Source organism: Hesperophylax consimilis, chromosome 2 (genome assembly GCF_061612785.1).
Source record: "Hesperophylax consimilis isolate HC1 chromosome 2, BYU_Hcon_1.0, whole genome shotgun sequence".
NCBI lineage: Eukaryota > Metazoa > Arthropoda > Insecta > Trichoptera > Limnephilidae > Hesperophylax > Hesperophylax consimilis.
Window position 1 is genome coordinate 38391559 of NC_142837.1, and position 61107 is coordinate 38452665.

At 33.7% G+C, this 61107-nt stretch overlaps 2 protein-coding genes across 2 annotated transcripts; one reads left to right on the plus strand and one right to left on the minus strand.

Moving 5' to 3' along the window:
• Positions 1 to 4329: 4329 nt before the first annotated feature.
• On the minus strand, positions 4330 to 11027 carry LOC149425994 (mediator of RNA polymerase II transcription subunit 11-like). The gene is made up of 3 exons (XM_089642790.1): positions 10905 to 11027; positions 10666 to 10793; positions 4330 to 10377 (listed from the first exon to the last, which is right to left on the minus strand). The coding sequence occupies exons 2-3, from the start codon at positions 10739 to 10741 to the stop codon at positions 10028 to 10030; spliced, it is 426 nt and encodes a 141-aa protein (XP_089498916.1). The 5' UTR covers positions 10742 to 10793; positions 10905 to 11027; the 3' UTR covers positions 4330 to 10027.
• Positions 11028 to 12072: 1045 nt separating this feature from the next.
• On the plus strand, positions 12073 to 56767 carry PIP4K (phosphatidylinositol 5-phosphate 4-kinase). The gene is made up of 11 exons (XM_089642815.1): positions 12073 to 12396; positions 25709 to 25806; positions 33953 to 34063; positions 35878 to 36069; positions 42234 to 42378; positions 44363 to 44493; positions 48905 to 49073; positions 50889 to 51073; positions 51252 to 51364; positions 51879 to 51949; positions 54299 to 56767. The coding sequence occupies exons 1-11, from the start codon at positions 12268 to 12270 to the stop codon at positions 54425 to 54427; spliced, it is 1473 nt and encodes a 490-aa protein (XP_089498941.1). The 5' UTR covers positions 12073 to 12267; the 3' UTR covers positions 54428 to 56767.
• The last annotated feature ends 4340 nt before the right edge of the window (positions 56768 to 61107 follow it).

Sequence of the window (61107 nt, forward strand, 5' to 3'; positions counted from 1 at the left end):
AAATATTCTCATATCTCGGTCCTAAAATATATAATAAAATCCCCTCTCAGCTGAAACTGTGTGAATTGTTATCCTTCGGTCCAAGAGTGACAAAATGGTTGTTGGATCTAGGCAGGACTGATTCCGAAATGATACTAAAAATGTAATTTGAAATCACGAACGCCTCTATTTATCTTTATGTATCTTTTTTATGTATCTTCGTTTTAACATACTTATTTTAGCCAGTCTTAAATTCTGTATTCGTCTAGGATAACTTGAAACCTGTAAATTTGACTGTCCTACCTTCATTTGGAATCCTTCCTAGTTGGACAGTCAAAATCATAAAATGTAATCAAAATTATAAAAAATAAATAAATAAATACAAAACATTGTGTTTCGAATATTCATATTTGTTGCTCTTACTTACCAGGAGTTAGTCCTAAGTTGTCTAATGCACAGCGTTTCTCTATTATCAATAGTCATTCAACTGCCATATCTGACTTAACTACTGAATTTCCAAATGATTTTTCTAGTAATAGGCGATTACAATATGGAGCTGGAACTCTATGTATCAGCCACCTAGTTTCGACCTCTGTGCCTCTACCCTACTTAGCTGTCTTTTGTTCTCCAATTTAACACAGTATAACGAAATTTATAATACTCACGGACGAATTTTAGATCTCGTGCTTTGTAATACTATAGTCATCGTCTCCGCGGCTGACTCGCCACTAGTAATCGAAGATGCACATCATAAATCTATGAGTTGAACTAAATATTCCTCTCCCTGTTACCATCCTAAAACCCCAGATAGTCAAAATGTTTAATAAAGTTAACTATGAAGTAGTAGTAGTAATGATGCTCTCAGAAATAGTGATTGGTCCTCTGTCGTTAATGCACAGGACGCGGATGCTGTGGTACACCATTTTTATGGTATTATTGATGCCCTGATAGATGCCCCTTTGACGGCCGGCGTGGTCTAGTGGTATACGCTTTTGACTACAGATCCGAAAGTCGCGGGTTCGAACCCGGCGTGCGCAAATAAATTTTATTTGATTAATTTGTGTTATTTCACAATTAATTAATTTAAAATAATATATAGTATATTTGCGGCACGTTCCAGAGTGGAAGATACTCTCAGTATCGCCCTGGTGTAAGACCACCATTCAGAATTGAAACGTTGCTTGAAATGGCTTTAGCCGTGTTTGGTGACCAGATCTGAATAGCCAGGCACTTCCCCACCTTCTTCTTCCCCATCTCCCTCCCCTCCTAATACCCTCAGCCTCACAACATACCCCAATTGGGGATGCCATAGTCTCACTGGCTCCAGACGGGAGCAGTTGGGACTCTTGTGCGGTAATACTGTAAAAAAAAAAAAAAAAAAAGATGATCTGGTTCCAAAGAATGTAACCAAATTCCCAGCATGGTATTCGGCGGCTTTAATTAATAATAATTAATTAATAATTGATAATTATCTTAATTACTATAAAAGCAAATTTTTGATGAAAATTCGCTTTCGTTTTATGGGATGACAGCCGGAATAATTTCTGTTGATAACATTTTTTTTTGTTGGTATTTTTACCATTTACTCCAGGGCTTCCCAAACTTTTTTCAGTATTTTGAAGCCCCCCCCCCTGAACGGGTCACGTAGTATGGGTACGTTACCTAATAACAATTTGTCAGTAAAACTCCAAATTGTACCTAATATTTTATTAGAAAATAAAGAACACAACATAAAAACAAAAATGGAAGCAAACAAAAAAGATAAAAAAGCATTTTTTTTCTTTGGTATTAATGAGAAGGATTTGCTTGCTTTTCTGAGCATAGTTTTTTAAAACGAGGTTGAAGTTTCGAAATCGCCACTCTCGTCTCTGCCTCTAAATTTATTTTTGATCTGTACTTATTCTTAATTACTGCAACTGCAGAGAAACCTGTCTCACACAAGTATGATGTCGCAAACGGTAATAAAACCGATGTGCTGATGGAACGATATTCTTGATAAACTGAGCTCCAAAATTCAAGTAGCTTATCCTTATTACATTGCAGCTTAAGGCTGGAGTCACAGGACAATTCTATTAACTGTTCTTCTTCTGCTGTCGAAAGTGTTGATGGTGAGGTCGACTGGAAAGGGGAACATTTAATTCAGGTGTAATGTTTTTTACCGAGTCCCGCGCCACTTCAGGCGCAGAAAAGTAAAGACCGATAGGTTTACAGCGCAGTTCACTGTAAGACTTTTCTGCGCGGCGGCCTGAAGTGGCGCGGGACTCAGTCGCTCCAAAGTGTGCGTGTGGAAGACGCTATAAAGATTGCCTCACGACGCCCCTGGGATGATCCCGCGGCGTCGCAACTCACAGTTAGGGAAGCCCTGATTTACTCTATGCAAATAATAGGTAGGTACTATTTTGGCGGAACTCGATGCTCGTGTTGCATTTACATCCGTCACAGGTGACATACAATAATAATATAGGATATAAAAACACATGCATTTTCGAATGCAAAGTTGTGTCAAAATTTCAAAGCAATCAGTGAAGAACTTTTGGAGATTTAAGATTTTGAACAAACGAAAATTTATATTTTTATTTATATAGGTGTGAAAAATTTCACAACATATCTTTAAAAGGAAACTTAGGCATTTGTCTAGAGATTTTTGCTCTATTATAAACGAGTTGTGTTTTATTCAATATTTTCATAATTATTATCTTACATTCATATTTACATATCTCCCTTTAAAACCATCTTCTTCTTCTTTTTGAATGCTTACTATGGAGCCTAAGCCGGAAAACCTTTATAGGATAAGTTGGACCATTTTTTTAAAGAAAGAGAAACATTCGCGGGTTACGAATAACCTGACAATATTTGGAAATCTCATACTACCACCACAGTAAATGGAAAATTTTGCTTATGTTGTGATGGAGGACATAGCCAGCCAAGGAATTGAATACACTACGCCTGGGTTGGACCCAAATGTGCAAAACTCAACCATTGACTGGTCATTTTTCAAATCATTCTTCAAGGGACTGAAAAAACCTAAACTTCTTAAGCACAACTTTACGCCAAAACTGCTCTCCTACATCTCATCCATAATAATCTTCATATTAAAAATCAACCAAAATCCATAATAAAAACCAGGTCATCAACAAATAAAACACTGAACATTCCGATAACACACACCACACACGGACAAAGACACTTTCAATACTACGCAACCAAACTTTTTAACAGTAGGTATGCCGTATGCCCATTACTTTGAAACAATTAATGACTACAAATACATAGTAATAATAATAATTGGATGACTTGTATAGCGCCGTTTTTGTGCAAAATCACCTCAAGGGCACTGTACAAACTTATAATACATTTCTACAGTGATCTATGTTATTACTTAACTATTTATGGAGAAAATATACAGTACAATACTTACCTGGTAGGTCACTTGAGATTAACACTTAATTAACATTATCTAATTGTTTATTGGCGAAATTTAGATTCAGGATTTAGGACTTAATTGAAAAATTGAATATAACTGGGCTTTTTCTTAGGAATGGTATATTTAATTTAAGGGTACGACAGCTTAAAAAGGTAAGTTTTTAGTTTAGACCTGAATTCTGTTGGACTTGTTATGGATCTTAGTTCCGGAGGGAGTTTATTCCAAGCCTTCGGCCCAGATACTCCGAAACCCAAACAAAATCAAGAAAATCTACAAACTTTCTCAAAAAACATATCGTAGCCTGGATAAAAATCAAGATATTCACTTTATTCAAAAGATTATAATTCCAAACCAAACATAACCCAAATATAACAAGTAAAATTAAATATTATACACGTTCTTCAAGAATTATCCAAAAATACATACACTCACATATAAATGTGTGTTTTCATGTTTCAATATATGTATGTGAAAAAAAAATTAACTTTCTACTACAACAGATAAATACCTTTACACTTAATCACAAGTTCTCAGCACAGGTTCTCCTAGTGAGGTGTTCACGTAACATACAATATCACCTACACACAGTTTTACCTATATCAACCTATGTTCTTCATTTACTGTACCTTTTTTCTGTAGTACAATATAAACCACTGTAATCATTTGTAAAATGTGTATTCAAGAATAGACATAAATAAATGAAAACTTCTTGTAGCTACTTACTGTAATCTTCAACATCACTCTTGTCTTGGTTTCGTTTATTTTGTCTTCATCCATTGATGTGATTATGATAGGTACAAATGTGAATAAAATAATATGCACCAGTATTTTTTATTTTTTTTTATTTATTTTTTTGTTTTTTTTAGTAATAATTAAAAACGCTAGAGCAGTTCAAATAGTTTTATTTTAAATATCACTTTGTGTGAAAACGAAATGTTTACACATAGAAATAACACAACATGAATTTTTCATAATAAAATAATGTCTGTACAATAAACAATGGCAAATATTTACTATGACGCCATATTATTAACATATTTACCAAAAACAATAACAGCTCAGTATTACTGTAAGACAAAAATATTGAAATTACCGGAAATAGAACATAATGCATTTAAATAGAAAACAATCCATAAGAGAAACAATAGTTCGTTTCGCTTATACGTCCAATAGATGGCGCTGATTAAAAAAAATCATGTTTTCAAACTGTCACAGGTGACTTCTATATAATAAAGGTATATAAAAACACATGCGTATTCGAACGCAATGTTGTGTAAAAATTTCAAAGCACTAAATTAATGCAGACGCATAGCAGTTTCATTGGTCCTCGTACATTTAACCTTCTACCACTACAAACTCAAATGATAAATAAAAAGATAGAATATATTAAAGAGGTAAAATTATGGCTGATTGACGCAGATATTGAAACGCTTTTACTATAAATTTATTTATCCTTTCTACAACTCACTTGCTGAAACTTTATAAATTATTGTACATAATGTTTTTCTCTTTACTTTTTATAATAACTATAAACAAAAAAAACTTTTTCTACTAATGTATATTATACTTTAGGTACTTGAAATATAGTAATCGTTTTATATTACCCACACTCAGGCAGTCAGTGCCTTAGTGGGTTTTCATTTCTTTTGTAAACTATTTGGTATTATATATTATGTTATTTTATACTATCTATTAATATGTATAATATGTGTAAAGAAATGAAAATAAATAAAGTAAAAAAAAAAAAAAAAAAAAAAAAAAAAATCAAATTCAAAAATGAAGAACTTTGGGAGATTTAACATTTTGAACAAATAAACATTTACATTTTTATTTATAGAGACTGTGTATGTCGTTTGATTTATCAGTAACGAGGCACATTATACTGCACGCATCATGGCTTGGCCTATTTCAGCATATCGCTCGCCATACACTACCAATGGGAATGTGTGGCGAGCAATATGCTGAAATAGGCCAAGCTACGAGAATATAGTGTGGTCTGTCACAGGCAGTACAAGCGCGCTTATAGCGTGGTCTTTCACAGGCAGTACTAGCGCGCTTACAGCGTGGTCTTTTACAGGCAGTAACATTTTGATGGCAGTATGCTACACTAGCGCCTCCTAGCGGCGCAAATTGTCCAGCATGATTTTCTTTTATACATTATTTTGGGAAAACTTTAAAGTATTTATAAACGGCTCGTTTATAGATGGCGCTAAATTAATTATTTTTAGGAATAACATTTTTTGCAAGTTATGATGATTCGTTTCGTTTGCATATGTACATAAAGAATATGAATAAATAGTTCTGTCCATAAAAAAAACAATTCTTTAAAAACACAGCGTTATATCTATCTTCTTCTTTCGTATGGTGGGGGGGTCAGAGGGGGACATCTAGGTCTGCGAGCCATTCTAGGGCCTCAGGCGTCGCCATGTGAACCTCATCAATCCCGCCGGTGAATGAACGGAGCGGGTATTCGTTGACAACATGTTCGGTGGTCATTCACACATCGCCGACTCTTTAAGGCCCCATCTGTGCAGTTATATCTATCTTAATAATATCTGTGCAAGCTTACACCCCCGACTGAACAATTATCGGTTTCTAAAACATTTCATTTCAAAATGGTCAGAACATACATATATCATAACAGGCCTATCTCATATTTGGAAAATTATTAAAAGAAACAAAAAAAGGTTGTTTGACAGATTCTTACTCATTTCATTGTATGTTTCGCTAACGGAGTAAAAAAAAACATAATTACAACCCATTGATAAATAATTAACGTTACAAAACATGCAAAGTATAAGAAATCCAGCAAAAAAAAAACTTTTTAAGGCTCTCCTAAAAATTATCCAAACATGAGATATGCCTTTTTTATAAAAATAATCAACACCTTTCACATTTACCATATTGTCTAAATCGTTTCTTTTGCTTGCTATAATCTAGGTTTTTAAGCTGAAACAATTATAAAAATGTGTTTTAAACATCAACATTGGCAACAATTTGTATAACTTCAATCTGACCATAGAATGATACAAGGAACTAATACAGCTTTGCTGAATCAACCTTGAAAATTTTATAATTATAAATATCGTTTATTTAATCGGGAATATTGTATTAGCTAGAATTAACAAACTTTTGCCACCAACTAAACGGTAAAATTTTTGTTTTGGCTTCCTGAAAAATTAATAAGAGTCTTTTTGTTGTTTGTTATTATTAACTGCACAAACAGGACCTACTTTATAGCTGTAGACATTTTTTTATATATTTTTTATCAATATTGATCAAAATATAAATTAGAAAGCGCAAAACACCGCCACCAAGAACTACATCAAATCAATTTGCCACCATTTAAAGGAATGTCAACGTCAATGTGCTATTCTAGCGCCTCTAGCGGACAGAGTTGTTAATATTGCCATTTTTTAACTGGAACTGGACGTGTTATTATTATAGGGCATTTGTTGATACTAGGTAATACCAAATACCCTAGAATAATAATAGTATAGTGGGTAATGTTGCTTGTGGATTGACGGAGGACTTGGTTAACTTAAAAATAATAATAAAGGGAATAAACATTTTTCAGGTTGGCTGCCACTACATTTTTAAAAAGTTCTAAGAATTCAATATGGCCGCAAATTATACGTAAAATTTAAACGAAATTGCTATTTAAAACATTATTTTCCAATTCTGATAATTTTTTCTTACAGTAATTAAGTTGAAACGATGTACTGTTTTATTATCACATTCGCTGCCAGGAGCTTTTGTTACCATTAAAATTACATACGATTATGGAATAGTAAATATTTGCGCAAACATAATATGGGCAGCCAATAATAACAGACTGCAATCAGTTCCAGTATACCCGATTTGTATGAGACAACCATCATTATAGCAACATCTAAATGTATTTAGAACCATGTAAATTAAGGGGGGGCTAGGGTTTTAAAATTTTTTTTTTTGCATTTTTTAATTTTTTTTTTAAATAAATGCTTAATATGTTAAGAATATTGTGTTCAAATTTCAAGTTGATTGGAGCAAAATTGACGAAGTTACGAATATTTTTATACCTGTCGGATTTTAATCCCTACCCGACCATACGTATAAGCCGAGCAGAGCAGGAAGCTGAGAAACAAACTAAAGAAGGCAGGATTCGTCGTAGACAGAAGCAAAAAGGTGCTTTAGACATCATGGATGATAGCAACATCCTTTATGGACTGTGGCATTGATGATTCAGTGTGAGGTAAGCCGATAAAATTTGCTTATAAACGTTTAATACCAGATTTTTTAGTGTTCAAAACTTTATAGCGTTTTTCCCACAACTCACGTTTTCAAAGTCGGTGACCGTCATAACTTCAAAACTACTGCACCGATCCTTTTGAAATTTTGAAAACTATTTCTGTACATAATTTACGAGGTAACGCTGGAGAGTTTTTTTCAAATTTGTTAATAATTATTATTTTACAATAACTAATTAGCCGATTTTTTTCACTAAAAATAGCGTTTTTCCCTTCAAAGTGTTCCAAAAAAGTGAAAAATTAAAATTTCGAAAAACCCTCCCAGCGTTACCTGGGAAAAACTATTATCTAACGAATGAACTTTGATTTTTTGATTTCAAATGACCCAGCACCGAGTTATGAGGGGCACCCCCATTCTACTTTTTTTTGAGACACGTCCGAATAATTGCTGCCATTGCCGTGTTTTTTAATATTTCTCCATGAAAATTTTATACAACATTCTTAAAATGTCATACTTTACTGTCCTATTAGATTTAATAAAGAAATTTTAACTGTGTTGTCACAAAAAATTCACAAAAAAATACCTTTTTTCGTACGAATTAACCCTAGCCCCCCAATTCAGTTAAAACTATTATTACACTGGCCCGAGGCCTGAGATTTTCAAGGCCCTGTTCCAAAAAGTTTATTGTAGAAAGTTATGAGTTAATTAAATTGAGTAACAAAAAATATTCCCAGGTTACCACAGACATCCAAATTGATTGACTTGCCCTAACATGAAATCTGGGTATTATTTCATATTTGGGAACAAGGTGGAGGCAAACCACGTGACCATATTATTAGGGTTCGAGAACACTTTGAATAAATTACGACATCAGTCGTACATTAACTGCCAAGATTTTCAGGAAATCTGTACGGCACACGCCAAACTGAAATTTATTGACAAAATCGTTTTGGACTAAACAATATTAATAATGTCGAATTTTTCAAACTTAACACTCTATCACAATCAAAAGTCACAGGCAGCCACTGATCGCAATGGGGAGTAGTAATTCTTAAGCAGATTTTATTTTCGAGTACTGAATAGTGATATTACAATCCGAGTTGCCTTTATACTGTCAGATTCATTTATTGACAAATCACAGAAAGGGAGATGGTCATACTGCCTCCTGCGCTCTGTGCGACTTGTTTGTTCTACTTTCCCTGATTGGCTGGTCCATTAATTTGAAAGTCTATATAGGTTATGAATAACCTGACAATATTTGAAAATCTCTTACTACTATCATTATATGTAGTGGGATAATGTTGCTACTGGATTGTGCAATGATGGAGGACTTGGTTAACTTAAAAATAATAAAAAAAAGAATAAACATTTTTCAGGTTCGCTGCCACTGCATTTTGAGGACGTAAACATTAACAAACTACTGTAAATATACAGAAAATAGGGACATGCTTGATAATAAGCAAATAATTAAAAAAAAACCCTTCATATCAGCCAGTATTTCAGTTTCTGGAAATTAAAAATAATTCATTTTAGTAGCTACTTCCTTAAAATAATTGATAACTTGACATCTTTTTTTTTTTTACGCAATGTTTTGAAAAAATATTATTGAAATAGGTTTTTTAAAAATTTATTTTTTGATTAAACTCAAACTAAAAACTTATTTTAGGATTATAGATTCATAATTTGGGTTAAATAAGAGAAGGAAAAACTAACCTTAAACTTAATTTTAGTTCAACGAAATAATTATAAAAATGCATTATTTTCCATTTAGGGAAACTGAAATACTTACTTCTCATTATTAAGGCGATGCCATACGTAGTAATGCAAAATCATGTGTTTTTGGTTTGAAAATTTGGTCGCCTAGAAATATTTCAGATGCTTTAATTAAATACTGCGCGCAGAATACATCTTGGCCTTTGAAATAATCGAGTATTTTTTAGATAAGTCTTTTTATAAGCCCAGAAAAAAATAATGTAAAGGCCTATGAAAACTGCTTTGAAGTTCAAAATCTCCTATTTACCAACCCATTTTCGGTTATGATTTTATTGTATAATGTGGCAAATTAAGTTATTTATAAAATGATCAAATTTTTTTTAATATTTATGCCTGAACATCTACAAAATAAAATAAAAGGCACTTATTGGCCATGTTTTTTTCTTGCATAAATCAAAACAGGCGGATGGTGTTAAGCGGGAATTTAAACCTTATCGCCATCTAAGTAAGGGTTGTCATTGATAGCGGCTCAATTTAAAATATTACACGACAAAGTGCATCGCCTTAACCAATTAATATAAAAAATAATTTATGCCTAATAAGCGTGTTCCTATTTTCTGTAATTCGTTTTGCAGTTGAAAATATTTAATTTTAAGCATATATATATCAGATCAAGTATTGTCATCCGGGGCCGAGACTTAAAGATGAGGACGTTGCCAGAGATGCGGTTCCATTGACTTTAGTGTCGCTGGCAGTTCTGTTAGCGAGGGCGAGGTGAGCAGACTTCGATCTGTCCAGGTCATTAACCCAATCCCGCACATGCTCTAACCGATGCCACGCCATCTGCAGAACCTTCTGCGAAGCATATCCCGATCCTTCGTGGGGTTGACCAGTCGATACTTGAGTTAAATAGATTATTTGTTCATTTAGTTTGGACTCAACTGTACTGAGAGTCTTTAGAAATTGCTGTGTATGCCCCTCCGCATGCTTTTGACTGGATTTTTCCTTACTAAGTTCAAGAAGGGCTTGACCTGAAAGAAATTAAGTGGAATTAATAATTAATTCTTGGATAATATTTCAAGATAATACCAACGTCGTGTAGATGATTATTGTGGTTTCGTTATTTGGTTGTAGAATAACTCATAGCCTCTATTAGAAAAGGCATGCTAGAGATTCATTGTAATTATCTTATGATAATAAAGTACTCGTAATCTTTGATGAACCAATGCATTACTCCCGATCTCAAGTGTATTTTATACCAATAATACATATTTACACAGTACATAGTACATTACAATAATAAACAATGTGTTTCTAACCTGCGCTGTGAAGGCAAGTCATTATGTCCTTTTCAATTGATTCCAAGGATTGGAGGCGTTCCATTGGAGCTGTCATTTTTATGATAGGCTCTTTAATTTGTTACGTTCCAAAATACTTATTGCTTTATCTATAAAGAACATCAAATTATTGAAAAGAAAAAAATAACCTCTTTTCCAAAAAATAATGACAAACATGTAAAATATAATGGTAAATGTGACATTTTATATAGATTGCATACCAGTAAAACACTATTTCATTATATTACGGCGTCAATTGCTAAGATTTCGCACAAATAAACAAAATTGCTATAAAAAGTTACTGTTTGTTACTGTTCTTGTCATTTCAAAATGCGAAAAAATAATGTCAAAAACAGACAATCGACAATTTCCAAATTTTTATTGTCTATTGTCACTGCGGTTCTGGTTACCGAAGGTCGGCATGGAGCCGGTTCCTGGTGCCGGGCATTGCCGGGAAGGTTGATCGTTATGCCAAAATAATGATTTTTCTATTATTTTTTCTTCTACCAATTAACTTTGCCATTGCCAACAGGGGTACCCAAAATCTCAAAAATTATTATTGATCTGTTGTTGTTTCTCATTGTTACCTAATTGATACAAATCTTTTAATATAAAATAACGGTATTAACCGTGTCACATTTTTTAGGTACATATTTTTATCAATTTTATGGCAATATGCCCTATCTTTACACACAGCATTTTGGCTTTAAGCGTTCAATCAATATCATTTGTTGAGTTAAATCATATGAACTTACTTTTATTTGTTGATCGTAGCTACTTCCCAAAGGAATTGACAATGGAACAATGATGTAACTGCATAAAAAAACACATACTTGTCATGGCTGAATATCACAACTTATAAAAACAGCATTCGGCCAGGACAACTCCACAAATACGCTATTTTGCGATGAATGACTTAATTTTTTTATACATTTAGTTATTTCCCTAGCAAACAAATTTTATTAACAATTAAGCATTTGACGAAAGGTATGATTGACAATTTATTTGAAATGTCAAAACCAATTTGTTTATGCATTCCAAAATAGCCATATAATTTAAATATATTTTAAATGAAGGGTCAATCTAACGTTTCACCAAATTTAAAATTGTTAATGCAAATGTAATAATTCACGGGCGCATTAAAGTGATATTTTTGTATTTCTGACAATCTATAAACACATGATCCACCATAAAAAAGAGAAATTCTGAGAAAAAGGAAGCAGATCCTGAAAAAATTTTAATATTTGTTTTTTATTTTTGTAAGATGTTCGAACCAGTTCCTAAAATAACTGGTTCTTAAGAGAAATAAAATCGACGGTTCCAGTGACTGCACAGGAGCCGGTTCCTCGGAACCGGGACAAGAATATCGACCATCTCTACAGCATTTCTTGTTGTCAAAAAACGGAATACTTCTGCCGGACGTGTGATTTAGTAATTCGCATTAGAATTTTCTTTTTTCCATCATGGTAGTGTGAAATTATCGACGGGATACTGTGATTGTTGAAAATGTCGTAATATATTACGCTAAATAACATTTCAAAAGTTCATTAATCACCTAAAAGTTGTAGTTTAAACAAATTCAAAATGTCGGTCCCTTCCAGTGGTTTGAGTAAACTGAAAAAGAAGCACTTTCGTGTAAAACATCAGAAAGTGAAGCTTTTCAGGGCAAATGAACCTCTTTTATCAGTATTCATGTGGGGTGTCAATCATACGGTAAGTCGATCCAACATTCGTTACGTAAAAAAAACTCTGAAATTCTGTGAACCATCCTCACCAAGTTCCTCTCGGGCGGTTATTGTTTTCAATGAAAACAAAAACTTTGAATACTAATCATATTTACACTTTGAAAACTGTTGGGCACATTGTTATTGTTTATCGCGATAATTCATGTGTTTAGCACTTTTCAAGGCTATTGATTTTTTTACATTTGATTTTTTTTCTAACAACATTTACTACCCAAAAACGCCCAACACAATAATATATGTATTGTCTCATAATACCATGTCATAAAACGTTTAAATGCGCCATTGTTATTTTATGCTTTATTGGTATCGAACCATTATTGTTATATTTGTATATCTAATTACTATTTACCCATTTAGAGGAGATGAGATTCACCCACTCTCATTGTTTACAACCATTTGCATTCATTGATAAGCTGTATCTTTTGGCATGATCCACCTATCTTGTTAATTACTTATTATGAACTGATGTTTGATTAGGTGTTTTAAAATACTTATTTACAACGCTAATTAAATGAAAAGATGTTAATCTAATAGGTACATCCTAAAAATCTTAAGATAATAACTTCCTTTGTAATTTTTGTTATAAATTTATAGTTTTTTTGCACTGAGCCTGTGAGGTTTATACTGAAGATAATAAACACTATCTACTGGAGTTTTAAGTAAGCACACATTCCATTGATCCATAGCATGTGCAGTGAAATCTCCTGAAAGTTCCTCGAATCACTGTTTTCCTGCATTCCTCTATGCATCGTTTAAATCACGCAGTTTTTTCGTACATATGTTACTCGATCGATTGTTTTTTATAATATGAAAATACATTATTTAACCATATTTCTTAGCTAAATGCTTGGTTTCGATTAATGGTACTATAAACAATGGTTATAAACGGCTCCTGGCAATTTACACACAGATTTGAGAGTGCCTCTCCCGTGCATAAGGTCAGATCCGTGTGTCAATTTTAGACTTTAGTCCAGTTGTCAAACATTCATACAGCGGTAGTGCTTTTTACTTATCCTAGGTTTCGAGCTTTTCAAAATGAACTGTCCGGTGAAAAAAGTGCACACTCTTCAATATGATATATGTAGTACGAATTTGAAATTTCAGATTAAACAAAAAACACAAAAGTGGAAGCAAACAAAAAAGATAAAAAAGCTATTTTTTTCTTTGGTATTAATGAGAAGGATGTGCTTGCTTTTCTGAGCATAGTTTCTCAAAACGAGGTTGAAGTTTCAAAATCGCCACTCTCGTCTCTGCCTCTAAATTTATTTTTGATCTGTACTTATTCTTAATTACTGCAACTGCAGAGAAACCTGTCTCACACAAGTATGATGTCGCAAACGGTAATAAAACCCTTAACGCTGCAGTGCTGATGGAACGATATTCTCGCTATAAAGATTGCCTCACAACGCCCCTGGGATGATCCCGCGGCGCCCCGGGGCGTCGCGACTCACAGTTAGGGAAGCCCTGAGTTAGATAACAATAAGAAACAACTATTTCAGTAACCGGAAATGGAAAATAAAGTAGCTTCTTCGTTAAAAAAAAAGGAAAATTTGACTATTTTCTTCAATATTTACATAATAATATTTTTTAATTAAACCCAAACTAAGAACCCATATAAGGGTCATAGGTTCATATTTTGGGATAAATAAGATAAACTATCCTCAAAACTTTCACATCGGTAACAACGACGGCCAAGTGAACAATCAATTTTAATTTTAACAAAATAACTATTGAAATGGAATATTTTCAAACATCAGTTTGATGATGCCTTCAGAGGGCGAAACAGCTGTCACGTGTAATAATAATTACACAGCAGAACTTGTTTAAAAATGAACTGTTGTTTTATAAACCCAATAACAATATTATTGAAAATATAAAAATTAAAATGGAGTTACGGTATCTCTTGTATCTTTACATTTGTTTACCATTCGTTCCGGTTATGAAAAATATATATTAAAAAAAACCCACGAAAAAACAACAAAGTTTTTGAGTAATCTTATAAGAAAATTTCCACCGTTTATCATTGGTACAAAATTTATTTAAAATTCAAAGCCGTTTTCGAAATGTCTTTCTTTTTAACCTTCAATCTTTAAACCCTCTAAGCTGGATAAATGAACACTGTAATCATTGATTTTTATGCATGACTTTGACATTTTAAATCTTCCATGGTTTTTCTAAGCTCCTACTTGGGACCTGGCTTATCTAGAGAACCATGGTTCCCAAACTAGGATCCGCACAATCATCAGCTCTGTGCGTATTTCAGTGTATGAAATTATCACCACTATACTAGAAAAGGTAAATATACACAAACGTGGGAAACGGTTAGGCATATTTAATTTAAAAAAACACTTTGTATCAGTTAGATAACAATGAGAAACAAATATTTCGGTAACCGAAAATGCAAAATAATGTTTTTTGATATGTAGCTTTTTCGTTAAAAAAAGGATAATTTGACTATTTTTGACTGACGATTGAACTTTCCTCCCCAGGAACTGGAGTCAACCGCGCTAACAACTGAGCTAAATCCCAATTGCTACGACCGATATTTTCTTTCATATATTAACTGCTGTAATGTCGTCCGATTTCAGAGAAATGTGTATATGTCTGCTTGTGTATGGGTAATTGCCACCAAAAGTTGATAGAATGCATTGTCAACGACAACGAGTCTATCTGACGAGTTACAGCTCGATCGGATGTCAGGAGGTGGGTAAATTTACACTTCTAAGATTCATCCATGAATATAAAAGTTATATTAAAATTGATGTATTTAAAAAGGATAATTTGACATATTTTCTTCAAAATAAAAGAAGAAAAAAAAAACTTCCTTTAAAACTTTCACATCAATAAAAGTAGTAAAAAAATCTATTTTAATATAAATGAAGTAACTATAAAAAAAGCATTATCTTCCATTTCCGGAAATTGAAATACTTCTCAATGTTATAATTCTAAGGACGGGTTGTTTCGGAGAATTTGAACAATTCACAAAATTTCAACATTCATTTTCAGCAGATGTAAAGCTAAAAGTGTTGGTACGTCTTTCATTCACTTATCTTAAATATTTAATAATTTACCAACCTAAAAAAAATAATTTAATATATTTGGCTTTTTGCTAGTTACAAGGGGGTCCAAACAACGACAAAAAGTTAGAGAAACACTGGCCTATAAATATCATAAAGTCATGGACTGAGGGGAAGATACAAATAATTTTGATTTTATGTAAAGTGTAAAAAATAATAACATTTATAAACCTAATTCCGTATCTAAATACCATATGAAACAGTCTCCAATTGCATTGAATTTATTCAAGGTCGCCAACCTTGGAATAATTAATTATATTTTTTATCTTATAGTAATTAAGTAATTAACCTGATTTAAGGTTTCTTAATAATATATTGTACACATTTAAATGTAAATTAGCAAAGTGGACTTAATTGTATCAGTTTGCTGTTTATCTGATTTCAAAATTATCAGAACTTTGATAAAAAAAATCATTTCCCATATTGTAGATAAATGTATAAAATATTTAAATCAATTTAATATTTTCCGTTATCTGGTATCATTTTTAAAAGTTTAATGTTTTTGGTTTCTCGGATTTGCTTTAAATTTATGTGTCACTAGTTGTACCCCGCCACGCGTTGCTATGGCTTGTCTGTCTGTCGAGATAGAGAAACAATAGCGAGTTTTGTTTTTACGTCCAACAAATTGCGCTATTAAAAAAAAAGCATGTTTATACCTGTCACAGGTGACACCTATGTAATAGCAGTATAACAGTCCTACCTATCGGGTCCAAAACTATCCTGTATTTCAAGCTGTAACCAATAATGCAACCGTACACATTCACAAAATTATATAGGTATATAAAAATACATGCATATTCGAATGCGGCGTTGTGTCAAAATTTCAAAGCAATCGGTGAAAAACTTTAGGAGATTTAAGATTTTGAACAAAATAACATTTAAATTTTTATTTATTTAATAATATTACAATTGGAAATGACGGTGTGTAAAGAATTCAGACAAGTGATAAAGTATCTACCCACCTATATATCTATAATGTTTTGAACAGAATGTTATTTTAATTGTCCTTTTCAAATTGGAACTGATTTGTCAAGAGTTCAGACTGTCCCGTGATTTTTCACAGGACTGCGCTAGTGAGTAATAATTGAAGAGGGGATTATGCCGCCACCCACTTATTCAGACTGCTGTGAGGCTGTATCTATGTTCCTGATGAGTATCTTAGACTGAATCATCATAGATAATTCTCATTTCCCACCTAACCTAACCTGCCTGAAGGACCAACATTCCAATGGTTCTCCTGGTGTGGAGGAGTGAATAATATAAAACATTATCACTCTCCGCGTCTGTCTGTTTATGCTCTAAGTTCTTCTAAACTATGCAACGGAATTTGATAGGGTTTTCACTATCATTTAGAGAATTTATTTCGGAAAGTTTATATATATATATATTACAAGGATATTATATTTATTGAAAGTAGAAAAACACGTCAGTTAGTCTTAATGATTCTTAAAAGAGTCTCCTCATTCACCAACGCCTGAATTTAGTTTTTTTTTTATATATGTAAATTTTTTTTTTTTTGCAAGTATTATATGTGATTTCTTACATGTGTTAATATGAGGAAATCACGTGTGTAAGAAATTTATTAAAAAAAGTGTTATTATTATTGTCAATATGATGTTTTTCTCCGACTTTTAGATAATCGTATGTTTTTTTCTATTGAACTCTGATAGCCACTAATTATTAATTTTTTGTTCAGTGACATCACTCGAGACTAACCTAAACCTCTCTGCTCTGGCAGGTACAAAATATTTTATAATTATGTTCAAATGACATTACTATGCCAGAAAAATTGTTTGTCCGCTTTCAATACATTACTAAAATTATTTTCCATATGAAATATGAATGTACTAGCAGAATTCCTGCCTTTAATTTCTTAATAAATGTTAACTATAAAGCATTATTTATCAATAATGTCTGTCTCGATATGAATACCTTGAACAACTCATTGGAACAATTCCCAGTAAAACAGCAATAGCAAAAAACACACATAACGGCAACATAAAAGTTTTTATTTATTAATTTTTTTTTAAATTACTCAGGTATCACCTATATTCTGTCAAGGCGGTCGAAGTATTTCCCACTTAACAATAAAATCCAAATAAATGGGATATTTCCGAACATATCCGAAAACTAAAAACTGTTTTTAAAAGGTGATGAATTGCGCTCCCATGTTTTATTATCAGAAATAAACATACACTTTAAAAATAAAAATAAATTTAATGCAAACATAAAAAAAATATTAAAAAAGGTCGCTAAACTAAAATTACTGATAGCGAAAAAATTTATAAAACTACTTTTATTTTATTAGACAAATGTATTATAAACGTTGTCATCATCTCACTTTTTTTCGTTTCATATAAAAATATTTATAAAAAATTCACAAAGTCTCACAATAATTTTTTTTTCTAAATGCGGTCTGTACTTTTGATTTCATAAAGGTGCAAATTTTAATTCTTCTGTGGTTAACTTCTACATTTTTATATAACATTGTAACATTGTTTAGATCATATTTCACACCACAAAAGTAAGGAAACACAACGATTTCTGTGAGACCTCGTACCTCGTATTGTTCCCAAAAGAGAATAAATTAGCCTGAAGTTTAATATTAACCGTCTATCGTAAAGAGTCACGAGCAGCCACTGGCTGAATGTACAGAACAGATGTACATATTCATAAGTAGGTACTTAAGTTATTTGATTTATCTCAATTTGACATTTGACCTCGCTAATTTTAGCATTGATGATGAACGCTGCACGGCGAATGCATTAATTACAATAAATTTATAAGGTTTCTCGTCACTGGCATAAATTTGTTACTTTTAAATTATTTTTTTTCTTAGACAAAGTTGAATGATCCATCAGTGATGTCATTGCACAGATTTGATGATTCAATTAATGTCAGAGGAAAGATGAAAATACACTGAATGCCGTAGAAATGAGTTCTCTGAGGTGAATGTGTGGTAAAACCATCTATGACCATAAATATTATAAACATTGAGGAAAGATTTTAAAAATGCTCCCCACATCTTTACTGCGTGCAACATATTATGTAATGATCCACTCCCACTTGGGTTATCTAGTTAGTATCTGGGGAACCATTACCAAAAAAAAAAGTTCCGAAATACAAGTAATTCAAAATAGAGCCATACGTAATATATATAATCTGCCGTGGGATACACATGTCAAAGATATATACTCACAGACACAAATACTTCCTTTTACAGTCCTGCCAAAGTATAACATCACAACTGCCATTCTACAAATAATTCAACACTCCTCACACACCAACACTAAACCAGTCTTTAATTCTGACATACACCAGCACAAAACACGATCACAAAATCAAATACATTTATCATCATCTACTTACACGACCAAATTTGGAATTAACTCCTTACAATACATTGCACACAAACAATATAACGCATTACCTAGTAATTTAAAACTTCCGGCAACTAACAAAAAAACATTGACAAAAGCTCTTAAAAGATATTCCTTAGCAGTTTCATTAATGACTAACACAATCTTTCTCTGGTACTCCATAATAACACCTGCGTTTATTTATTTTAATGTATTTATTTTAATGTATTTTATTTATTTGCCTTGTCCTTTCTAATGTTGTCTTTCCCGAAATGAGTTTTATAAACTCATTGGGAATAATACATTATTAATTTGTTATCATTTTGTAATGTATTATCAGGTAATAAAAAAAAAAAAAAAAAAAAAAAATGTGAATCCCAACTGTCTGGACCCAATGAGACTACGGCAATGTTGTGAGGCTGAAGGTAGTGGGGTGGGAAAGGAGATGGGAAAGTGGAAGGTGGGGGAGTACCCGGCTATTCAGATCTGGTCACTAAAGCCATTTCAAGCAACAAGGTGGTCTTACACCAGGGCGATACTGAGAGTATCTTCCACTGGGGAACGTGCCGCAAGTATACTATATATTATTTTAAATGAATAAATTGTGACGGTATCAAAGGCTTTCTCAAAGTCAAGATGTATTATGTCAGTGGCAATCCGTCTGTCCCACTAATCGTTTGCCCAGTAATCTATGTTAAGAATAAGATTGGTAATAGGGAATTCTCTTCACACCAAAAAATCACTTATTATTAATTATTCACGGGTAGAAACACTTCAGACACAAGAATACATAGTTTTTATAATTTTCAAAAATCATTTATTAAAGTTATAATGACTTTAAAAACAGGCGCGAACGAAATATTTCAATGCAGCTAAAAACGCCCGGTGATTGATCAAGCGTTCAAGGGCGAACGATGACGTCACTGTTGACCGGCCTGAGTAGATCCTGCAAACCGATGGCGGCGGCGGCGGCAAAGGTGTGACGTAGCGGTCAAAATGGCGCATGACCGTTTTCAGAGCCGAAATAGCACGCAATTTTTAAAACAACTACAAAAAATTGAAAATGCATTTTAAAAAAAAGAAAAAAAAGAGGCACATAATAAAATAATTATCTTTATTGAAATAAATTATTTACAAAATGCACGAGAATTCCCTATTGTGGATCTTTACGGTACAAATCCATGTTGTTTGTTTGAGATTATGTCAAGTTTAATCAAGAACGAGCGTATCTCGTTCGCTATTATTCTTTCCATGGTTTTGCAAATGATACTAGTCAAACTTATAGGTCTGTAATTTGCTGGTTTGAGTTTATCGCCTTTTTATAGATGGGTGTAATTATAGCTCTTTTCCAATATGTAGGGAATTTCCCGTTTAAAAAAGATTGTTGTGTAATAGGATGACTGAGAGTAGCTGCACACTTTTTGAGAATAATAGCAGGAATATTATCGGGGCCAGCAGCACGATCTTCTCACAACGCCTTCAAAATATTCTCAACTGCTAATGGAGTGAATTCGATTTCGCATAGTTAGCTATCTACATACAATGCTTGACTAATAGTTGATATACTGGTTGAGTATTGAAAAAAAGGCTAAAAGATTGAGAAGCACTGCTGTATTTATTTACTGATGGCATTTAAAAGTCAACAGAATAGTTTTCATATAATCTCATTTCTTTTACGCAGCTTATTTTTAAAATCCCAGACTACGGCAATATAAATAACACGACAGCAATGTCTGGCATTATAAAAGAAGTATTTCTATATCAGTCAATGCACCATTGATAACATTAATTAATTATTCTAACAACACATAGCGGATAGCATTGGACAGGTGATAGCTTGCCAAGTAAATTCCGTCTCATAAATGAGGTCAAATTAAAACATATATAACCACAACATTATGCATTTTGAACTGTATTAAATATTGAAGTTATAAGTAGTTGTGTTGTAAATATTAAACAATAATTATTAGGTACAAATACTGTTTGGTTCTTAAGCTGCCAGTGCATGTTTGGCCAATGGGCTGTCCAAGATATACAGGAACACTTGACGTATATTGGCCTGTCGTGTTCAATTTCGGTCTCATATTTATTTATTTAATATCATATTTATTGTTGGGGCCCTTACAAAAAGATTGATATACAATATTCATATAGACAGCAATGCCTTTACAATCATTCAAGTAGGACCAGCGTAAAGGGTAGAACTATTCTTCCCATAGAAAGTGTGTTAGACGGATCCGCCACCTGTGTATCTGTTACTAACTTCATATTGTTTCTGCTGCATTTTTACAATTCTTTTTCAATGAAAAACGATTTTCAGGTAAGCAATTTAAAACTCAGGCAAAGCTGTTAGTATTTATTAAAAATAATAATAGAACTTTGTTGCTTAAGGGGGGGCTAGGGTTAATTCATACGAAAAAAGGCATTTTTTGTGAATTTTTTGTGACAACACAGTTAAAATCTCTTTATTAAATCTAATAGTACAGTAAAGTATGACATTTTAAGAATGTTGTATAAAATTTTCACGGAGAAATATTAAAAAATACGGCAATGGCAGCAATTATTCGGACGTGTCTCAAAAAAAAGGAGAATGGCGGTGCCCCTCATAACTCGGTGCTGGGTCATCTGAAATCAAAAAATTAAAGTTCATTCGTTAGATAATAGTTTTTCCCAGGTAACGCTGGGAGGGTTTTTCGAAATTTTAATTTTTCACTTTTTTGGAACACTTTGAAGGGAAAAACTATTAAAAAATTAATTAATAATAATTATTAACAAATTTGAAAAAAACTCTCCAGCGTTACCTCGTAAATTATGTACAGAAATAGTTTTCAAAATTTCAAAAGGATCGGTGCAGTAGTTTTGAAGTTATGACGGTCACCGACTTTGAAAACGTGAGTTGTGGGAAAAACGCTATAAAGTTTTGAACACTAAAAAATCTGGTATTAAACGTTTATAAGCAAATTTTATCGACTTACCTCACACTTCACACTGAATCATCAATGCCTGGTCCATAAAGGATGTTGCTATCATCCATGATGTCTAAAGCACCTTTTTGCTCCTGTCTACGACGAATCCTGCCTTCTTTAGTTTGTCTCTCAGCTTCCTGCTCTGCTCGGCTTATACGTATGGTCGGGTAGGGGTTAAAATCCGACAGGTATAAAAATACTCGTAACTTCGTCAATTTTGCTCCAATCAACTTCAAATTTGAACACAATATTCTTAACATATTGAACATTTATTTTAAAAAATAAAAAAAAAATACAAAAAAAATAATTTTAAAACCCTAGCCCCCCATTAAAAAAAAAATTTTTAATAAAGGAACGTGCTTCTAAAATCCATTGCAGTAAATAATCGACGTGACACGAAATCAATTGATTTGCATGGAGAAATTTCGTCTAATACATAGGTACTCTTCTCTTATTCAGAATACCTTATGATAACGGCAGTGATTGATTACTATTTGCCAATGACAATCAAAATTTTGGCAAGATTAGTACCACAGGAAATATCTGTTCTGTCGGTACAACTTTTGGGTGTGTCTGTTATATCTGCCCTCATGATGAACATTACAAGGCTGTTGGAAACTTTGACTCCAGGAGAAGCAGGAAACACAACATAATTGTTGAATCAATCAGTCAACCAACAATACGTAAGAGTCATAAAACATATCTAATATCAATCAATTCTTCTTGTGCTAAACATGTTATTTGATCAGCTGGATAATAATGGAAAATTTAATAATAGTATCAATGTTTATAGTCTGTAGTTTAGCAATAATGGATAATTGCGGTATGCTCCAGAAATCATGTTTTGTCCTGGGACAAAAGACTAGAGGCCTCTAGAGACTGCTTCAAGATAGATCATAATCTTAATTCAATTTGTGAATACATGACATGAGTTTTACGGCGTGTTCCTTTTATTATTGTCAAAATTGAAATATTTTGTTATTAAAAAAATTGTCTCTTATGACGCGAATGCATTTCTGAGCCCGAGCCTCGAATTGTGTTAAAGGAACGAAGCAACAGCAAATGGCGCGAAACGCCGCTTGCGGTTTGTTCGTTCCTTTCCCATAATTCGAGGTAAGTATACGCATACGTCGATGTATACGCAGCATTATGGTATTATATTTTACGAGTAGGCATATTATTATTTTTGGCATTTGAGTTTGTACTCAATACTTAATTTACATAATTTTATTTTTCTCAATTTATACAAAAAAATTACATTTCTTTTTTTTAATTCAGCTTTGTATTTATTTTATGTTTTTCACTGTTATTTATTGTTAATTAATTACTTGATAATAATTAAATCCATTGTTTTTGTACCTGAAAAAAAAAATTATAATTAATTTTTTGCCTCTCAAGAGTAGGCAAATTCTTATTTTTTGTGTAACTGGTTTGTACTACACATAAATAACTATTGTATTCATACATGTATTTACTTGCTTGTATATGTCATGTGGTTATTACTACTTTTATAAACCACTAGCTGTACCCCGCCACGCGTTGCTATGGCTCAGTCTGTCTGTGCAAATAAAGAGAAAGCAGAGAAAGAATAGCACATGTTGCTTATCTTACTTCTAACAGATAGCGCTGTTTTTCACAAAAAAGCATGTTTGTCCAGCACATTGGGCTGTTATTAAAAAAATAGCATATTTTTACCTGACACATGTGACATCTATGTAATGTAGGTATATAAAAACGCATGCGTATTCGAATGCAATATTGGGTCAAAATTTCAAAGCAATCAGTGAAGAACTTTTTGAGATTTAAGATTTTGAACAAACAAACATTTACATTTTTATTTATATACATGTATAGTAAAAGGCCGATGGGCATCTAAATAAATAAATTATATTAAAGTGATATCCAATAATAAGCTGTATACAAGCAAGCCAACGTTGCTGAATTGAAATGTGAAGTACTGTAGAGTAATGTAATAAAAAAAAATAATAAAAAATAAATAAAAAATAAAAAAAAAATAAAAAAAAATGCATCTGTGCAAGTACTGTGTTTGCATCGACATTAGCCTTTTCATATTCTTTCTTTATTTCACAGCTACAAGAAGGTACATAGCATAATAGTATATCTCCCATCATTACATTCTTACCACATAATTATTGTCAAAAACAATCTTGCTTTTTCTTTTTTATTACTACGCACCATAAATTTTATTACATAATATGACGCAAGACATTGCAGTCATTGTCATATAACATAATTGCGCTTGTTTGCTGAGAATGTAGCGATTTAAAACAGATTTACCTGGAGATATTAGTTGAAACATTCTTGTACATTAATATTATATGTATTATGTATACGACAAATGGTAAAATAATGAATACCATCAGACATCCGATATATCAATCACACTTAATTCTAAGGTTTCTTGTCCACTTCTGTCACAGTTTTCATGGCTGTTTCCATCAGATTACAGTTCTTTTTACTGTCAATTTGTTTGATTTGCACAGAAATCGTTACCTTTCATACTAACATTGACAGTGCTGCATATACGTTATAAAATTTATTTATAAAAATATGTACACAACAAATAGAAAAAAATTACAAATTTTCACTGTATTTGCATTCCTAACTTGTTTTGTTCTGCCCATAGACATCAAAATTAATAGACTGTGCTAACATGAAATCTGGGAATTATTTTGACGAGCCGGAGGCAAACCATGTGACCATATTTTTGGCACCAGGAGGGTTCGAAAATGTTTTGAATAAACTATGACATCTGTTGTACATTTGACCACCAAAGAGCGTCCATAGTAAATAACCAGTAGTAAACCTTTGTAGAAAAATAAAGTTTGCCAAAGTAAGGCAAACGTTTGCAGTGCTGTCCATTGTGGGACTTTTCTCCTCAGGATCTGAATGTTCGTTCCTAAATGAAACACCTGGCGCGACGCTAAAATCGAGTGAGATGGGTAAATTATAACACATTTGTAAAATAGTCTAACTAAATAGTGTAACAAAAAATTAAATTGAATATTTTAATAATTAAATTGGAAACAAGCTCGAATTTTTTTTTTACCCAATTTGAGATATGTAGTTAAGTTTTGTTACTCAACTGGCAATTTTCGCGCCATTTTAAAAAGGACTAGTAATACGTAAGCAGATTTTATTTTTGATGACCGAATGGTGATATTACAATGCGAGTTGCCTGTGTGCTGTCGGATTCATTCATGGATACCGAAAGTGGAACGGTTAGTAATTAGGTTGGTTCCCCTTTCCCTGATTGGCTCGCCTATTAATTTGAATGTATATGGTTCTACCACATTTTTTGTTTGAATAAGTTTACAACATGTAGTATTCTTGCAAGTGTAAACATGACACCTTATCTTTAAACCAATAAAATGGAAATTTTAAGAAAGATCGATTGCTGTGTTAGTTTTTATGAAAAACCTGTTTTATGCACTGTAATTTGCCGCTTTCACTAATTGGAGTCTTGCCCAATTTTTGGGGTGGCGGATTATTGAAATAGGATGCCCAGGAACAATCATACTGATTATTTTAATTATTTAACAAAATGTTATATTTGTCTTGCTTTGCAGATTTAAGGGTTGGGAACTCTTTGTTAAAAAGTAAAAGGTTCTACTTATAATTGCGTTTATTTACGTTATAAATAATAGGTCTGGATTTAGCTACACTGTTCATTACCCGAGGGTTGGTAATTCTCTGGTTCGAGAAGCCTGTTCCCTGTCAATCTCATCTCACAAGTAATTGTTACACTCTAGCGACATCTGTCGGACTCTGGAGTAAGCTTTATGACTAGCGCCATCTATCGCTTAAATACTCAACTTATTACCATACATCACACAAAATAATAATTTTTATTGCAGATAAACGAGCTGAGCCATGTGACAATACCGGTGATGCTGCTACCAGATGACTTCAGGGCTTACTCCAAACTCAAAGTGGACAATCACCTCTTTAATAAGTAAGCCATTACTTTCATTAAATATTTACTCAAACATCTTAATCACAAATTATTTATCTTTGACTTGACAGTTAAGCTGCAGTAAAGTTGTTAAATTTCACCTTGTGCAAAGGCATAAAAAACAACACTTTATTTCAACTTAAGTCGGGGTTTAATTAACATGCACAAAGAAGGTCTTTAGGTTTTATTTTTGCGTACTTCCTAACTTTCAATCTTTTACTTTGATTGAGAAAAAATTTAACTTTTCTGCATCTTATACCATCTCCCCCAACATTAATAGTTTTTTTTCTTGGAGTAATTAATTTGAAACCAAGTGCTATTTATAATTTTAAGCATGAGGCGGAATTCGACAAGTTTATCCTAAGCTGTTTTAGCAAAGTTCATTAAAGTTGACGATCAAACCAAGACGTAAAATTTGTTTTTCACAATTACTATAGGTACGCCCATCAGTGGCGGCTCGTGACTTTTGGGTGTAATAGAGTGCTAATATTATAAAAAATGGCATTTCTGATGTTGTTATAGCTGAAAATGATTTTTTTTTTTTTTTTCGAAAATCGATTTTTTGTATGAAGATTTTCAGGAAATTTCAGTATCGCCGTGCGCCGCACGGAATTCCTGAAAATCTTCATACAAAAAATCAATTTTTCTAAAAAAAAAAAAAAATCATTTTCAGCTACAACAACATCAATTAAGCCATTTTTAGTAATATTAGCACTCTAGTAACCCAAAAGTCACGAGCCGCCACTGACGCCCATACTAAGGCTTGGGCAGGGTCAAAAGTTAAATTATTATGAATAAAATCATATTTAAAATTGTTATTTCTCGTGTCTTTTTTAAATTTTGCTTAGAAATAAAGTTCTTTGAAAATAAACTCAAAACAGGGATTTTTATATACATAGTGATTACCCATGCATCTCAAAAGGAATTTCATTCATAGTTTTATAAAAACAGTATATCACATTTTAAGATATCTAAAGTGTCTCACAGCTATAGTAAAGTAATAATCTTCCAAAATGAATGTGGTTCAACCTTAAAATAGCACTTTATTTGTAATATAAATATACTTTATTTGTAATATAAATATAATCAGATGCTTTTGTGATTTATTGATACTTTTTTGCTTCATATCATATAGTACGAGAGCCCACGACCAAAATTTTTGTCTCATAGCAATACGGCCAAAACCGCATCAAATCGATAGATACGATTATCCTGAACTCGAAAATACCAATATCAGACATTTTCCGCGTAGCGTTTGATCTGACCGAATTTTCAAAATTGTCAAAGAATTTTACCGAACTGCATCATAGCAATATGTCTGATTTGCAGACTGTAGTTGAATGATAGTTCTGAGATACCGGAAACATATTTTTCAGACGTTAGTGGTGTAGCGCAAACCCGTAAAATCACTTAAAAAAATTAAAAATGAGACAAAAAAAATGTCTCATAGCAATACGTCTGAAAATCTTTTGTATTAGTAAATTTTGGTTATTTGATGCGAACAAAACAATTTTCAGACGGAAATGTGAACGCATTAAATTTTGAGACCGTTTTGAAAATGTTAACAAATTTTACCGATCGGTATCATAGCAATATGTCTGAAAATTGTTGGACATGATAAAATAAGTTGTCCACATGTGCAAAAAATTTATATCAGACAAATTAAGTGTAGCACCTTCTCTATCAGACAACTTTTTGATACTCAGATATCATTTAAAAATCGTATTGAGGCATCTTGAATTTTCTGTTACAAACCAATGAATACGTTGCGACCCTGAATTTATTAGATGATAATTAACAAAGAATTTACTCGAAACCGTAACATTGAAGTTGAAGGACTGAAATAAATCGCACAAAAGGAAACTGGGATGAAGTTGAAAAAAAAACGGTTTATTCAAAGTTACAAAATATTCTCGTATTCAATCGCTGTCGGATTCGGAATCGTCGTCTTCGAAATCACTCTCGACGTCGCTCGGGACAACTAAGTGAGCGTCGTTCCAACGTTTGGAGCAGCTGGCGAGTGAGCTGTATAATAGTAAGAAAGGGGCAGGAGCGTAACAAGCGCTGAGGCTGTTGAAATTAAATACTGATTGATTTGATAGTTTTGGTTTTATTTAAAGCACACTTGAGTAACTTTTACAAAAGAAATAAGTAATGACATCTGTCATCTGTCAAAGTACATATAATAGACAAGGGAGATTCTTGAATATCTATGAAGGCTGTAAATTTAAAAAAACATTTAACAGAGGCGTCGGCCAGGCGACTCCGAAACGTTATTTTCGTTTTTGGGAGTATATGCTACACTTAAAGTGTCTGAAAACAGGTTTTTGGTAATCATGGCAGCAATACGAAAAGTTGAAAAAAAAATTATCCGTATTGCTATGATACAGGTCGGCTAAATTTGTTGACATTTTCAAAAATGCGCTCAGGCTATATGCTACGCGCAAAATGTCTGAAAACAAACTTTTTCGTAATACAATTATAAAATCTATGTACATTTTCACTATCAGACGTATTGCTATAATACCGACTGTCTTTTTTTTTGACACAGCAGAAATGGCCTCCCACGCAGTTGCTACACTTTCGACCGTTACTACACACCTAGTCGGGTTCAGAATCATACAATCTAATGATTTAATAGGGTTTTTGCCGTATTGCTATGAGACATGGTTTTGGTCGTGGGCTCTCGTACTATAAAGAAACATCATTTGAAAAGGATCTATAACAAAAATTGAACATAAAAAATAAAATATTATTTTTTTTAAATGTTTTAAAAGATTTTTGAATTCTTCATGTAAAAAATGTTCAATAATAATTTTATTTATATATCTTTTTGACCAATGGGTTTTTTTATTTGATAATTTACATGCTATATTTTAGTAAGATTAATAAAAATAAAGTATATTTTACCGATAGTGAAATGTTACTTGACAATATAAATTCACATCAAATGATTTATGGTTGTCGCACACATCGGCTTGGCTTTGGGTTGGTACTGCCTCACTGCGCTAATTGCGCTAGCTTGTCGCGAGGCGAGACAATGCCGTTATGATGCTGATTAGTGAGCGTTGAGGTATGGAGTTTCATACAAATAATTATAACGGCTCGAGCTGAGGTGATGCTGATCTGGTGCCGGGGTGATATCTGTGCGATGACCTTGAGCATTGGGTTCTAATCAGTTTTTTTTAATAATTAGTTAAACTAAACTCCATTGTAAGTTTGAATAAACTCTGTTGTAAGTTTAAATATATTCTGTTTTTTAAATTCAGATTCAATAGCCTTATTTCAAAACAGTAAATTATTTCAAATTATCAGTAAATTTTTTCAAACCTTGTCTACATTGAAATTGTTGAGTTTTATACAAAGCAGTGTTAATATTTAACTTGCACATTTTGTTCTTCGTACTCAAAGCTAAGATGAATATACACACTATATTTATGCTTTACTGTTTGGCTCGATCGAACATGTTGACTTGAAAGCATGCTCGTCATTGCGTCCACATGCTCGAGCAGCTCGACACAGTATAGATATCAAATCGTCAATTTCTGTCGAACATCGAGCAAGAATTACGGCACTTGAAACTTTTTCATATCGAACAAAAAAACGTTTGGTGAGAAGGTACATACACACATTGAGACATGTTCAAATGAGCTTAAAACCATCGAGCATGAACGAGCGTGGGTACTTGGCTTTAGTTTTTCTCATATAATTACGAATATTTGTTAATAATTTTATAAAAGAGAAAAAGTAAATCATGGTAAACTGTCCCAAATAATCTTAGCCATATAATAGTACATATTTTGCTTCTTGTACGCATTCATAATTTAATAATTTAAAAAAAAATTTATTAAGTAATGATTTTATTTTAATTATACTTGAGCGAAACTGTAGGAAAAGCTTCAATTTTTCCAACACATATTTTCTGGTATTAACACACTTCGGACGGGAAAGGTATTTCTACCCGTTTGGTCGATTTTTGCTAAAGGACTGGAAGGGTATTTTTACCTTTTGCGCCGGCTTCACTTCAACGGCAGAAAAGAATAAATTATCCAATGTTTTTGTATGAATATTATATGCCAATCTCTTTCTAAAGGTCCCAACTATATGTTCATAGTTATCAAATCGAAATATAATTCTTCGAGTCTTTCGTGTACATCGGTATTTCAACAAAGGGACCTTTTATTATTGAATACTTGACACTTGATAAGCAATGCATTTGAAGATAAACGAAATAAGTAATTTTTCGGTTAGTCATTTTATAGCTTGGGTATGCTGAGTTAGTATGTAGAAATTTTTATTAAAATATTTTCATTTTTTTCGAAGATATAGCGAGGGACCTTTATTTTCGCCCGCCACCAGCGGCCCGCCGGCGCATAAGATACCCGCCTGAATTGTGTTAATAATGTAAACCGATTCGTAGTAAATATACTCGAAAATAGTGATTTCACTGATAACGTTGCCCTATCTGATAAACACACTACACTACGCAGGTCAAGTAAAAAGCTTGAACTTTTGAAGGCAAATTTCTGATATCATCGACGGCTTATCTTCGTGTGATTATCGATGATATTGAATGCCGTCAGATTAGCCTACCACTAAGTTATATTTTTTATGAATCAATTTATTTTGAATCGCCCATTATTAATACTATTTGTATAAAAACACTTAGGACTGGTTGTTTCGGTGAATTTGAACAATTCATCAAATTTCAACGTTCATTTTCGGGTTCGGTGAAAGTCCTATTCAAGTTCTGTTATTATATCATTGTAGGCTAGTTGCTTGACAAAACTGAAATAAAAACAGAACTTGAAAAAATCTTTCACAGAACTTGTAAATGAACGTTGAACTTTGATGAATTGTTCAAATTCTCCGAAACAACCCGTCCTTAGTATTTATTGACCAGTGGAACGCCGATTGGTCTCTGGAGGACATGCAAACGTTCTAATATTATCCATTTTAGAATAATTTGTGATGCGATTTTGACCTTAATGCTTCGAAAAATGTATGAAAAACAAAATCAGTATTATTTGCGATAATAAAACTTTAGGTTTCACTAATATTTTTCTGTTTTATGCTCCGGTCTTCAACAGGTTTATCTACAAGATACCATTGCAAATAAAATGTTTTCAGAGTTGTGTAAAAAATAATTGAGTCATGGGTTTTAAATTATTTTGGAAATATTTATAAAATACAATATGAAGTCTCCTGCGTTACCCGAGCTTTAGATAGAGTTTTCGAAATCAGACTCAGACTCTTGTTTTGAAGGTCGTGTGTGTAAAATTTCATCACTCTCGGAATAAAACTGTAGATTTGTATAAAAATCAATCAACGCAAAAATCAGTGTTCGCCACACGCCACAGATACTCTCCTTTATATAAATAGATTGTACTGCATTTAAAGCTATGTAAAACTGAAGAAAGGTTGATTATATGAAATCTCCGCCTGTTAGTATAATATGGTGTACGGAAATCTATGGTTTAATGTGTTTCAATGTACATATAATAATATGAAGTGTTAACCCCTCAGGCCTCTGGCATATTTCTAGTGTATTTCCACTTTACAATAAAATCCAAATAAATAAAAAACTAAAAAGATGATGAAAATAAATAAGCTTTCAAATTATATTGTTAGAGATAAACATATAATTTTTTAATGCAAACATGCAAAAAAAAATTAATGGTTCACTTTACGTTTTTTCATCTAAACACTGATCTAAAATATGACTGATAATGGAAAATAAACATATTTTGTTAGACTAATGTATTATAAATATTATTGTCATCTCACTTTTTTTATCCTTTTATATAAAAATAATTTGTAAAAAAGTCACAAAGTTTCATAAATTGTCTCAAATTGCGGTCGGAACCTTTGCTTTCATTATTGTGCACATTTTAATTCTACTGTAGTTAACTTCTAGATTTGAATATAAAGCGTAGTGTTTTGTCTGTCTAACATTGTTTAAATCATATTTCTCACTATGACATTAAGGGAGATTACACCTCTTTCTGTGATGATCTGTTCCCAGAAGCGAACAAATTGACTAACGGTAATAGCTGTTCGTTTGCAAAACCGAACAAATTTGGCTGAGGGGTTAGTAATTTTTTTTTTTTTTCAAAAACATGCTAATCCTGAGAATGAAATGCTTTCCCATCGAAGACTTAAAATTTTACTGAAATGGCTTTAGCTTTGTTTAGTGGCCTGACCTGAGCCGGCAAGATCTCTTAACATCCTTCTATACTCTGTACTGTATATATGTATTTCTCCCTATTTTAATTTATCTCCAAACATTACCCATTCTATTTCCATTGCATGAAAAAAAAATTATGATCAATATATTGATCATAATTTTTTTTTCATATTATATATAATATATTGCCAATAATTATTTGTTCAAATTACAATCAAGGACATTAAGTAGGTAGGTACGGCTTTTTTGGTAACATTTTTCATCTTCATCACAAATAGTAATTAACCAAACTGAAAATAATTACATTCATTCTTCATGCCTCACTAAATAATCTAATTCTTAAATCAACTGTGACTAAAAGATTTAGTTTGATAGATTTAAGCATTGAATTATTTATTTTGTACAGCTAAAAAACAAACAAACTAATGGCATCATTGTCTGTCTGTTGTGTTAATGGATATTTACCATTGTTCTAGTTTGAATTATCTGTTAAATAACTACATTCTAAATTGATTATTTTCGTGTAGTATTGCTTGAGAATTTCTGTTGCTTTTCCTTAAAACTACTATTAATGTGGTGTTTGACAGGAAAAATACATACAAAAATACACTTAAAACTGGAAGGCTTGCTGCAAAACATGCTAAACACTTATTTTCTGAAAAAGAATACATTTCACATTTTTATCTGTATAGCATCATAGCCCATTTATTTAGAGTTTTTCCTGACAGCAGTGTGAATAATCAATTTAAGTGACAAAAGGAATTATTGTTCATAAACAGAGATATTTACAAGCTACGTTAATGACGTCAACACAAGTAGCCTACCCGTATGCTACTGTTTAAAGGTAGTTTCCGTACATGGCGCTACCCAAATCATATTGAACTTATTGAATTAATACAATGTCAAGTGACTCGAGCGACGAAGACAGTAATATTGTTCTTCTTTACATTTACAAGTATAAAAATGTTCTAAAAGAAGATTTTGGGTTCACTCGTACAAAGAAATAAATGTTAATCGTACGGCATTCGTCGCTGCTAAGGAACTACACGAGAATGATGTCAAATTGACTTTTCTTTCCAACCTCAACCATGCCTTCTCCGTTAAATCCTTTCTAACGTGCTCCATTAAATTATAGTTGTATAAACATGGTTATTTTCACACCTCCAGAACAACCAAATGACCGGTCGGTGGCAGAGTTGACATCGCGCTTGGGTTCCACTCGGGCGTAGTGTGTTCAATTCCTCGGCTGGCTAAGTCCTCCATCACAACACAAGCAACATTTTCAGCTTACTGTGGTGGTAGTAGGAGATTTTCAAATATTGTCAGGTTATTCGTAACCCGGGATTGTTTGTCTTTCTTTTAAAAAAAAATAAATTAATATTTACATTCAAATCATGTTCGGCCATCATCAGATGCGAATGCAACTCGCTTAGCTTGCTATCAGCACTGTTAGTAGCGTGCAACTGACGTCACAGACGTAGTCGACGCATCGTATACGAACACTAGCAATGGCGGATACTCGTGAACGGCGTTATCTCTGTGTACGAATGGCCTTAGTCATTTAAAAGAAACTGTCAACTTAATTGATTTTTCAGATCTGTTATACTTAATTAAGTTATGCTTGCCTGGGTGACCGGATAAATCATCAAAATGATAATTCATCACATCTTTAAAAAGTTATAAAAAGTCATGGAAAGTGATGAAACAAAAACTTTATTAAGTAGGAAAAGTTAGGTGTAAATTTTTTTTTTTCATTGTTTCTAATGACTTTATATCACTTTTTAAAGGTGTGTTGAATTGTCACTGTGTTGAGTTATCATGGAACTGCTTGCCTGATCAAATTCCTAATTGACTCCATCTCTTCTGCCCTCACCACCTCAAATATATCATAATCACGAATCATTGTCGATTAATTAAAAAAAAACTGTTTTTGTTATTTTTTAATGTTAATCTTTTCAGGGAGAATATGCCGTCACACTTCAAAATCAAGGAATACTGTCCCCTGGTCTTCAGGAACTTGAGAGAGAGGTTTGGCATTGATGACCAGGACTATAAAGAATCCATGACAAGGTAAAAATTATTATTATTTTTCTTTATCAATGGTATTTTTTTTCTCCAAAATGCCAGTTATTTTTTGGTATATATTCAGAGGCATGCCACATCCTTACCACCTTACTAATAAACGTGTTTTAAATTTTGCACTGCTGATATAAACAAGAATTTATTATACGTTAATGGTTGTTTATCAGTTTTGTAAAATTTAAAACACGTTTATTAGTAAGGTCCATAATATGCAAAAATTATTTTTAAAACACTCTGTGTCAGCTTAATTATGACGAGAAACAACTATTTCAGTCTATGGAGTAGCCAAATAATGGATTTTTATTAATATTTGATATATTCGTCATGTTAATTTTGCGGTCATCTTACTATTGATGTGACATACATGACAGTGTTTTTAGGTTGGTTTTTCTTTCCTTTTTAATAAAACCCAAACTAAAAACATGTTGTGTAAAGTAGGTTCTTAGTTTGGGTTAAAAAAAAAACTTACTTAATAACGTGTTTGTTTTAAATAATTTGTGCGTATCATCGAATGAGGTGCCTCTGGACCTTTATTTTTTTATGTTGTTTCTCGCATACAATTAATTTATTATTTTATGATGTCTTTTATCTATGTGATGTATGTTTTAAAATTACATACATACATTTTTATTTATTTACCTTAGTTCTCTGCAATTTGAGATTTGTTGTCTCAAAAATACATATTCCAAGTCTGAAAAACACATCTTAGGACCCCTGCACATGAGCAACTTTAGTTGCGGTGACATTTGGCAACTACGGGATTTTCCAATAAGAGGTGTTATTTTGAATAGCCCGCTATTTCGGTAGATGTTACTTTTGAAACTGTCATTTTTTTACATTTGACAAGTAGAAACTACGCCATTAATAAAAATAGAACGATACACGCTTCAACAACGCATTGAAATGATTAAAATTCACTTGAATGAATCAAATGCAAATCATCTTGAGGGATGAGGCCCATTTTCACCTCGGTGGCTTCGTCAACAGGCAAAATTGTCGCATCTGGGGCTCGGAAAACCCAAGAGTTATTGTTGATAAGCCTCTCTATCCTCAACGTGTGACTGTTTGGTGCGGTTTATGGTCCGGCGGAGTCATTGGACCTTTTTCGAAAATGAGGCTGGAGCAACAGTTACGGTGAATGGATTGCGCTATCGAGAGATGATTAATGATTTTTTATGGCTGGAATTGGAAGGTATTGATCTGGACAACGTTTACTTTCAACAAGACGGCGCTACGTGCCACACAAGCAACGAAACCATTGATCTTTTACAATTGAATATCAAAATAACACCTCTTATTGGAAAACCCTGTATTTCAAAATTCATACAAATTTTTAAAAAGTCTCCATAGTGTCGCGTCGCTTCATACCTCCATATGCGGTAGTGAATTTTGATGCACGCAACTGTTGCCTGCTATTTTACCTAGGCATTTAAATTCTTTAATTTTTTAAAGCACATTGTTATGATCATTAACCACAACGTATATGTCATACATTGACAGTTTTAATGTATGAAAATGGTCAAAATTTGCATTCTAGAGTATACATCCAATTGTTTAGCTGGTATTAAGCATACAAGTACCTACCTATTTTTAAAACCTCTTTATCAGTAATTAAATACATAGTATTAAGTATCTTACTAAGATAATAAATGCAGAGAAGAATTTTGTTTACTTTTTATCTCTATTTTTAATATTGTGCTGCATTATTTAATCAGAAGAAATTGTTATTAAATGGCACAAGGTGACTTATCGAACAACAGCATTTCAGCTAATTCGTTTGTTTTACGCCATTCGCCCGTCAGGTTTGCAAACCCCGCCAACTATCTGTTTCCGCGCCAACGCAAGGCTTCGCGGCGCATCAAGCGATCCGAGACAGCCCCCATTCCGATAACTGTCCGGCGTAATGCGCCCAAAGAATCACACAATTCGTACGATAACATATTTTTCGATGCCACCTCGTTTGTGCGAAGAGGACTGTCGATCAAGAGGCTAAGGTCAGGGTGACGAGAGAGTGCACCATTTCCCGCCTGACTTTCATTCCCAATAATAATACTTAGAAAACAACCGTAAATTCATTTTCCTTTTCATTCTCAAAATTACTATCAGTAACGTGAAGTGATTGTTCTCAATGGACGAGCAGTGAGATTCTCCAAAAAAAGATTTTTAAAAGAAGGTACCCATGTTTTAATAAATTTTGTACTCAGTTGAGGTACCTTACCAACAAGATAAGCAATAGCAACACCTGCTGCTAATATCGTGATTAAAAAAAGAAGCATTTTCAGAATCCAAAGCAAACGTGATCTTCAACAGGCAAACTGCCACTGCAAGCTTGAGTGTGTAAAGTAAACAGTTTCAACCTTTATGTACCGGATGGTAAAAATTATCGGCGATCCGAAGGGGGTCACTAGGGTCCCCCATAAAATCGAAAACTTAATATTCCCTTTCCAGTAAAACTTGATGACGGATATTATGTAGTTACTTCCTACCGTTTTAACCGGACATCGCCCATCTTCGTCCAAAAAAGATCAAATATATATTTTTGTAGCCCTTTGGGGCCGTTCAAGTATTACGTAAGCAGATTTATTACAATTATTTACCCCCTCTTCCCCCTTGTCAGCAAAAGTAAGCAAAGCTCTTACCCCCCCCCCCCCTCCCATGCTTACGTAAAAATTGGTACCTATATGCATTTTTCTGTTAATGTATTCTGTTTTTTAAGCGAGTACCTAAACGTATTAATTATTTGTGGGAATCCCCGAATATGTATTCGGTTTTCAAACATAGACAATGTGTGGGTTGCCAATGTGTAAAAAAAAAAAACTACTGCTTAGCAGTGCTGACGTAATCACTATCTCGACCCCCCCACCCCCCCATGTCATCAAAAATAAGCAAAGCAAAGACCCCCCTGCCCCCCTATAGTGCTTACATAATACTTGAACGGCCCCTTTTCAATAAAATCCTTTACAACTGTATTAGTGCCTTGCTTGCGGCGAGGTAATTTTATTGTAAGTAAGTAAGTTTTGTTGTTAAGTACTGTGGGTCCTGGTAATTTCGTCAGAATTTGATAGATATTATTTAACATCTTAAAAAATAGTAAAGAAATAATTTTTTTTAAAAACAACTTAGATATCACTCAAAACTCTCATTTGGGGTAAGTGTATTACCCCCTTCTCAAAGGGAATGTTAAAGCAGATCTAACCTTGATAAGGCAAACTGCTGGCATATTTTAAAAATTTGAGCAAATCTGAAACCTCAAAGACAAGCTGCTGCTAATCGGAGGCCTTATGTAGCAATTTCAGAATGAAAGCAAATCTGACCTTGATAGGCAAAATATCGCTGATATCTAGAATGCATAAAATGCAGGCAAATCTGAACTTGATAAGGCAAACTGCCGCTGAAAGAATGTTTAAAGTAATAAAGTAGAAATTTAAAATTCAAATGTGTGTTTTTCATTTGAAAATCACTGACTGTTTAAATCAGGGCTGTCCAAACTACGGCCCGCGGGCCGCATGCGGCCCGCGGTTTAGATTATTGCGGCCCATTGAACCTTTTTTTAACCGACTTCAAAAAAAAGTCCGGAAACAGGAATTGATTTTTTTAAGCTCCTCGCTGAACGTTTCCCGAAACTGACGAATTTCGGGCAAAAAATGGGCTCGATGATGGGCAGTACCTACCTTTGTGAAAGTGCATATTCAACAATGAAGTTTATTAAATCGAAATACAGGTCTTCATTGACAGATACTTCACTTAAACATGCACTGCGCCTAGCTACCACTAGTATTGAGGTTGATGTTGACAGAATTGTAAAAGACAAATTAATGAAAAAGTAGATAATAAAATAACGATATTACGTATTATTACCAGTATTTTATTTTTATAAATATTTTGCGGCCCACCAATGTATTTAGTCTTTTTTATTGGCCCTGGGTCCCATCTAGTTTGGACACCCCTGGTTTAAATCATACATAGGTATTTAGTTTCAAAATGATGTATTCAAAACTTGCTTTTTTCTCTTTAAAATCTTTAAATGTTAATACATTTTTGAAGAATCTCATTGCTTCCCCATTGAAAAAGTCACCAAACACCAGTGCTAATTACCCTGCTGAGATTAATCATATTTTTTTGTCCCAAGTCTGTGTGTGACATAATATACTGTACTACATACACATGTAATAAATACATAATCAGTTGTTCCTTCTTCGTGTTTTCTGTTTGAACATCTTTGTGAAAATAATAAAACTGAACCATAGACTTACAAATTGATAGACTTGTCCTAACATGAAATCTGCTCACATTGAAATGACCAGACCCTGCGCAAAATGTAAAGTTTTCGAACCTATGGCAACGGTTTGTGCAACACAGTCCACTGTGGAACTTTTCTGCGCAGGATCTGAATGTTAATTTTTAAACAAACCGCCTGGTGTAGCGATGCTAAAAATGAGTGAGATGGCTAAATTATAACACATTTGTAAAAGTGTCTAACTAAATGGTGTAACAAAATATTCTATTTTGGAAACAAGCCCGAACTTATGTTTACCTGATTTGGGATTTGTAGTTAAATTTTTTTACGCAGTCAGCAATTTGTGCGCCATTGTAAAAAGGAGTAGTAATTTGTAAGCAGATTTTATTTTCGTGAACTCAGTAGTGCTTGTATACTGTCAGATTAATGTATTGAAAAATCGCAAAGGATGATGGTCATGCCCCCATCCCGCGCTCCGCGCTCTTGGTTTTTTCCTCTTTCCCCAATTTGCTGGTCTATCAATTTAAATGTCTATGAACTGAATCTATTATGATGGCTCTCCGTTCTTCCAGAAGATGACATCATATTGTGACCCATGTGTTTGATATTTATACTGCTGAGTTATTGTTTTTTTGTCAGTCATGATTCATTCCTTTTTGTTTTAAAACTAACACACTGATGACATCAATATGTATAATATTATAGAGACAACCTCTATAGCGCAATGGTCAGGTGGCGGCAGTGGATATAATTTCCACAGTGGTGAAAACAAACTTTTATTTTTTTATATATAGGTACTGCTAGTGTTGTGATGTTGATTGTATGTTTTGAATAGGGTAGACCACATTTGAAAAATCAATGATAATTTAACCAAACAGCGAATTTTTCATTTCGGTGACCACGGACCTGATAAACGTTGACCCATTTGTTACAGTAAAAATCATATTTCCAGAAATTTATACATGGTTTTGATGCTTTTCTCCTTTCTTAATTTGTAATTTTTTAAACTCAGTCCTAATGCAATTTAAGTGTTTAAGGTTAAACGTAACATACATTATAATCTACTCATTCATAGATGGCGTTAATTGAATTTTTTATTAAAGTACACTTTTTGCTAATCAAAGTCAAATTATTTGTTTGCGTATTATATGCACACTAAATATTGTATTTGTATGCCTTTCTTAAAACAATTGAGTTTTTATACGGACTAAACTATTAATTCATATTGCATCAGTACGGGCGCAAACAAATAATTCAACTTCATGTTTTAAAGCATCAAATAATTAAATTAACGCCATCTATGAACTCGTAGATTATAAAGTATGTTACATTTAACCTTAAGAATAATCTTAATTGGTAAATGCATACTTCAAAATTAATTTTTAAATATCAGAAAATGCTTAAATTTTTTTAATTTTCATGTCTGTTTTTTCTTGTGTTCATTATGTTATGTAGGTGCCCCCCAATAATGACTGCTCAGCTGTCGTAAGGAACATAAATTTATATTTTCTAAAAAATATTAATGAATTTTTTTTTAAGCTCTACAGTTTTGACTTTCGCTAAAGAGAATATGCAATTTCAGGAAAAACCTAGCATTTAATATTGACGCGATGACCACATGTTTGTTTTATTTGCATTGTCACTTACTCACAGTAAAAAACCTGTCTCGATGTGTATAATAATATGACAATTTATTAAATTATTACCCATTTTATTGTTTGTTTGAGTTTTTTTTTCAAGTTTTGTTACTGTTTTGCTTTCAAGCATGAGTCATTCTCTAAATTGACTATGGGAAGAGATTTTTTTTTGTCCAAATGTGATTGTGTATGCCAGAATTAATTAAAAGCGATGCTCTCGCAGCAACTGGGCTGTTTTATAGCTGTCATCTTCTATTAAGTTCCCATCTGCAACATGAGGACTGGTGATTACATCTCTAGTTATTTGTTAAGTGTTCTAGAAAAAATTAAATTAATTCAGTATTTGAATGGAAGTATATTTCTTTGTTGTGGCCTGTTACCAAAGGGTAAATATAAGCAATATGTTTGATTGTGGATATCTGGTTTTGTTAAATTAATTCAGTTTTTGAATGAAAGTACATTTCTTTGTTGTGGCCATTTACCAAAGGGTAAATGTAAGCAATATGTTTAATAGATAACTTTGTTGCGGCCATTTACCAAAGGGTAAATGTAAACAATAAGTTTAATAGATAACTTTGTTGCGGCCATTTACCAAAGGGTAAATGTAAGCAATATGTTTAATAGATAACTTTGTTGCGGCCATTTACCAAAGGGTAAATGTAAGCAATATGTTTAATAGATAACATTGTTGCGGCCATTTACCAAAGGGTAAATGTAAGCAATATGTTTAATAGATAACTTTGTTGCGGCCATTTACCAAAGGGTAAATGTAAACAATAAGTTTAATAGATAACTTTGTTGCGGCCATTTACCAAAGGGTAAATGTAAGCAATATGTTTAATAGATAACTTTGTTGCGGCCATTTACCAAAGGGTAAATGTAAGCAATATGTTTAATAGATAACATTGTTGCGGCCATTTACCAAAGGGTAAATGTAAGCAATATGTTTAATAGATAACTTTGTTGTGGCCATTTGCCAAAGGGTAAATGTAAGCGATATGTTTTTAATAGATAACTTTTTTGCGTACATTTACCAAAGGGTAAATGTACGCAATATGTTTAATATAACTGAATGCAGTAGTCACGAATAAGCCAGGCTAGTTGCGATAGAAAGGACAAATTCTTGTGTGTTGTAAAAATATTTATGATTGAATTACTTTTTATTATTTAAGTGGAGTGCAACTAGATGGAGAGAGAAGAATAAAAGATAAATATCAATTAATAGGATCAAATGCATGATTCAGATCATGTAAGGAATTGCAAGATTTCAACCTTCATATTATAACCTGCCATCCTTTATACACAGTGTCCGGAAACTCATAGTACAAGCGGGTAACTGGTGAATTTACATCACATTTGAAGTTATTTTGTGATATAACTTTTTTTGATTTGAGCTTTCGTTTTCAAGTAAATCGAGTCTGAAGTTGAAATTTTATATTTTATTTTTGGAATAACTTAATGAGTGAAACTTCAAATTGTAATATTTAATCATTGAAGACAATATTACAATTTGAGGTTTTACTCTTAAGTTATTACAAAAATAAAATATTCATGCTGAAAAGTCAATAAATGTCGCACATGAAAAAATTATATATTTATCCAAGACACTATCTAGATTTCATTTAGTTCGGGAAAAATACTTTCCATCATACACAAAGATAGCAACCAATAAAAATATGCGTAAGTATGAAATGGTTAAAAATGTCCAAAAGAAATAGGTTTGAATTAGCTCAATGGTAGAGCAGAGCCAAGGTCAAGGTTCTGGGTTCAATTTATAGATGCAACCGTATCTTTTTCTTGTAGTGATTTATTTTTGGGGTATTGTGCCGTGTTGCGCTACCTCCGTTAGCCAACATTTCGGACAGCATTACAGTGTCCATCATCAGACCACACACATCTGCCCTGATGGTGGACACTATAATGCTGTCCGAAACGTTGGCGGCTGTGAAAATCTCAAATTGTTTCGTTTCGTTTGAGAGTCACAATGATAAAATTTTATAGGTCAAATTTTAAAAAAATTGCTAGGGGTTTAATATCAACAGTATAATGTCATTAAAATTAAATTGCATACTTCTAAGTATTCAAAAAAAAAATTGTAATGGTTAATTCGGTTACGAAAAGAAAAAAAAATTCTCAGATCAGAAAAGAAAAGTTGTTTAGGGTTCTTGATGTGATGAAGATTCACCTTTTTCCCGATTGTAATAAGTGTTTCTGGAGAGAATGTATAATGCAAAATGTAGTAATTAATTTATCACGTTTATAATTAATTTGTGGCTATTTTCAGATCCCAGCCAACTCCCGAAGAATCCACCGGCTCTGGTAAATCGGGAGCCAAGTTCTACCAAAGCTACGACAGGCTCTTCATCATTAAAACCCTCACTTCGGAGGAAGTTGAACGCATGCACTCATTCTTGAAGCATTACCATCCCGTACGTATACTTCTTCCTTATAGTATATATGTTTACAGTAGAGCCCGTCTTTCCTTATACCGAGGCCGCTAACACTATGTTTTTCTGTAGTTACGTAAGATCGCTTGCGCCATGTCCATGCTACTCTGTGCTGCACGTGGATCACATGGTGTTTGATCAATTAAGTCAAAATTAAAAATTGAAACTTTAACCATAGTGCAAAAATGTGCCATATTGGATAATTTGAAAAATGGAGTGTCTGCAACTTGCCTTTCATTAACCACTCAGAACATTAGAACGTCAAAAGACGTAAATATTTTAATAGCGGTCAAGACATTAGAACGTCTTTTCACGTAAACGCGCGAGATTTTACAAAAATCGATTTATTTCCATCACTAGTCTACGGATTGCCATGATTTAAAAACAGAGTATCGATAATGAATAACGCTACGCGTCTGTATTCAAGAATATCTATGGAACGTAGAAGTGCATTATCTAAGCCGATTGAATCTGTCATCTTGTTCGTTCATAATTTATTGCGTTTCTAAATAATTTATTAAAAATATTTTAGTTTGGACGGTTAATATTTTGAGGTGACTAATAGTTTTTAATTATATTTCTTCAATATATAAAGTGTTATTTCTTTATTATACTCAGAAAAAAGTACATTTTTCACGGCTTTGAAATAATGGTAAGCGATTCTTACATATTTTTGACGTTTTCATAAAATGTATATTTAGAAACGCAAATATTTACGTATAAATACACAATGCGATAGTGGATTTCATAATCTTTCTAAAACATTTTTTAGAATGAGGCTACGTTTCCCAAAACATGAGTTATGAAGCTTTTAGCAAAACTCGTAAATAACACAAAAATTATCACGTTTTGACAGTTCTCAAAGGAACACATAGAAAAAAAATGTCTTTGTCGGAGAGGTTAAGTATAATGTATTTAAAATAAGTTCACAATATAATTGTCTCAAGCAAACAGCTGTTTTATTTTATTTTTCTGTCTAACAAAAGGCTCTGCCACATGTATACTTCGGAGCGGTGATACGTGTGTCAGAGCCTATACTATAATCCTAACGCTTTGTAAGTCCGAACAGGTGTTATTTTTCATTAGCTTGGATTATCAAGACTAATGTATATATATATATATATATACATATATATAAATTTTATATTGCAGAAATCTTCATTCATCTTTTTTTCTCCATTCTTTATGATGTCCAAATGCATCATTCCTTTTTATGAAAATTAGAGTGTTACAATTTGTTTCATTTTTGATAATGGCCCGCAAATGTAAACATTGAGCAGTTGTATCTCATGGTTGACCCTTTTGGTGCGTTAATTGTTTTATCATAGTTTGATAAGAGACGGTCTTCAAAGTGCAACATGTAAAGTATTTTTTTCTGATTAAGGCATTTTTAATATTAAACACTTAATTTATGCGTACATTTATTTTTGGTTTATTTTGAGAAAATCCTAGATGAAATTACTCAACCCTAAAATATAAATAGAATTGTAATTGTTTTTAAACAAATAATTCAAATAAACTTCAAGATTTTTTATGTAGTTTTACGAGTCTGTAAATATTCATTTTTATCGTCTCCTGTAAAGTTTTCATTTTGTTGCTTGAAGGGTTTACCAAATCATAGGCGATGTGTAACCCTTAAGGTGCATTAATTGTTTTTTTTCATAGTTTGATAAGAAATGTCAATAATCAATGGAAAAATAAAGTAATAATTCCACTTATTTTTGCAGTCGTGTTTTTTATATCTCTTATAGGTTATTCATTCAATTTTTGTATCCTGATGAAGGAATCGTCGATTCCCTAACAAGTTGATTTGTATCATTAAAACAGTAGTTGTTAAAACTAAATGTTTCATTATTAATTAATTACGTCTTTAACAGTCAATAAAATTGAATTCTTTGCATTCCCTCTTTAATCACACTTTCTACATTTTTATTTACGAAACATATAATTTAGTTGTTTATTTCAGTATATAGTTGAAAGACACGGAAAGACTCTGCTGCCACAATACCTGGGCTTGTACAGGATAACAGTGGACGGCATCGAACATTACCTGGTGGCCATGAGGAATGTCTTCTCCAACCACCTCACTATTCACAGGTAGGCTGTGTTATCATATCTTGTCACAACCATCATTCAGTACTTAGTGGAAAGACTCTGCTGCCACAATACCTGGGCTTGTACAGGATAACAGTGGACGGCATCGAACATTACCTGGTGGCCATGAGGAATGTCTTCTCCAACCACCTCACTATTCACAGGTAGGCTGTGTTATCATATCTTGTCACAACCATCATTCAGTACTTAGTGGAAAGACTCTGCTGCCACAATACCTGGGCTTGTACAGGATAACAGTGGACGGCATCGAACATTACCTGGTGGCCATGAGGAATGTCTTCTCCAACCACCTCACTATTCACAGGTAGGCTGTGTTATCATATCTTGTCACAACCATCATTCAGTACTTAGTGGAAAGACTCTGCTGCCACAATACCTGGGCTTGTACAGGATAACAGTGGACGGCATCGAACATTACCTGGTGGCCATGAGGAATGTCTTCTCCAACCACCTCACTATTCACAGGTAGGCTGTGTTATCATATCTTGTCACAACCATCATTCAGTACTTAGTGGAAAGACTCTGCTGCCACAATACCTGGGCTTGTACAGGATAACAGTGGACGGCATCGAACATTACCTGGTGGCCATGAGGAATGTCTTCTCCAACCACCTCACTATTCACAGGTAGGCTGTGTTATCATATCTTGTCACAACCATCATTCAGTACTTAGTGGAAAGACTCTGCTGCCACAATACCTGGGCTTGTACAGGATAACAGTGGACGGCATCGAACATTACCTGGTGGCCATGAGGAATGTCTTCTCCAACCACCTCACTATTCACAGGTAGGCTGTGTTATCATATCTTGTCACAACCATCATTCAGTACTTAGTGGAAAGACTCTGCTGCCACAATACCTGGGCTTGTACAGGATAACAGTGGACGGCATCGAACATTACCTGGTGGCCATGAGGAATGTCTTCTCCAACCACCTCACTATTCACAGGTAGGCTGTGTTATCATATCTTGTCACAACCATCATTCAGTACTTAGTGGAAAGACTCTGCTGCCACAATACCTGGGCTTGTACAGGATAACAGTGGACGGCATCGAACATTACCTGGTGGCCATGAGGAATGTCTTCTCCAACCACCTCACTATTCACAGGTAGGCTGTGTTATCATATCTTGTCACAACCATCATTCAGTACTTAGTGGAAAGACTCTGCTGCCACAATACCTGGGCTTGTACAGGATAACAGTGGACGGCATCGAACATTACCTGGTGGCCATGAGGAATGTCTTCTCCAACCACCTCACTATTCACAGGTAGGCTGTGTTATCATATCTTGTCACAACCATCATTCAGTACTTAGTGGAAAGACTCTGCTGCCACAATACCTGGGCTTGTACAGGATAACAGTGGACGGCATCGAACATTACCTGGTGGCCATGAGGAATGTCTTCTCCAACCACCTCACTATTCACAGGTAGGCTGTGTTATCATATCTTGTCACAACCATCATTCAGTACTTAGTGGAAAGACTCTGCTGCCACAATACCTGGGCTTGTACAGGATAACAGTGGACGGCATCGAACATTACCTGGTGGCCATGAGGAATGTCTTCTCCAACCACCTCACTATTCACAGGTAGGCTGTGTTATCATATCTTGTCACAACCATCATTCAGTACTTAGTGGAAAGACTCTGCTGCCACAATACCTGGGCTTGTACAGGATAACAGTGGACGGCATCGAACATTACCTGGTGGCCATGAGGAATGTCTTCTCCAACCACCTCACTATTCACAGGTAGGCTGTGTTATCATATCTTGTCACAACCATCATTCAGTACTTAGTGGAAAGACTCTGCTGCCACAATACCTGGGCTTGTACAGGATAACAGTGGACGGCATCGAACATTACCTGGTGGCCATGAGGAATGTCTTCTCCAACCACCTCACTATTCACAGGTAGGCTGTGTTATCATATCTTGTCACAACCATCATTCAGTACTTAGTGGAAAGACTCTGCTGCCACAATACCTGGGCTTGTACAGGATAACAGTGGACGGCATCGAACATTACCTGGTGGCCATGAGGAATGTCTTCTCCAACCACCTCACTATTCACAGGTAGGCTGTGTTATCATATCTTGTCACAACCATCATTCAGTACTTAGTGGAAAGACTCTGCTGCCACAATACCTGGGCTTGTACAGGATAACAGTGGACGGCATCGAACATTACCTGGTGGCCATGAGGAATGTCTTCTCCAACCACCTCACTATTCACAGGTAGGCTGTGTTATCATATCTTGTCACAACCATCATTCAGTACTTAGTGGAAAGACTCTGCTGCCACAATACCTGGGCTTGTACAGGATAACAGTGGACGGCATCGAACATTACCTGGTGGCCATGAGGAATGTCTTCTCCAACCACCTCACTATTCACAGGTAGGCTGTGTTATCATATCTTGTCACAACCATCATTCAGTACTTAGTGGAAAGACTCTGCTGCCACAATACCTGGGCTTGTACAGGATAACAGTGGACGGCATCGAACATTACCTGGTGGCCATGAGGAATGTCTTCTCCAACCACCTCACTATTCACAGGTAGGCTGTGTTATCATATCTTGTCACAACCATCATTCAGTACTTAGTGGAAAGACTCTGCTGCCACAATACCTGGGCTTGTACAGGATAACAGTGGACGGCATCGAACATTACCTGGTGGCCATGAGGAATGTCTTCTCCAACCACCTCACTATTCACAGGTAGGCTGTGTTATCATATCTTGTCACAACCATCATTCAGTACTTAGTGGAAAGACTCTGCTGCCACAATACCTGGGCTTGTACAGGATAACAGTGGACGGCATCGAACATTACCTGGTGGCCATGAGGAATGTCTTCTCCAACCACCTCACTATTCACAGGTAGGCTGTGTTATCATATCTTGTCACAACCATCATTCAGTACTTAGTGGAAAGACTCTGCTGCCACAATACCTGGGCTTGTACAGGATAACAGTGGACGGCATCGAACATTACCTGGTGGCCATGAGGAATGTCTTCTCCAACCACCTCACTATTCACAGGTAGGCTGTGTTATCATATCTTGTCACAACCATCATTCAGTACTTAGTGGAAAGACTCTGCTGCCACAATACCTGGGCTTGTACAGGATAACAGTGGACGGCATCGAACATTACCTGGTGGCCATGAGGAATGTACGGAAATACGTAATTTTTTTGATGTTAGAAAAAAAAATTCTTTCTAATTTGCCTGAAATATTTATAAAGGGAAGTTACAGTTTTCTTACAAATTTCCCAAAACAAAATTAATGTGTTTTCGAAATATCGTTCTCTCAATTTTCAATTTGTATGGATATTTCAGGTGTCTAATTATTGCTTATAATAATTTGTTATCCTTTGTGCTATGCATAAAAAACCTTGTCTTATAAACATTGGTTTATCATTAAAAATAAAAATGCTAATCTCATTTCCTTTGACAATTTCATTTTATCATCTTACTATATTACCTGAATTCACTCCTTCTATCAATGGCCTTATCAGCTTTTCTTTCTCACTGTATTGGAAATCATGCTTGCATATTGATTTTGCTATGTTATTATCTTCTTCTTCGTGAGGAGAGTTAGTGGGATATTATTACTGCTAGTGAATGACTATTCATATTTATTTATTTATTTAACGCCCAGAGGGCTTTTACATGGTTGGTAGTATACATAATTTTAATTTGACAGATACTTTAAAAGTTACAAAAAAAAAAAGTTACATTTGATAGAAGCTATGCAACAAGTCATACAAACACAAGAAACAAAAACAGAAAATTACAGCTATTTGTAGGTTTACATGATGTGTTTAGGAGTATTGATGAAATAAATGTTTTAAATGATCCACAAAACTTGCCAAGTTGGTATTGAATATGTCAACATCACCCAAGTAATGATTTCCCATGGTGTGAAGTTGTTGTATCGGAGAGTGGGCAATGTAGTTACGCTTATGTGTGCTGCTGTAGAATATTGTATTTTGTCGTGTTGTTACTGTGGGTGTATGTATGTTTATAAGTTGCAGGAGTTCACAACAGTCGAATTTAGAGTTAAGTATTTTGAATAAGAACGTTAAATCGTTTATTTTACGTCTATCTTCTAATGTATGTATTTTTAGAGTATTTAATAAGAAATTGTATTTAAAGTCTTCGACAGGGATATTTAATTTAAAATTTATAAAACGTAGAAATTTTTTTTGTATTCGCTCAATGTTGTTAATGTGAATTTTGTAAGATGGAGACCAAACTACTGAGTTATATTCAATTAGACTTCTTACTAGAGATACGTATAATAGTTTAATGGCTTGTAAAGAATTAAAGTTTTTAGTTGTTCTTAATACGAAGCCTAGTGTTTTATGTTTAATTGTTGATTTAATTTCAGGAAATTCGACCTCAAGGGCTCCACCGTAGACCGAGAGGCTTCGGAAAAGGAGCTGGATAAAGATCTGCCGACCCTCAAGGACAATGACTTCATCAAGCAGGGGGTGAAGGTGGACATGGGGGAGTCTGCCAAGGAGAAGCTGCTCGAGACTTTGTCCGCTGATGTTGACGTATGATTTTTTTCAAAATATTCTTTGAAAACATATACATCGCACAACTAGTTGTTTTATAACTTCAGTAGCCGTAAGAAATGCAATGAAGATAAAGAAATTCCAAATTATTTATGATGACTATAGGCTCAGATAGCTGGAAGCCAAGTTGTAGAACCAGTAGATATACTCAAGGCGGAGCTTAATGCTAAATCACTATTTTGATTAATCTTTATAACGAATTGGTTTACATTGTGAATACCAAAAAATATGCTTTATATAAATTGAACCTTTTCTTTTCATTTTGCTTGAGTAGAATACAAATAAAAAAATAAATTACTCAATAAAAAATATAAATGTAGACTACAAAAAAAATACAGTATGATAGCTAAGATTATCCGTGACAGTTTCACTTGATTAACTTTTTTGCTTTCTTATAAAATTATTAACAAAATAAATAAATACCAGCTTTGTGCTTGAAATCGAACGTTTCTAGGCTCCGTTTGTCAAGCGATTTTAATGCCTATTACCTACAATATAAGGTATACCAAGAATGTACACATTTTTGGCTTGTAGTTTCCTCTTAAGGCGATGCCATACGTAGTAATTCAAAATCATGTGTTTTTGGTTTGAAAATTTGGTCGCCTAGAAATGTTTCAGATGCTTTAATTAAATACTGCGAGTAGAATACATCTTGGCCTTTGGAATAATCGAGGATTTTTTAGATAAATCTTTTTATAAGCCCAGAAAAAAATTGTATAAAGGCCTATGAAAACGCTTTAAAGTTCAAAATCTCCTACTTACGAACCCATTTTCGGTTATGATTTTATTGAATAATGTGGAAAATTAAGTTATTTATAAAATGATCGAAAAAAAATTAAATATTTATGCCTAAATATTTATTTAAATATTTATGCCTAAATATTTATTTAAATATTTATGCCTAAATATTTATTTAAATATTTATCCACAAAATAAAATAAAAGGCACTTTTTGGCCATGTTTTTTTCTTGCAAAAATCAAAACAGGCGGATGGTGTTAAGCGGGAATTTAAACCTTATCGCCATCTACGTAAAGGTTGTTATTGATAGCGGCTCAATTTAAAATATTACACGACGTAGTGCATCGCCTTTTTGGGTATCCGGGAGGCGGATTCCTGTTCTTTATCCTTGGCTCGGGACTTGTCCTTAGTGTACTTATCCCCCTCATTTTGGCTTTGGCATAGACTGGAGCCAGTGAGATAACAGCGTAGCCATCACTATGCGGCTATCTCACTGGCTCTGGTTTGTGCCAAGGCTGAAATGCCGAGAATGGGTACATTGGGGACATTTCCTTGGCTAGGGATGGAAAACAGGAGTCTGCCTACTGGTGAACTTTATTAACGGGATTGATCTACTGTCAAGAAAGTGACATAGTTTCACTAGCTTCATAGTCGGAAAACTTGTGAGGTATCACATAATTTAGCTATGACATTATTAGTGTCAATATAATCCATGGAAAAGCAAGTAAATTGTATTTTTTTGTACCATAGCTGTTTCCCATTGTGAAAAAAACATACAAAGTTAAAAATATATATTATTTCCAATGTCGAATGAGCAGGTGCTAGGGACACATGTTATCCGTGCGGTGACCAAGTTTGGTACCGTTATATAATAAAAAACATTTTCTATGTATATCAGTACGTCATACTGAAAGGGCATAAAGTGTCATGCCGATTTATCAGCATATGGCACCTAAAGAGTTAAAAAGTCTTTGTTTGATATTCCTTCTTGAAAGTTTGTTTCAGATTTAACTTATTGATTCAAAGTGTAACCTTTGTGTTTTGGTCATGTCCAGTTCCTGACGAAGCTGCACCTCATGGACTACTCCCTGCTGCTGGGCATCCACGACTGTGCCCGGGCGGAGGTGGAGAATGCCAACCGCATGGCGCAGGGGGAGTCGGCCGACTCCGACAACAACGGGCTGGACAGCGGTGAAGACTCGGAGAGTGGCTCTGGTTTGGACAACCGGCACGCCGACAGGTACGGATACCAAGGTTTCATCACAAAACAGAACCTAACCAAACCCAACCTATTATTATATCATGTTCTTTTTTATCAGGTTACCCTTTCAAAGCCTGCAGTTTTCTTTCTGTCACAAGCTCATCACATCCTTGGAATAATGATGTATTATAATACTCACTATGTAAAATTGTTTTAGGGGAGGCTGGAACACCCCGCCTGACAGCCCCCGTGGCCTGATGAGGGAGTCGTCTCTGCAATACGACGGAATCATTCCTGAAATCGACATCTACGCAATACCCAGTCAAGAAGGTACGTTCGCTCTCACCATCCACTATTATTGTATGCATCAACCAAATCCATAGTAATCCAACAACAGTTCTTATTTAAAGATTATGTGCCAATAGAAGAAGAATCTCCAAGGCTAGTACAGTCCAGTGCAACTCCATGTTAGTCGTACAATCGCAAGTGCACTCTGCTATAACCTCCCTTGTTCTGACCCCCTGATTGATCATTTCCTTCATCTTAACAGATGGATCGCATCTTTACAACAGATGGCTTATGGGAATGTTGTGTTTTATGATGGTATATAATTCAATGGAAGGTGTTCTGAAGATGCATTCACTTCAGCACCGATGCAGTGTTTTAGATAGTTTTTGTTTCTTTACTTGTTCTTGTGCTGATTAACTTGTATTAGTACTACAACAAGGCTCTCCTCAGACAAGTGGAGTCAAACAAGTAGAAGAACATTTAGTTGTGTTTGATAGGGTATTTGGTTTTGGCATGTGTTATGTACACATTTGAAAGTTTTCTTGCTTTTTTACAGGTGCTGTGCGGAAAGAGATCTACTTTGTGGCTATCATTGATGTGTTGACACATTATGGCGTTAAGAAACAGGTATGTTAAATGAATGTACACATTATAATATAAATAAATTTTTCTACTCGATAATCTCTGTACCGGACACACCCACAAGTACAAATAGCCGACTTCCTCTTTAGGGTACCTTCGGTAAGGATTCGCGAATGAACACACAGACTTTACGACAGTTATCAGACAACTGACTGATTGCCCTGATTAGGTCAGTTGCTTCCCTATTTATTAGACAAGAAGTGTACCGTGTCTACACTTGTTAATGGGGTTAGTTATCCTTATCTCTAAACTGGAATGCATGAGAGCCCGAAGGGACCAAGACGTTAAAAGCATACGGCACAACATGTGCCATTAACATAGGTATAAAAGTCACTATATGAAGTAAATATCTTCAATTGCAACGAAAATATCTGTTAAAAATGTATTATTTTCCCAGATAAACCAAAGTACGTGCATTATGGGGTAACTCTTGTAATTTTAATTGAAATGTAGTAGCTGTACTGTATGATTATTAAATACATAATGTCTAAGCGTAGTAATGAAATCTATAATTAATTACACATGTATCTATAAACCAACAATACTATAAACTGTTAATTTAATTTTTATGCATCTTTATATGATATCAGACTTACGTCATCATTGATATCAAAGTATTCATTTCCTAATCAATGCAGGCGATATATTAAAGAATTTTGTTCTGCATTAGTGGCAGTATTGTTACAACATTGTTATTATATGAGTCGTATTATGAGAATAGATAAACATAAATTTACTTAATTATTTCAAATATAACATTTTAGGTGTGTATGAATTCCTGCTGTCCGATCCAATCTCCGTAGTCACTCATAGAATTCTCCTCCAGTCCTCAAGTCCTTCCCTTCCTGCTCCAATCCTTTTCCACGCAGTCTATCCATCTTTTACTCAGTCGCTTTCACCAGAGCACCAACACACTCATAATTTTGTTCAGTAGCTGCTTGTACTCGCAAAAATGAATGGTGAAAGAATGTATGTGAACTGTGTACTAAAGTGGCGCCATACGGCGCAACCAATAAATCTATTATGTCTTTAGATGTTTCTGCCTCGTCGAAGAGTTCCGGGGCATTGGTGAGCGCCGTTCATGTTTTGGAAAAATTTCATTACTACGGTCAACATTCAAGCGATATGGAATGGATTCCATATCACTCTTCGAGTTGTATGGAATCTGCTCGCACGGTCAAGCCTCTGGCATATTCTGTCAGAAGGTCGGAGTGTTTCCGTTTAGCAATAAAATCCAAATAAATGGAATATTTCTGAATGTTTTAAAACTGAAAACTGTTTTTGAAAGGTGATGAAATTCATTTAAAAATTTTATTATTAGAAATATAATTTTTTTAATCATTTTTATTTCTTGCTAGAGCAATCCCGATGAGTTACAAAACTCATTGTAGGACGAGAGAAACTTACAATACATAGGTGGGAGTTGATAGGTACAATTTTACATTCGTATTTTGATATCAAAATTATAAGTTTCACATACTAGACAGTACACAAATAAAAAAGGGAGGAAAAGTAGAACAAACAAGAAGAAACGAAAAAGGAAACAGACAGGGATTTACATAAGCACAGAGCCAAGGTAGGAATTTAGAAGTAGGTACTTACCCACTAATAGGTTGGTAAAAATAAATTATGCTCGATTACAAATACAGGGCATAGGAAAGGAGAGAGAAAGAAACAGAACAAAGTACAAAACAACAAGAATAACGTATTTTCGATTTTACATGTTTTTAAAAATTATTATTTTAAAGCCTTACTTTTTACCTTTCTTAAGCCTTACCTTTTTTCTTTCTAACAGTGTTTAGATCATATTTCTCATCATGACAATAAGGGAGGGACATCACATGATTTCTGTGAAACCCTATGAGTTGTTCACAAAAGTGAACAAAAATATGAGCTCCTCAGGCTAATTTTTTCAGTTTTAAAAAAAATTAACCATTACGCCGTACCCTCCGCAGGGCTAGGCAGAGAGGACGGATCACCAAACAACTCGGTCTTGGCACACACTCCTTGCCTCATTCACATTCATACATCGTCTCATACATACTTTTCTATTATTCTGACTCTTGACATGACCCGACTCAAGTATCCGATTCACTTGGTTGTGCCATGTCTACCTCGCAAAACAAACAGCTATTACCTGTAATAGCTGTATAATGCCCAGCCGTCTTTAAATCTTATCACTATCTAACGCTCAATCTGATTTTCAGTTCTTGATGCATAATTTTTTTTCAATGTTTTAGTTTACAATATAATTTTGTTTACAATGTAATTTTGTTTAATTTGTTTTAATTTGTATTAATTTGTATTAATATACGGTTGGTTGATTTGTTCCAGGCGGCCAAAGCAGCCAAGACAGTGAAGTACGGAAGCAATGTGGACGGCATATCCACCTGTGACCCGGAACAATACGGGAAGAGGTTTATTGAATTCATGACCAAGGCCATTGAAAGTATTAACAATTAAATGTCCCGGTTACATTTATAATCCATGTACTACCCAATTCGACACTGAACAAACTGTTGCAAGCACATCTCTGATGATTATTGTTTTCACTTTGACATTTATGTCTGATGAACAATAATAACAATATCGAAGGAATTTAAAAAATATATAATATATGCAATCCCAATATTAATATTATACGGACTTTTAAGGTTTTATCGTTTTTTGTATTATGTAATTATTTAAGAATTTGATCGTTGATCGTAAATAACTATATTAAATCTTTGAAAGTATTCATATCTTTGCTTACGGTAAGTCGGAGAATAACAATCTAGTTCATGTCATCAAGGGGGCGGCTTTCACACTGAATGTTGCTTCCTGGCTTCTCTCCTCACCGGAGAATCCAGCAATTACAAGAATATCTCCGGGGTTATCTCAAACTCTTGATAAAAATTCCGGCTTCAACAGAACATCTTGTCTGATATCTTAATTAGCAGGCGGTTGCAATAATATGGACCTCGACCTTCTCACTTTATTTACTGTTGTATTATTCTTGAACCCTAACGCCATCTATGGGTAATCTAATGGACTAATCCAGTGTCATCTACGTGTAGGCTCATATACTAATATCAAGGATATTACAGAAACCGAGTTCTGTGTTCAAGCGAGTTATGATACCTTTAATTTTATGAACGAGAGCCGGTGTTTGTGTGAAAGGCTGCCCCTGTTATCGCCCCGCGGTGAATCATTTCTTGTTTCAGGAAAATTTAACGTTAGTGGCAAATATTCTGTGATTTATTTCTATATAATTAATTGATGTTTTGGAAGTTTGGACGTTTGTTTGAAGTCATATATTTCATGCCTCAACGTATGTAGTTACTTGTATATTATGTGATTATTATTGGATACTAAAATAATTATTATGAATTCTTATTGGAAACTTTTCCGCTCTTTCTAAATGTTTATTTATCGATAATAATAATAATATTATTTTTAACTTGGATGGGCTGAAATTTGACGTGTTTAGTAATATATTAATGAAATAATTAATATTTTTCTCAGATTGTTGTGAAATTAATTAGTGTTTCTTCTGTTGTTGTTCCAATGCCGTTATTTTTAACCCAATTACAAATTTCAATGGTCTCTATTGTCTACCAACTTAACCATTACACGCTTGATCGCCTATTAGTTGCAATTTGAGCGTCCGGCTAAGCAATATTGCAAGCCTGCGTCATTGTATCCTCTAGTTTGACTTTAAAATTTCTAAGTCTTTGATCTGAGTGCATGATAATATGACATTAAAATTGACAAAAATTTTGTCAAATTTTCGGATTTCTTAAAAAAAATTGAAATCAAAATTTTGCAAATTATGTGTTACATATTTGCATATGTATCTTTAGGCCAATATATCAAAATATTATTTAGTATTTTTGTATTACTCTTTCTGAGTTGAAATAGCTTTTAAGGTTTTTAAATGTAAGAATCGCTGTGTAAGTTTTATATTTTGTTAGCTATCCTATGGTAAATAATGTTATCATTAATTTCAGGAATTATAGTCAGGTTTTAAAGGCTTATTAACCATTGTTAAAATAAATACATTTTCATTAAAAAAAAAATCACATTGTGTATTTGAAGAATCCCAAGAAGTTGTAATTATTTTAACAAAATTTCTCCACATTTACGACTGTAAGCGCCATAAAATGTTGTAGGTGCTTACAAATTTTTTTTTAATTGTTAAATGTGCGTAGCTTTTAAATATGTATGTTAAAAATTACAACATTTAGTAAAATGTCACTAAATGCCATTCTGCTGTTACAAGGGAAGTAATCCATCAATTTGTACAGGTTTTTAACACTCGGAGATTAATTAACTCATTGTATTGCAATGTTATTTGTCTGGTCTGGGTATGAAGGTGATGAATTTTTTTAAATACATATTTGTGGGTTCCATGATAACTCCTCAAATGACAATTCAACATGTCTATAAAAAGTGCTAAAAAGTTTTGAAACAAAAACTTGATTAAATAGTTACATATGTAACCTCACTTTTCATAAATTTATAACACTTTATAGGTGTGTTGAATTGTCATTTTGAGGAGTTATCCGGTCACCATATTTGTGACATCTAAGGCCCCTCTTTGACAGGGAAATGCAAGTATCCGATCCTCAAGTCCAGCGGCAGCCGGTGATCAAAATATATGGAGGTTCACCACATTAAGTCAGACAATAAATTTAACATTAGGTACATACCAATATACAGGGTGTATCGGCACGTACCCGACAAACTTTAACCAGCTATTCCTTAGCATATTTGGAGTAAAAAATCGTATGTGCACTTTGCTGTCCGGTGACGTTTTTTTTTTAATAAAAAATTTATTATTCATATTTTCACCACATGTCACCACTGTTTTATCCTTTGTCAAAGTTTGAAAACCCATCTGGCAATATTTTATTCGAATTCTGTTGAATAATGTACGTGTGTACCTACGTTGGCGCGCTTTTACAATCACAACGAAATGGCACGGCACCATTCGTCTCATTTTTAACTATTATTATTTAGTGTGTGCGAAAGAGCGAAGACGCTTTTCGACATACTTGCTTATAACAGCTGTTGAAAACGAAAAGCAATGCCAATGACGGTGATGTAGTGTGGAAATTTTTATTTTTTTTGTTTTTAATTGAAAAAAAAATGCTACCGGACAGCAAAGTGCCCATAACATTTTTTACTCCAAATGTGCTAAGGAATAGCTGGTTAAAGTTTGTTGGGTACGTGGTCGTCACAATACTTGAATCGTTAAGAATCTGATATTTGCATATCCCTAAGAAAGAAAGGCGTAAGAGGCAAATCATCAAAATTTTCATACCTCTTTAATGAATCAATTTTTTGCTCTCCGATGTGAAAATAAACTACATAATTAAATTTTCAATCTTTGGTATTCAAGTCTGAATTTAGCCAAATCTCAAGAGTGTGCTGCTGATCATATTATAAATTTAATCTGGCAACTTCCATCAAAAGTGGTTGTTGAAAAAGGAAGATTGTAAAATATAAAATGTGTGGGCATAACAGACAGCATTTATATAGAATCGAGGACTTGTCGAGGAGAGCCTGATGGCCAAATTACATGCTTACTAGATCTGAGATGGTCAGCTGCCCGAGTGGTGTCTGTTAGATATAACGTTAATAAAATATTGTGACAAACATATTTACTAGTGACATTTTCTAATTCCGTGTTAGAATATTGCTCCACAAAAAGGGTATTTCGTTTTTATATTCCTCTCATTTATATTGTAGGTAACGATCGTTGAATGAATAACCAAGTTATCATCGTTTGATAGTGTGTAAATAATAATAATAATTGTTGATTGTGTTCTACCCACAGCAAGGCCAGTTTTTTTAAAATTAAACAAACGACAAAATTGTGAAATATCTTAGATCCAATCCAAGATTCAGAAAGAGTCTAGCAACAAATTTATGTTTTAATTATGTTAACAACTAATTGTTGGAAACAGCACTCATTTTCACCGATCAGAGTAAAATTTGGTTCAAATACTATCTCGAATGCACCCCTGCAATTTGCATTGTTGAAGAATCGTGGCCCATGCAGGGCACAAAGCACTGCAATTGCAGTTTCAATCTCAATAAGTGACTTTATCAGAATGAAATCTAACTGAGTGAATGCTCAGTTTTGATTGGTAAAAGCGGACATAATTGTTGTAAGAGTATTTTTTGATAAACAACTTGGATTATTGTTAAAGTTCTACTTTGAGAAAGTAAAATTAATTCCTACTGTGAATATTATTCACAGTAAACCTATTATTCAATTAAATATTAAACTTCTGCAGTTATAATACAAATTGTGTGGTGAATTTTTTATTGTGTAAAATAAACAATGTTTATTGTAAAATAGTTTAATCCAAAGCATCATTTAATGATCTTTCATTAACATGGTGTTGTAATTTTATAATGTAACCATATTATTATTATTGTATTATGTATGTTTAAGCATTATTATTGTATTTGCTTTTCCTCTAGTCTTTTGTACTGTGAATTTGTAATGTTTAAATTTATGAACAGCATAAATTGTCAGTGAAGTTGTTGTTCCCAATACTAATAAATACCCGTTTTTGTTAGTAATCATGAAAATTAGAACTTACTGCAACCTGCAATGGCAAGACATTTTAATAAATGAGGTTATTTTCCAAATTGTGATTGGATAGTCAATTCAAATGCGAATTCAATTCAAGTTAATTACAATATCCTGATATAGAAGTGTGTCAGTCTCTCCAGAATGAATCCAATGAAATTTGAATCGGTCCGAGTTTGCAAAATATAATGAAACGAATCTCGATTCACTCTCACTCATTCCGAATTGTGGCTGGATCTTAAATTGATGCCGGAACCAAACATATTGGTTGACGAAAACATTTTTCAAAAAGAAAGTTCATTATCTCATAGTCAAAATCTAGCAAGAAGTTCACGCCGATGGCATTCCATACCAATCGGGGATACCATAATCGCACTGGCTGTAGAAGGTTGGGAGCAGTTGCAACTAATGTGATAAGTTCATTCAGTCTTTTAACTCATATGACTCCTATCGTTCCCCAACTCCTTGGCGTTCCACTGGGACCGGCGAATCCCATCTGATTTTATGAACGACACAATGAGTTTGATTCCACTGGATTCGGTGAATACGGTGGACCGAGAGGAACGAATCCATTCGGCTGAACTCGGAATCGGATTTGAACCACACACCTTTGCCCTGATAAATTGAACATTCTTAACGAAATAATACTATTTATTTTGATCTTATTGCAGTTTTCATATTCTGTATTACATTCATAAAATTATTTACTGCTGAATACAGCAGAGAAATTTTGCTCACTTTCGTCAAACAAGCTGCATTCAATCATCTTTGCATCTGGTATCAGCCAAAATGATTGTAAATGCCTAGCTGCTTTTTTACTCCTGTCTGAATGCAGCTTCAATCAGAAAAAATGTGTCACTTAAAACATTAATTGTTCGCTTGCATGGTTACAAAACATTACAGATTATTATTATCCGCCCTGATTTTGGGCTTTACTGGTGACATAGCGGACCGTACTGTATTATCGCCAAATAACTCAAGTTTTTAACTTAACACGGTTTGTGAAAAAATAATAATTATATACAGAAACAATGATTTGTTCCTTTCTTTTTTTTTTTTAAAATGTAAATAGTTGTGCCATTGACATGGCCAGATTGTCTCCTTGATGTTTGCCAATTTAATAATTATATTATATTGTTTTTTTTATTAACTTTCTAATTAGACTAAGGAAGTCTTAACTGTGAGGAAGAGATTTGTTAATTACTGTTGTCTACCAGCTTCTTTGCTTGGAGTCAGGAATGATAATAATGTACAGTTTAATCATTTTAAAGAGATTCTTGCTTGTGTAGTGGTGTACTGTATCGTAGGATTAATCCAGGGTATGACGGGACTACTGTCAGGTGTTCCAAACTACTTCTAACCACTATCAGTGTGTACAAATATAATTGAAATGTGCGCTCTTTAAAATGATTTGGCTGTACGCGCCGTGCCATTCTGAAAGACTGGATTTAAATCTTTGTAACCCTTTTCTTTGAATCCTTATTCGCTCTTGTAATAATAAATATAAATAAAGACGTTTTAAACTGATGCTGCTGCATACTACTATTTACCTTACTTTGTCAACTTTGCAATGCGCTCTCACAAGTAACTTTGTCAATTTGCCAAATCTAAAATAGACGCCAGACGTTCAGAATGGTAACTTATACAAATAAAATATTATTCTTGGGTGTTATAATAGTAAGAAATATTCCATGTAAGGTAGGTGGGCCTCAGCCAAAAACAATTAAATCTTTGAAATTACTCAAATTTTAAACTTGTTTCCTTAACCTCCCTCCCATAATCTCAAAATTTTGTTCAACGCACTACAGGTGGGTATCTTTTGCGCTGGCGAACCGCTGGCGACGGCCGAAATTAAAGGTCCTGCGCCAATTATTTTAATTTGTTTGAAATCGCTATATCTTCGAAAATAATGAAAATATTTTGATAAAAATTTCTACTTACTAACTCAGTTATACCCAAGCTATTAGGCTAGCTTTAGACTTGTAAGTTTTTTCGTAAATTTACGACTTCTAGCCAATGGGCTTATTGGATTTTCAAAATCCAATATGCCCATTGGCTAGAAGTCGTAAATTTACGAAAAAACTTACAAGTCTAAAGCTAGCCTAAAATGACTAACCGAAAAATTACTTATTTCGTTAATCTTCAAACGCATTGCTATCAAGTGTCAGGTATTCAATAGTAAAAGGTCCCTTTGTTGAAATACTGATGTAGACTCGAATATAAATATAAAAAGAGGAATTGTATTGCGATTTGATAACTATGTATGTACATATAGTTGGGACCTTTAGAAACAGATTGGCATATAATATTCATACAAAAACATTGGATAATTTATTCTTTTCTGTCATTGAAATGAAGCCGGCGCAAAAGGTAAAAATATCCTTCCAGTCCTTGAGCAACAATCAACCGAACGGGTAGAAATACCTTTCCCGTCCAAAGTGTGTTAATAAAATTTAATAAACACAAAAATTTAATATTCAAAGACAAAATGAATGCATAAAACTATGTATACATATGCGAGCCAAACTGAACCTCAACTTATGGGAAAGGAACGAAG

Coding starts and splice junctions, on each gene's coding strand:
- LOC149425994 (XM_089642790.1), bottom strand. CDS start 10,741: ATGACAGCTCCAATGGAACGCCTCCAATCCTTGGAATCAATTGAAAAG. Junction 10,378..10,665: donor GACTTGCCTTCACAGCGCAG/GTTAGAAACACA, acceptor AATTTCTTTCAG/GTCAAGCCCTTCTTGAACTT.
- PIP4K (XM_089642815.1), top strand. CDS start 12,268: ATGTCGGTCCCTTCCAGTGGTTTGAGTAAACTGAAAAAGAAGCACTTT. Junction 44,494..48,904: donor AACCACCTCACTATTCACAG/GTAGGCTGTGTT, acceptor ATTTAATTTCAG/GAAATTCGACCTCAAGGGCT. Junction 51,365..51,878: donor CGCAATACCCAGTCAAGAAG/GTACGTTCGCTC, acceptor GCTTTTTTACAG/GTGCTGTGCGGAAAGAGATC.